The 71,554-nt window shown below is 50.1% G+C and overlaps 1 protein-coding gene across 4 annotated transcripts; it reads right to left on the reverse strand.

Annotated features, from left to right (window-relative positions):
• Positions 1-12,332: 12,332 nt before the first annotated feature.
• LOC103654363 (disease resistance protein RPM1) lies at positions 12,333-59,739 on the reverse strand. Of its 4 annotated transcripts, none has more exons than XM_008681208.3 (4): positions 59,544-59,739; positions 59,408-59,457; positions 59,257-59,316; positions 12,333-15,397 (listed from the first exon to the last, which is right to left on the reverse strand). In XM_008681208.3, exon 4 carries the CDS (start codon positions 15,298-15,300, stop codon positions 12,565-12,567), a length of 2,736 nt encoding a protein of 911 aa, XP_008679430.1. In that variant the 5' UTR covers positions 15,301-15,397; positions 59,257-59,316; positions 59,408-59,457; positions 59,544-59,739; the 3' UTR covers positions 12,333-12,564. The 4 variants fall into 4 exon arrangements, with proteins under 4 accessions (XP_008679430.1, XP_008679429.1, XP_008679428.1 ...); XM_008681207.3 differs by having other exon boundaries at positions 59,243-59,316; XM_008681206.3 differs by lacking the exon at positions 59,408-59,457.
• Positions 59,740-71,554: the final 11,815 nt, after the last annotated feature.

Raw genomic sequence — 71,554 nt, forward strand, 5'->3', positions numbered from 1 at the left:
CGTTGGAGAAGTTTTTCTTATTGCGTCAACCTTCCAAAAACAAGGTGTAGCATACCTGAGCTCACACACCACAGGTACTATACACCCCCTCAAACGTCAAACGACACTTGTATTGTCGGTTGAGCTTGTGATGCGAATTTCCTTCTCCCTTATAAGCAAACGCCAAAAAACTAGTACGGATAAAATTATATATAGGTACATGCATGATGGAGAGGGGAAGGTAGATCCATGGCTCGAGCACACGATGAGAGGGCAGCAGGTAGTACGGATAAAAAATCCTTATATATATAGAGAGAAGGGAAGGTATATTAGGCTCCGGATGGTAAAGGGAGTCCGGGTCGGGAAAGTGTACATGGCTCGAGCACACGATGAGAGGGCAGCAGGATTCGAGCGCTTGCGGGTTGGACGGACCGTGAGGGCTTGTTCGCTTTAGAGTGGATTGAGGGGGATTGGAGGGGATTAAATCCCCTCCTATACAAATTTGTATAGGAGGGGATTTAATCCCCTCCAATCCCCCTCAATCCACTCTAAAGCGAACAAGCCCTGAATGGGTACATGCATGATGGACGGCGCCACTTATTAAAGGTCTATGAATTTGATCTTCCACGAGTTATCAGGAAACATCGTGGAGATTTATATTGATGATATAGTAGTCAAATAAACTATGTTTGATTCTCATCTAGTCGATCTGCAAAAACCTTTAATAAGATGCGTCGATATGGTCTAAAAACGAACCCACTCAAATGCGCCTTCGGAGTGTCAGCTGATAAATTCTTAGGATTTATAGAAGTAGATCCTGACCGAATTAGAGCTATTTGGAATGTGGGAGCTCCTACTTGTAAGCTTGAAGTGCATAAGTTTCTGGGCAAGGTGAAATATTTACGAATGTTTATTTCTAATCTTGTCAAGAAGGTTGATGCTTTAACGCCTATTCTTCGGCTAAAGAATAAACTAATTTCACTTGGCGCCGAACAGCAGCATGTGTTTGATCTTATTAAAGATTACTTATCTTTGGTTCTGGTACTAAAAGCGCCGAAGAGTGGTTTTACTCTTAGGTTATATATTGTAGCTGAAGGTAAGGTCATTGGAGTTGTTCTGACCCAAGAGACCGAAGGAAAGGAGCATGCTATAACATATTTGAGTTGACGGTTGGTGGATGTTGAAACAAGATATACCTTTATTGAGAAATTATGTTTATTCTTGTTTTATACATGCACAAAACATAGATATTACCTGCTATCTAGATCTTGCATTGTATCGTGTCAAGCCGATGTGATCATGTACATGTTGTGAAACCCAATTATTTGTGGTTGGATTAGTAAATGGGCTTATGCACTTATAGAATATGACTTGTCCTATGAGTCTTTGAAATCTATGAAAGGCCAGGTTGTAGTTGATTTCATCGTAGAACATCAGATTGATGATTTCTCTGAGCTATATATATCATACATTACTATTACTCAGTAGACTCTATATTTTGTTGGATCGGTTTGCAATGAAGGACAAGGGATTATCATTGTGCTTGTTTCACAAATGAATGCCACTTTTGACTTCTCTAGACGATTGAAAGCTTATTGCACCAATATTCAAGCTGAGTGTTGGGGACTTGTTCTCAAATGCTATGAATCAAGAACAAGGCAACATAAAATGTTAAATATCAAAAGCCCTTCGTCCTTCAAATCATTATTTCCCTTCGGATATAACGAATTTAGGACGAAGATCATGAAGGACGTACCTTCATGATCATGATAAAAAATGGAGAACATTCAGACAAAATACAGAAAGTAATATAATTTCTGTAAACATTATTATTAATCTATTTCTATTTGTATTACTTATGTAAACAAAGATAAATTACAAATGTACCTTCGGCTTGAAGGAAAGAAAATACAGGTGTGGCGCAAAAGTGGATGCTAAGTCAGCGTGAACAGTACGAGAATACTGTTCACCTATTTATAGGCACGGGTCGCAGCCCATGCAAGATTACATTAATGCCCTTTACATTTATCAACAACTCTATAGTAATTCTTCGAGGTCTAATCTGGCTTTTCATCTTTAAGTCGGTTTCCCCTTCCGCCGTTATGTCGAAGCCCTTCTGCGCACAGCTTCGTGATCGTCTTATCCTTCGTCGTGATTGCCGGCTCAGTTAAGCTTCGTCTTAACCATGCTTTTGTATACTCGCAACTTGACTTCGAAGGTGCCTGTTCACATATTTCTTTTGGAGAACATAGTCAATTACGTTTTTGAGGACCTTCGGAAGCCGAAGGCCCCCAACAGTAGCCCCTCGCAATATTAATTTGCTGTAAAGATAAATTTATATTGCGAAATGGACGAAGGCTATGAGCCGAAGGTCCGAAAAAACATCTTCCTTTTGCTAGAATAGCAACAGTCATTGACAAGCGGGACCCTCCAATTTCCAACATAATGGGTGTATAAATAGGGGCTAGCCACAATTTATTTGGCACGCTCTCTTGCCATCTGTTTTGCATGCTCAAATAGCTTTCTGCCCACAAATATTTAGTTGCCTCCCTAATTTTAAGCTTCGGAAGCGAGAGGCAGGAATTCCGAAGGGATGTCTGAGGAGAAGAAGGTTGCTGCCGAGATGAAGCTGAGCCTTTCTGAGGAGAAAAATCTGGGCTTCATTGAATCAATAGCAAAAACAAATACAAAGAAAATTACTAGGGAGATTTTGGAAGGCTTATCTGAAGATACTGGTGAAAGTGATAGTTATGATGCAGACAGTGGAGGTGAGGATTCCGAAGATCGACCATGGCGACCAAGCCATTCAGTCTTCGGAAAATCAACTATTGGGCAAAGTCACCTTGAAAACATGAGGGGGAGATATTTTCGAGATATGTCCATTGTGAGGGCAGATGTCGGAGAGAGAACTGTGCCGACTCCCGAAGATAATGAAGTCGTTATCTCCCGAAGCTTTTTTAAAGCTGGGCTACGATTCCCTATAAGCAGGTTTGTGGTAGAAGTTCTGAAAATATATCAGGTTTACCTTCATCAACTTACCCCTGAAGCAATAATAAGAATGGGAATCTTCGTCTGGGCTGTGAAGAGTCAAGGCCTAGAGCCAAATGCGAAAAGCTTTTGCAATATACATGAATTATTATACGAAACAAAGCCCTGGGGAAAAGAGCAATATCATAACAACTTTGGTTGCTACAGCTTCGGTGCTCGCTCTGGATCAAGCTGTCCTGTGCCAACCTTTCGGAAGAGATGGCCCGGAGAATGGATGAAAGAATGGTTCTATGTAAAAAATGATTTAAAGGTTCGAGAAGATATTAAGGATGTCATCATGTGCCCCATCTGGCAGCGCTTCTGACTCCGGAAACCGAAGGTAGAAATGGATGAAGTAGCCGAAGAATGCCAACAAGCCTTCGGCATAGTCTGCTCTTTTATTGGGACAAGGGATTTAATACAAGAACACATTGCCTTCAGAGTGTGGCCTCTTGCAGATAATTGGGAAATGCCGAAAGAAACTGTTAAAGAAACTGACGAAGGTGGGCTAGTCAGGCTGAAATATACATTCAAGTACGGAGACAAGTTCGTTGAACCAGATGATGATTGGTTAAAGAGCATTGAAACTTTAAGTGATGAATTGCTTGGGGTATATTCGAAGGCCGAAGACACAGCATTGTCAGCGGCCTTCGGAGGCCGAAAAAAAGAAAAGACTCAGCCGAGTGTTTGATGCAATCGGGTTTGTCTACCCCGACTATCGCTATCCAGTGCGGGGGCAAAAAAGAAAAGGCACAACTTCTGCGAAAGAAACTGCTGCAGCTGCTCCTAGCGAGCCAGCGCCGAAGAGAAAAAGGGTAAAGGTTCTCACGCACCGGCCACGCTATATTGAACCAGCCACGGTGCCTGCGTTCACCGGTGAGACCTCTTCGGCCACCGAAGCTAAAGAGCCAACCCTGCTGCCAGAAGTCAAAGAAATGGTCGAAGTGCCAGCGACAGAAAAGATGGAAAAACCAAAGACGGAAGAAGCGAAAGCATCAGCTGAGGGAGTGAAAATATCAGAAATTTTAAGTCCTTCAGAAGAAATTGAAGCAGCAAAAATTAAAAAGGGGCCAACAGTGACCCCAAAAAGAAAAAGAATGGTTAATGTGTTAGATGTTTTGGAATCAATTAAACTTCCAAGCACAACCCCAAAGAAGACTGCTGAAACTTCTGAGGCGCTTGCTGAAGTATCCGTTGCTGAAGCTTCGAAGCAACAGACTGGAGTTGAAACCGGGCCTTCAGAACCAACCAAGGTAATACCTTTGGAAGCAGAAGAAACAAAAATTGCAAAGGCAACCGAAAAAATGAAAATGTTAGAGCCAACTTTGGTTGAAGAAATTGATACCGCTGCCCCCGAAGCATCTTCCAAAATACACGATTATATCGTGCGACATGCTTCGGGGAAAAAGTTATCAGAAGAAGAAGTTTTTGAAGCTAATCACTATGCCAAAGAATTGAAATATCCGAAGGGGGCACTAGTGTTCAATGGGACGAACGAAGAAGATTTCCTATACTGCCTCCCAGACAACAAAGAATTATCCGTCTATCGGGAGATGGCTAGAAGTATGGGGTTTCCGAAGCTTGAAGCTGGATTATGCGCTATGACGAAGGACGATCTTGCGGATAGTCTTGCGTACAATAGCCTGAAGGTACGAGAACTGCGCGTTTGGAAATTTTATGATTTGAAACCCATTCTTTTATTCTTATACCAACTCTTTTACATATAGGGTTTAATACTAAGCAATGCGTTGAGAGCGCAAAAGAATGCCGAAGACGAGAGCTATGAAATTGCTTTCAACAACCTACGGTCAGAGGTTATTAAACTGAGAAACGAAGCTCTGGAAAAGGATAAAATTCTGCTTACATTGGTAGACAAGGTAAAAGAGGACGAGGCTGCCTCAAAGGCCCAGGCCGAAGCTCAAAAACGCGAGATTAAAGATCTTCAGAAACAGCTAGCTAGAGCCAAAGAAGAACGTATACTTGAAGAGACAAAACGAGAGCTTAGTGATCAATGGGCCAATCATTTAGAGATTAGTGTTAAAGAGCTTCGTGCATCCGAGAGAAAATGCTATGTTAAATCCATAGAGTGCGTTAAAAAGATAAAATCCAGCTTCGCCAACGTTGGCGCATTCTCTAGCGAAGAGAATTTCTCAAGAGGCAATCCTGAAGGTCCAATGGAATGGATCAGTCACGAAGCAGAGGCCTTCGAGGAAATCCTGAATAGCCGCGGTGACATCTGCACTTTCTCGGGTGCTAGAGGGATTGCTACTGTTTTGGAGAGGAAAGGTTGCGAGCATGTAAAATACTTAGCGCAGTCCGAAGCTACCTTGTCCTCTGAAGACATTAAAGACCCCTCAGCCGAAGCAAGCATGGTCGGCAGAAAATTCTTCACCGATATCTGGGACAACGGCGGCCGAGAAATGGTGCGAGAAATTATTCAAAAGAGTGAAAAAGGCATCCACGATGCTAGAAAAGTAGCAGAAGCTGCCGAGAAAAGTACAGAGCCCGAAGGGCAAATAGGTATTAATTAGTGGTTTTTATTATGTTGTAATTTCTAATTCCAGACTTTGTTCACGGTTTGTAATAGTAATATAGCCGTATCTTCTCTTCCCTCAGAACCTGTTGAGGCATCTCCGGGCCCCCACCCGAAGGGGGACGATGAAATTAGAAAAATGGCCGAAGCCATTATGGACAAGGTTGTCGACCAGCTACTGAACGAAGCTGCGGAAATAGTTCTGAAGGAGGATTAAACGCTATTGTAGAAACATTTGGAACGTAACATGTGTAATACATTGTAACTTTGAATGTAATATATAATCTATTTATAGTTTAATTCTTTACGATGCATGAAATTTTGCATACATACCATTTTTTGAGCCTTCGGCGAAAAAACACCTTCCCTTCTTTTCATGCTTCGTGAAGAAAATCTTTTCTATATCACAAGAATTTGCTTACTTCTCTGATGAAGAATATCCAAGCTTCGTGAAATATTCTCCGAAGCTATAAAAAAAGTTTTGTGTTGCGTCTCGATTTATCTTGTGCCTTAGCATAATTTTCTCTTTTCCAAAATATTCTCCGAAGATCAACATTGTATCCCCTTCTTGTTGCACATGCAATATGTTGTATGATGCTTATGTTGTGCAAAAATGATGTGATGATGTTATGTCATGCAAAATGATATTTGCGCCACAGATATAAATCCCTGTAATAGAGCACACATACTTTTTATATCAGCGCTGACTTTTCGCTGTAAGCCTCCCTTAGGAGCTTCTTCGCCTTTTACTTTCAGCGGAATCAGCGTTTATTTTTCGCTGTAAGCCTCCCTTAGGAGCTTCTTCGCCTTTTACTTTCAGCGGAATCAGCGTTTATTTTTCGCTGTAAGCCTCCCTTAGGAGCTTCTTCGCCTTTTACTTTCAGCGGAATCAGCGTTTATTTTTCGCTGTAGATTCAGAAAACTTACACTGCGCTCCGTTAGGAACAACTTTTCAGTGTTTTGCAGAAATTGCACTGTGTCTGTTAGAACAAATTTTTGATAATACAAAGGTCCTTCATGCCACCATAAAGTCGTATGCTTCGGCAACTCAAGCCTATGGAAAGGACATATTTTTATTATGGTAAAAAGGAGAACGTGTTACAAGAAATTGAAAAACAATAAAAGACACGTAAACTTCTCATAATTGTTCCTTATTAACAAAAAGGTAGTACTGAATGTAAAAATGCGAAAAAATTGCTGTTGAGATAGGATATTTATCAATAAATGTGCTTTGACTCTGGCACAGTGCTATTGACTGTGCGAGCTTCGGACTCCTCTCTGAAGTCTCTCTGAAGGTGATTGTTCTGACTCCCTTCTGGCTGCTGTCCTCGCTGCGTCGGCGGTGGTGGTGGAGGATGCTGCCAAGATGCTTGGGGTTGGCTGCCGAAGCAACAGAAGCTGCAGGGTGGTTGCCTACATATTCTGGAATATAAGGCGAATGATACGAAGCAGTATGCATGACCTGCTTCGGCTGACTTTGTTGCGCAGCTGCTTCTGCTATCTCCTTCTGCTTCTGGATGGTAACATGACACATCCTGGTGGTATGGCCCTTGTCTTCACCACAGAATAAGCAATAAATTTTTCTTGGCTGATCTCCAAACCTTCCCCCGAAGCCCCTGGCGCCTCTGCCCCTTGGCGCTGGCGGCCGAAAAGAACTTTGCTGCTGGCCCGAAGCTTGTGAAGAGTATTGTGGCCTTTGCTGCTGACTCCCTCGATCATCGGTTTGAGCAGAGTTATGAATTGATCTAACGTGCCTTGGGTGAAATCTTCCTCCGAAGCCCCTGGTCATTTCAGAGAACCTGAATGCTTCCTCCCTTCTTTGGCGGAAGTCATTGTCAGCTCGAATGTATTCGTCCATCTTCTGGAGCAGCTTCTCCAACGTTTGTGGTGGCTTCCTGGCAAAGTACTGCGCTGAAGGTCCCGGCCGAAGCCCCTTAATCATGGCCTCAATGACAATTTCATTGGGCACTGTTGGCGCTTGTGCCCTCAGACGCAGAAACCTTCGGACGTACGCCTGGAGGTATTCTTCGTGGTCCTAGGTACACTGAAATAAAGCTTGAGCAATGACTGGCTTCGTCTGAAACCCTTGGAAGCTAGTTATCAGCATATCCTTCAACTTCTGCCAAGAAGTGATTGTCCCTGGCCGAAAAGAAGAGTACCAGGTCTGAGCAACGCTCTTGACGGCCATGACAAAAGATTTTGCCATGACTGCAGTATTGCCGCCATACAAAGATATGGTTGCTTCATAGCTCATCAAGAATTGCTTCGGGTCTGTATGACCGTCATACATGGGGAGCTAGGGTGGCTTGTAAGACTGGGGCCATGGTGTAGCCTGCAATTCTGTTGAGAGAGGAGAAGCATCATCGAAAGCAAAGTTTCCATGATGGAAATCTTCATACCAGTCATCCTCATTCTGGAAGTCTTCCTGATGGAGCTCTCTGCGTGGAGGCCTTCGGTTCTGATCATCTTGAACAAGATGACGAACCTCTTCAGAAGCTTCGTCTATCTGTCTCTGAAGGTCAGCTAGACGAGCCATCTTCTCCTTCTTGCGCTGCACCTGTTGCTGAAGGATCTCCAGGTTTTGGATCTCCTGATCCAAGTCATCCTCCGGAGGTGTTGGACTAACAGCCTTCCTCTTCTGGCTTCGGGCCTCTCTAAGAGAAAGGACGTCCTGATTGGGAATTAGCGGTTGTAAAGTACCAGCCCCTGTCGCTGAAGCTTTTTTCGGCGGCATGACGAAGGTGATGCTTGCCGAAAGTGTTCAAGACTCAAAAAATGGAAATGAGTTCACCGGAGGTGGGCGCCAATGTTGGGGACTTGTTCTCAAATGCTATGAATCAAGAACAAGGCAACATAAAATGTTAAATATCAAAAGCCCTTCGTCCTTCAAATCATTATTTCCCTTCGGATATAACGAATTTAGGACGAAGGTCATGAAGGACGTACCTTCATGATCATGATAAAAAATGGAGAACATTCAGACAAAATACAGAAAGGAATATAATTTCTGTAAATATTATTATTAATCTATTTCTATTTGTATTACTTATGTAAACAAAGATAAATTACAAATGTACCTTCGGCTTGAAGGAAAGAAAATACAGGTGTGGCGCAAAAGTGGATGCCAAGTCAGCGTGAACAGTACGGGAATACTGTTCACCTATTTATAGGCACGGGTCGCAGCCCATGCAAGATTACATTAATGCCCTTTACATTTATCAATAACTCTATAGTAATTCTTCGAGGTCTAATCTGGCTTTTCATCTTTAAGTCGGTTTCTCCTTCCGCCGTTATGCCGAAGCCCTTCTGCGCACAGCTTCGTGATCGTCTTATCCTTCGTCGTGATTGCCGGCTCAGTTAAGCTTCGTCTTAACCATGCTTTTGTATACTCGCAACTTGACTTCGAAGGTACATGTTCACATATTTCTTTTGGAGAACATAGTCAATTACGTTTTTGAGGACCTTCGGAAGACGAAGGCCCCCAACACTGAGTATGAAGCTTTCTTATTTGGCATAGAACTATTAGGATATATGGGAGTAAAGCATGTGAAAGTGTTTGGTGATTCTCAGCTGTTTCTCCAACAAATTTCAAGAGAATATCAATGTTTACATGGTCTTTTAACGAATTTTACATTCAACATATATCAAGAGCTGAGTATTCCAAAGCTAATGACTTGGCACATGAAGCTTCTGGCTATCGGATAACCCGAGGAAAATTCCATGTTTCTAAAAATCAGATAGTCAGCACCATGCTAGACTGCCAGGTTCTAGATCGTTTGGGTGGAGACACGAGACAGTTTGCGCGTGTGTCAGACCGTTCAAACGAGGTCACTGTACCGTCTAGCGCAAATAGAAGTATCGCCTTGGTTGATTCAGTTAATAATACAATCGATATGGTTGATTGGAGAACGCCTTTGGTCGCATGCCTTCATGATCTAAATATTAAGATAGATAGGAATATTCAGCAAATGGCTTTTAAATATGTTCTCATTGATGATGAACTTTATCGCTAAACACCTAATGGTATTTCGTTTAAATGCTTGGGCCCTGATGAAGTATGTGTAGACATTTGTGGTACTCATCAATCGACCCCAAAGATGAACGGGCTTTTGAGAAGATCTGGCTTACAATGGCCTGATATGATAACCAATTGTTTCGAGTACTACAAAGTTTGTTAAGCATGTCAACAGTTTGGTGATCTACAATTGGTATTTGCCGACAAACTACATCCTATTATCAAGCCTTGACCCTTTAAGGGATGGGGTTTGCACTTTGTAGCAAGAGATTCATCCTTCATCATCAAAGGGGCATCAGTTTGTGCTAGTTTCCACATACTATTTTACTAAGTGAACAAAAGCCATTGCTTTGAAAAACATGACACACATGGAGGTAATTGAGTTTGTGGTTGAGCATATTATTCAAAGATTCGGCACTCCCCAGATGGAACACCCAGATTTAAGGTCAAACCCAGGTGCATCTCAAATGTGTGCTAGGATCAAATCTCATATAGGAGTCTGTACAAAATAACTAAAATACACCATATGACGACAACGATCCTCTGCCATCATAGTTGACTCGGAGATGACGAACTAGACTTCTCTAAACTCATCGTAGCATCCTTCATGCTCCTCATCTTGTGGAACCTCTTCTTGACCTAGCATGATTATAGCTAGGGTGAACTCCCATACAGGCATCGCTCAACAAATATGGGAAAAGTGTAGTGTAAGGCTTACCAAGGAGAATGGTTAAGGCTGAGCATTGCTTTTAATAAATTGGTCAAAATTTTAGTAGCAATTACTAAGTATAGGTATATACCGACCCAATTAAATAATTGATCATAGTGATGAATAAATCCCACAAAGCAATGCAATGTATGACAGGTTAAATTTAATTTCATAAATTAATCATGTGAGGGTCTGAGCCGGTCTTGATTGTGGGCACAACTGATATACCAGTTTTACACTCTACGAAGGTTGCACATCTTTACCCACATGTCATGATACCCATCTGCCACGGGGTCATGAATCCTATACACCTCTACCAAGGAGGCGAGGTAGGGTAGCACTGCAAGGCCTTTTCAAAGTTCCATTAGTTTGAGAAAATCTGCTACGGTTTCAGGAAGAAGGAAATATAGGAATCCCTCGTCCGAACAGCTATCACAGACAATTTGACTCGCGAACCTCTTATACTCTGTAGCGACGCCACCCCGCTTACCCTTTTCGGGTAAGGTAATCTCTCCCTAGCTTTCCGAATTAATTGGCCAAGGGTGTCCCATTCCACTCTTGTGGTAGCACTATTTTCTTGGGTGGTCGCTCCATGTTCCAAATAAACAAAATTATCTTATCATGAACAATAATTAAGCCAACAATAATGATAAATCATGATCATAGTTCAGATATAATATTAATCCCAAAATAGGGTAAAGCAATAGCAAGACTACCTAATAATTCATTTGTTTGTAAGTCTAGGGTAAACAAACTAGGTAACCTATTAGGTCCCATCAGCTTAACCTAATTGTACCATGGTGATTAACAGAACATTATTGGGTTAAAGAGAGTTATCAAGGACACAATTTGCCTTATACTTGCGATAACCTTTTAGTCTAGATGCTGCCCCAAAAGAAGATATCTGATCCTAGACATTAGCACAAGGTTTTGTCTAAGGCTTTATGGGCTCATAGGATATCTAAGCACCGTGCAACTAAAGTCTCTCCTTTTGAGCTTGTGTATAGACAAGAAGTTGTTTTGCCTATAAAGATTAGCCTGAATGCTATCAGGTTTGCTAGGAAAAATGATCTAGCTAACGGTGACTACCATGCATAATGGTGGATACTATTGATGAGGTAACTGACAAGAGGGTGATGGCTCTAAGGGAGATTGAGAAACACAAGATCATAGTTATCAAAGCCCGCAACAAGGTCATGACTAAATCATTCAATGTTGGAGATCTAGCCTGGAGGACACTCTTGCCATTGAGGAGCAGGGCTTGGAAGTCTAGCAAGAGGTCACCAAGCTAAGAGACTTACAAAACTACACAAGTGATCTCTGGTAATACATATATGTTCCAAACATTGCAGGGTGATGAGTTTTCAAAGCATTGAATGGTCGTTTCCTGAAGCAATATTATCCTCGTGTATGTCAAAATACTTCGAAAACCGACAATCTCACATCGAGTTGTTTACGGCTTGTACCACGTCCTGTTGGTTCACTGAGGTTCCCGAATCGTAGGGGTATGTGTTGAGCACCATATTTGGTACCTAGACACGGTCGGATGGTCCGCGCTTCAGAGGTCCACGGGTTTAGCTCGTACGGTCCGTGATTAGATTAACTCGGATAAAAGTCATCTTCCCGCATGTACTTTATCCAACTAATTACGTAGTAATCTATTGGGAAGCGTCTAGTAATAGGTCCAGACCCCCTATAAATATAGGTCAAATTTAACAGAAATGAATCGGTGAGATAGTAAGACGTGATCAGTACATTAGGTGAGAGAGAGGAACGCGTGCAGGGTGCAATTATAACTGGACGGTAGATAGAGGCGGCCGTAATCTTACACAAACTCACAATTACAACCCATCCGGAACAAAGTCAATACCTTATTTTATTATATAATTTTGCTTAAACTCACGGTTACAACCACACCGAATACCTATTCAATGAAAGGGTTTGAGTGGCAACTCAGGATTATTACGAGCATTCCAACAGGACCAAATGTATATGGATTTATTCAAAAAAAAAAAGACATGATATGCAACATGGCGCACGCAAACTCAAAGTAACTGGTGACAAATGAGTAAATGGAACGGCAAACCAAACCGAAAATAATTTCCGATGGCATACAAGGAATTGACTCATATTTTTATCAGACAGCAACGATGCAAATCCCCCCTTCAAAGAAAGGGTTTGAGTGGTAACTCAGGATTACAAGAATGCCAACAAGACCAAATGTATATGGATTTACTCAGAAAAAAAAGATATGATAACAAATGAGTAAATGGCACACGGCAAACCAAATCGAAACAGCACCTATATGCGCAACTCCAGACCAAGAGGCATCTTCCGGCTCATTTCCTTCTTCTCCCAGTCAACTATGAAGTCGTTATGCAAATCGAGCAGAGATAGCTTCTTGAGAGTGGTAAGGGATTCCATGCCCTGAGGTACCTTATCTAGGTTGGGCAGCGCCGTGATGTGGATAGCTTGGACGCACTGAAGGGCGCCATCTCCAACCTTCATCTGGCTGACATCAGGCATGCGCTCCAAGACGAGATTCTTGAGCTCCCGAAAGCATCTCTCCGGAAGAACCAAGGAGTTTGCGCTCTGCACCCTATGGAGGCACAGGTACTGAAGATGTGGACAGTGTGACCCAAGGAACTGGAGTGGATCTCCCAAAACGAGACACCAGCTAAGCGACAGATACGCGAGATTCCGCCCATGCTCCTTAAAAACCGGGTAATCCAGTGTCTTCCCCAACCAGCTTCCTCTCACAGTCAGCCTGCTTAGGTAGCTTGACTTCGGCACGAGGTTCTGGAAACTGAGCGGCTCGTGCTCATCTGTTGCAGAGAGAAGCAGGCTGGTAAGGAACTGCAGCTCTGAGACGGAAGCAAACAGCTCCCCGCAAAGGGCAGAGCTTATGTTGTCGATCGATACGCTTCTCAGCTGCATCATCTTCGCCAGCTTCATCGCCATGTCCTTGTTAGCCTGCACAGTCTCGAGGGTTTGCAGCTCTCCAAAACTCGTCAGCGCTTTTGGGGGCTCCAACGCAGTGAAGCTTCGAAATTCTGACTGCTGGCTGCCATCGGGACAACAAGCGTCTGCCAAGATGTGGCGTAGCTTCCTGGCCTTGCCGACACCCTGTGGCAGCCTCTGTACTCTGGTTTGCCTGACGTCCAGCGTGTCAAGGTACGCGAGCCTTTGGACGGATTCCGGGAGGGATTTGACCTGGGTGTACCGTAAGCTGATGTAGCGCAGGTTGAACAAGCTCCCGATAGACGCGGGCACTTCGGAGATGCCGGAGTCTTGCAGCACCAGAACAGTGAGGAAGCTCGATCCAGAGAAAATCGCGGGTAGCAGTTTCGTCAGGCATGAGTTCGCTCCGAGTGCCACTAGACGTCGAAGACGAGGGAACTTGACTGGTGGTGTGTTCGTGTCCTTCCACCCATGCAATGCCAGGTGACGAACGTCCTTACCGGTGTGCGACACTGTGCTGTAATCGGTGGCAGAAGCGAACCTCTCCTCTTTGGCAACCACGAGGACCATCTTGCGCACGATGTCGTGCATCTTGCAGGTACTCACCCTGCCAACCACGTCGTTGTCCACTACCTGCAGCATGTTGCGGCGGACCAGCTCCATGAAGTATGCCTCCGCGGTGGTCTCCGGCGTCGGGCTGTTGGCTGCCAGCACGGAGCCTTCCGCGATCCACAGCCGCACGAGGCTCTCCCGTGACATGTGGTAGTCTTCGGGGAACATGCTGCAGTACAGCAAGCAGTTCCTGAGGTGTCCCGGCATGTCATGGTAGCTCAGGTTCAGGACGGCCTGCACGTGATCCGCGTTCCTCTCCAGCTCTTTCTGGAGACGAACGCATGCCTGGTTCCATATCTGCTCCACTGGTGGCTTCAACGACATCATGCCTCCCATAGCTACGATCGCTAGGGGCAGGCCCTTGCACATATTCACTAAAGAAGTAGCGAAAACCTCGACATTCGGGGGGCACTTGCTGTCGTTCGTCTTGAAAAAGGCCTTCCTGCAGAACAGACGTAGCGCGTCGATGTGGTCCAACGGCTGGAGTTGCAGGAAACGTGACGACGAGGGATCACGAGCGGCTGCGACCTGTGTCTTCCTCGTCGTCAAGATGATGCGAACTCCTGGCAGATTGCTCATCACATCACGCATCTCAAAGTAAATTCTCGGGTCCCGGACGTTGTCCAAGACAATCAAGCACCTTCCGTCTCTGAGCTTGCTGATCCTTCTCCTCGCTTCTTCCTTCAGTTGGTTGGCGGGGATACTGTCGACGCTTTCCGAGGGCGGCTGCTTCATGCTGCTCCCAATCTCCAACAGTATCTTCCTCATCAAGGCATCCATGGTGCAGTCCCTCTCCACAGCTATGAAACTGTGGACACGGAACCTGTCCTTCTCGCGCTTGTACACGTCCATGGCTAGGGTGGTGTTTCCCAGACCTCCCGCGCCCAGCAATGTCATGAACGTGCTTTCTGAATCGCTAGCAGAGCGCAGCCATTCAGTCACCAGTGTTGTGTTGCCGTCCATCCCGACAAAATCTTGGTCCCAGCTGGGCTCGGCAGGGATGTAGTCCTGGGAAAGCTCAGCTTCCATTATCTGTTGGCCATGGTGGCCGTAGTTTTCCAGCCATGCTTGTTTCAGCTCTGTGGCATGCTTGAGATTCTCCTCTATCTTGGTGATCTCTGCAGAGATGCTTCTGAAAGGCCCGAGGTATTCTTGGGTCAGCTTCCACATGAACCCTCTGTTCTCCAGCTGATGAGCATGGTGTGAGTATGTATCCATGATATCCTCAACCTGGTAGGCCAAGGTCCTGATGTAGGCGATCCATTTCATGTAGGCGTGGTCGCTGAGGTAGGCTGAATCTTGCTGCTGGAGGGCGCCGTTTATTATTGACAGTTGTGCTTCTATTCGCCGCACCTTCCCTGGAAGTTCCTTGATTATAGAAGCATGTTCCCTCAGACCGGAAATGGCAGACCCTGCCAAGGATACGCTTATCTTTGCAAGAGCAAACACCACAGCTTCTGCCATCTTTGTATGCCCCTTCGAAATTTAGTGCGCTCGATCGCAGCGATCCTCCTCGCGTGCCCTATCCACTCTCTTTTTTCTTCATTATTTTACATTAATTCTGCACAAAGAACTCCACGTTAAATTTACAACCCGTGTAGATACTAAATAGTTCGCAAAAAATACCCGTGTACTACTTAGAGTGTGTTTGAATGCAATAGAGTTAATAGTCATCATTCTATGTTCTCTCATTCCCAATTCTTTGCATTCCCATTCTCATTCCCCCTCCCCGCAAAGCCCATTCATATTCTCATTCCCCCGTACCATCCACGTCTAGCTAAAATTTAAAAAAACACACATGTCCTCAAGGGGATTTGAACCCGTGACCTCTCAAGCAAAGATCAAGAGTAGCTACCGCTACACCACATGTGTTGTCGGCGTTTTGGACCCGCGAGGACCCTCAACCGACTAGTGAATTTGACGCTGCGTGTCCCGGCTCAGATGAGTTGATGCAAGATGGAACACAAGGGGGAGGATGGGGCTTATATTATCTTGCACCGGGGTGCTCGTAGTAGGGGATACAAGCGTTGCGAGAGAGAGAGGGTGCGCCCTTGAGGTGAGCCGTCTGAGTTAGCCTCCTCTGCGTTTTTTCTCCTCCTCTGCCTCCCTTCGCCTCCTTTAGGAAGGCCCTGGACATCCCTTTTATAGATACAAGGAGATGGTCCAGCTGTACATGGTGGTGTAGCTATGTGCTAACGTGTCCGGCGGAGAAGTACTTGAGGCCTGTAGAAGCGCAGCTGGCGGTGCGGCCTAGGTCCTGCTGACGTTTCTTTGCCTTCGTAGGGAGCTTGAGAACAATCGACGTCATGAACGCATGCAGGGATCCATCAACCTGTTGCCGGAGTAATCTAGATGGGACACCGGTCTTGTTCCTTCGTAGCCTGAGGCAGCTAGCTAGGGGTAGGGTAATGATGTATCCCCTGTGGCGTAGTCGGTCCGAGGCCGAGGTCGGGCGAGGCGGTGACTTCTCCTGAGGCCGAGGCTGAGGTCGGGCGAGGATGTGACTCCTCCCAAGGCTGAGGTCGGGCGAGACGGGGACCTTCTCCCGAGGCCGAGATTGAGGCCGAGGCCTGGAGTCAGGCGAGGCGGAGACCTTCTCCCGAGGCCAGGGCTGAGGCCGAGGCCCGGGGTCGGGCGAGGCGGAGTTCCCTGTTGCGCCCGAGGCTGAACTCGGGAGAGGCAATGACTTACTGTTGTTAGTCTTACCCTGGTGGTTGGCACAGTAATCGGAACGGGGTGAATAGTGTTGTTTTCCTGTCAGAACGATCAGTAAAGGGGCGAAGTGACTGCGGTCATTTCGATCTTGCCGACTGAGGCGCGCGTGTTAGGATAAGGTGTCAGGCGATCCCTGCATTAAATGCGCATGCGATATGGTCGGTTGGTAAGGCGATTTGGCCGAGGTTGCTGTACGATAAAGTTTGCTCGAGCTTGGCCTCAGGCGAGCCGGGGGTGCACCCATTGCCTGAGGGGACCCTCGGGCGAGGCGTGAATCTATTCGGGACTACTATTTGTCAGCGTTTCGAGACAGGGGGGTCCCAAAGCCGACGAGTGAGTGTGCTGCGTGCCCCAGCCCAGATGGGTCGAGCGCGTGGGCGAGCGCGAAGGGGGGAGAGGCGAGGTGGCCGGAGTCGAGCGTGAGAGAGGTGGAAGTCCTGCGGCCTTCGTGTTCGTCCTGCGCCCAGGTCAGGTGCGCTTGCAGTAGGGGGGTTACAAGCGTCCACGCGGGTGAGGGAAGCGAGCGGCCCCAAGAGAGCGCCTGTCCCGTCCTCGGTCCCGCGCGGCCAACCTTCTTTAAGAAGGCCCTGGTCCTCCCTTTTATAGTCGTAAGGAGAGGATCCAGGTGTACAATGGGGGGTGTAGCAGAGTGCTACGTGTCTAGCGGAGAGAGAGCTAGCGCCCTAGGTACATGCCAATGTGGCAGCCAGAGAGGTCTTGGCACCTTGCTGGCTTGATGTCGTGGCTGTCGGAGGTGCGACGGTGCCTGGCGGAGGGACAGCTGTTGGAGCGGTCGAGTCCTTGCTGACGTCGCCCTGCTTCCGTAAGAGAGCTGGGGGCCGCCGTCGTCACAGAGCTTGTGGAGCGCCATCATTGCCCATCCGGCGGAGCTGGCCGGATGGGACGCCGGTCTTGTTCTCCGTGACCCGAGTCGATTCGGGGCAGGACGATGATGACGCTTCCTGTTGACGTGGCGGGTCTGTGCCCTAGGCGGGGTGACGTGGGGGCTCCTCCGAAGCCGAGGTTGAGTCTGTCTTCTGTTGCTGAGGCCGAGTCCGAGCCATGGGGTCGGGCGAGGCGGAGGCCGTTTGGCCGAGGCCAGGGCGGAGTCCGAGCCCTGGGGTCGAGCGAGGCGGAGTTTCGTCGTCTTCCGGGTCTTAGCCCGAGTCCGAGCCCTGGGGTCGGGCGGAGCGGAGTTCGCCGTCTTCCGGGTCTTAGCCCGAGTCCGAGCCCTGGGGTCGGGCGGAGCGGAGTTCGCCGTCTTCCGGGCTTAGCCCGAGTCCGAGCCCTGGGGTCGGGCGGAGCGGAGTTCGCCGTCTTCAGGGTCTTAGCCCGAGTCCGAGCCCTGGGGTCGGGCGGAGCGGAGTTCGCCGTCTTCCGGGCTTAGCCCGAGTCCGAGCCCTGGGGTCGGGCGGAGCGGAGTTCGCCGTCTTCCGGGTCTTAGCCCGAGTCCGAGCCCTGGGGTCGGGCGGAGCGGAGTTCGCCGTGGCGCCTTTGGCAAGGCCTGATTGTCTGTCTGACTCACTCTTTGCGTTAAATGCTCCTGCAACTCGGTCAGTCGGTGTGGCGATTTAGTCAGGGTCGCTTCTGAGCGAAGCCAAGGCCTCGGGCGAGCCGGTGATGTGTCCGCCGTAAAAAGGGGGGCCTCGGGCGAGACGGAAGTCTCTCGAGGTCGGCTGCCCTTGGCCGAGGCTAGGCTCGGGTGAAGCGCGATCGAGTCACTCGTGTGGACTGATCCCTAACTTAATCGTACCCATCAGGCCTTTGCAGCTTTATGCTGATGGGGGTTACCAGCTGAGAATTAGGCGTCTTGAGGGTACCCCTAATTATGGTCCCCGACAGTAGCCCCCGAGCCTCGAAGGGAGTGTTACACTCGCTTGGAGGCTTTCGTCGCACTTTTTTGCAAGGGGACCAGCCTTTCTCGGTTGCATTTTTGTTCCGGTGGGTGCGCGCGAGCGCACCCGCCGGGTGTAGCCCCCGAGGCCTCGGAGGAGTGGTTACACTCCTTCGAGGTCTTAATACCTTGCGTAACGTTTCGGCTGGTCTGGTCGTTCCCTCATGCGAACTGGCCGTAGCCCGGGTGCACGGTCGGGGCCCAAGCTCTCGGGCTGGTATGTTGACGCTGTCAACGGTTTGGCCGGAGCCGGTTTTTGCGAGAGCAGCCCCCGAGCCTCTGCACAGGGCGAGAGGACGATCAGGGATAGACTCGACTTTTTACATACGCCCCTACGTCTCCTTTCCACAAGGAGGAGGGGGGGAGTGCGCCATGTTACCCTCGATGGGCACCGAACATGGTGTCTCCGGTGAGCTGCAAGCGGATAATCCGAGTGGACGTTCGTGCCCCGTTCGTTGGGGTCGGCTAGGGGCCCAGAGGCACGCCCAAAAGTACCTGCGGGTGATTTGCCGGACCCGGTCCCCTGGCGACGGGGTCCGAGGGCTCGATGCCTCCCTCCGATGGGATTCCGTTACAAGATCGTTCCCGCTGGTCTCGGAAATGTCCTAGGGTACCTCGGGAGCGCAGCCCGAGCCTCGGTTATGTATCGAACGTACCCCTGGTCATCCCTCGCTCGGTGTTTGAGGCGACTGTGAACCCTTCGGGGGCCAGCCTTCGAACCCCTGATCAGTAATGGGCGCGGAGCCCGAGTAGCCTGAGGCGGCCATGGAGCCCTTCGGGGGGCTGGCCTTCGAACCCCTGACCAGTAGTGGGTGTCGGGCCCACGCGATCTGAGGCGACTGTTGAACCCTTCGGGGGGCCAGTCTTCGAACCCCTGATCAGTAGGGGGGGGCTCGGAGCCCGGTTCCTTCGCGGAAAAGGATCCTTTTCGGGGTATCCCCCTTTCCCGGTCCCTATTGCAAGAGATAGAGAGAGAGGAAAAAGGAAAAGGATACGAAATCGAACGACGTGGCGTACCTTTTCTGACGCGGTCATTACGGCGAAGGTGAAGCGTCGCGCGCTTCTCCCGCCAGAGGCGCCGCGTGTCCCGCCGCGGAGTTAATGCGACGGGGCGAGTGGTTGGCGGGGTGGCTGTTACGCGTGCGCGAGCCGCTTGAGGAACGGGTCATGGGCGCACCGTCTTCACGCCGTGGGAGGAGGCCCTCTCGCTGCCCCAGGATGAGACGTGAGCCTGGCTGACGACGTGACTGCTGCGCCCGCCCGCCTGCCACCGCCATTACTGCTGGCCCACTTTCGGTCGCTTTGACCAACGCGCCAGGCTAGCGCTGCTGGGTCGCCTCGAGTCGCGGCATAGGCTCCGCAACCGAAGAGGCGTGACGGTGGCGCAAGTGGCGGTGCGGTTGCTTGCATGCAGCAACTGGCGCGCCGGTTGCTTGACGCGTGGGCCTGGGCTTCTAAGCTGGCGTGTCAGAAGTCGGACAGGCGCGTCCACCTGGCGCGGTTGCATGCCGTCTGCATGGCTGCCCGCCCCTTCCGCCCGTTGGTCTGGGCAAAAGTGGGGGGTCGCTTGTAACCGCTGGACAGTCGTGCGCACCACGCGCGGCGGTTTGGCTTCTTCTGCCCTGAGCTGGCTTGCATGACATGCGGGACCCAGCCCCCGAGTCGCAGGGGGGGCCTTGGAGCGTGTTGGAGAAGACTCAGCCCGCGGCGTCTGGGGGCGCACGTAGGGAGAGTTGCCTTTAAAAGGAGGGAGACTCCTTTCAGAAGGCAACCATGTCTTCTTCCTCCCTTATGCGTCGTGTCTTTCCATCTTCCAAGCCCCCAGATGGGGGGTATCCGCCGCCTTTCCACCTCCTCGTTGGAGGAACGCAACTCCATGGGAGTTGGTACCTCTCAGCCATCGTTCGGCTTCAAGGATTTTCATCACGCAGCCTGGTTGCTTTCTCCCGCCGGTGGTCACCCAAGACGGTGACCTCCAGCTCCTGGATGGGCAGAGGCAAACCAGGCTGTGATCCCGCCCTCAGCATCGGGTGTGTTCGTCATCCTCGCTGGGGCGGGGGTCGAGGCGAGCCGGGACTCTACCTCATGTGCGGGTCGGCGAACCACCTCCTCTTCCAGCTTCTGGTGGTGGCAATCGCCCTCCCGCGCTACGACGGAGTCGTCCTCCAGTCATGCCGGGGAAGGCGAACTGTTGCTGTCCAGCTAGGATGCAACATTCCGTCTTCCTCCTCGCATTCGCGGCGAGGACGGCAGCGAGGATCTACCGGAGCGCTTGGGAGCGGCCCGCTCTTTGGCTTTGATGGCTTGTTCGTGTCCCTTGAGCGGGACCACGAACAAGAGCCTTCCGGTGGCCACGTTCACCCGGGGCCATGGCTGCTGCTGCAGAGGTCACTGGCGAGCCTCTCGGCGTTCGCCACCCCGCAGGCCCGAGGTCGCTCGTACCCACGGGGACGGAACCGGAGTTCCGTTTGTGATGGCACTTTGAATGCCAGTGTGTTTGTTCATTGTGGCTGTCGGGGCCTGAACATGTATGTAATTTCGGCACGGAGCCGTGTTTTTTGCTCATTTTCGAGCGCTAAGTCTCGCCTGTTGATTATCTGAACCGCTTTACCAAGCATGAGTCGCCCCGTGTCAAGGTGACGAGTGAGGTATCCGTATCCCGGAGGCGTAGGAATCCCTCGGCCCGATCGGCCTCGTTGTCTGGGGCTCCTCTAGCTTAGTTAAAGAGACCTCTCGGCCGCCCTTCGATGAGCCGAGGCCAGGGGTAGCGATATCAGTATGAACAGAGGCGGAGTTGGCTCGAGAGTGGGAACCTGGTTGGCCGAAGCCTAGTCGTGTTGTCCGTCAGCGGAGTCGACGCCAAAGTCGATCCGCCGAGGCCTTGGGTCGGGCTGGCGCCCTTGGAAGTCGGTTGGCCGAGGCCCCAGGGGTAACCGGCCGAGCCGCCTGCTCGGCCCGGATTCCCGGAGGGGTCCCTGGACCGCGCCGCCGTCCGAGGCTGGGTCGGACGTAGCTGAAGACGCCGTCGATGCCGAGGGTGCTACGGCTCCCTTCAGCGTGAAGACCCGAGCCTGCAGGATCAGATCGTCTTGTGGCGTGTGCCTTCTGCGGCCACCGAGGCCAGAAAACACACCCTCGCCGTGCTTGCGAAGCTGCGTCTTTTTTCCTCTTGTTTCGAGCATCTGGACTCCGTCGGTAACAGGGATGTTTGTGTGAGCGAGAGTTACTTCTCGCGGAAGGGACAAGTGAGGTATCCGTATCCCAGAGGCGTGGGAATCCCTCGGCTCGGTCGGCCTTGCCGCTTACACGTACTTTCACCCGTCCATGAGGCCCTGTCCCCGACTCAGTCGAGAGAGCTTGAGGGACTGCTTCGGCAGGAGAGCTTCTGAGCGTGAAGACTTGTTCGGTCCACGGAGTCGCTTTATCCGAGCGTGAGTTACTTATCGCAGAAGGTGATGAGTGAGGTATCCGTATCCCAGAGGCGTAGGAGTCCCTCGGCTCGGTCAGCCTTGGCTGCTTACGTGTACTCCGTCGTTTCCAGGATCCGCTTTCCGAAGTAGTCAAGAAGCACGAGAGTAATCCTGCTAGAAAGAGATCCTTTTTCGAGGAAAAATTCGACGCAGAGGGGGTCTCCCCCCTTTTAGCCCCCGAGGGAGGGTCGGGCTTTGCCGAGGCTAGGCCGACCCTTCCTTGATGACTAAACTTTGCGCAGGTGCGAGGTATATGAACAACTCGGAAACATCTTAAGGGTAGAAGCGACGTAGCTGTTTGATGTTCCAAGCGTTGCCGTAGATCTCGCCTTGATTGTTGGCCAGCTTGTATGTTCCGGGCTTCAGAACTTTGGCGATGACGAATGGCCCTTCCCAGGGGGGCGTGAGCTTGTGCCTCCCTCGGGCGTCTTGCCGCAGCCGAAGCACCAGATCGCCCACCTGGAGGTCTCGGGACCGGACCCCTCGGGCGTGGTAGCGTCGCAGGGACTGCTGGTACCGCGCCGAGTGTAGTAAGGCCCTATCCCGAGCCTCCTCCAGCTGGTCCAGCGATTCTTCTCGGCTAGCTTGGTTGCTTTGATCGGTGTAGGCCCTCGTCCTCGGGGAGCCGTATTCCAGGTCAGTGGGCAAGATAGCTTCAGCCCCGTAGACCAGGAAAAACGGCGTGAAACCCGTGGCGCGACTCGGCGTCGTCCTTAGGCTCCAGACCACCGAGGGGAGTTCCTTCATCCACCGCTTGCCAAACTTGTTGAGGTCGTTGTAGATCCGAGGCTTGAGCCCTTGTAGAATCATGCCGTTGGCACGCTCTACTTGCCCATTCGACATGGGATGAGCCACGGCGGCCCAGTCCACCCGGATATGGTGATCCTCGCAAAAATCCAAGAATTTTTTGCCGGTGAACTGGGTGCCGTTGTCGGTGATGATGGAGTTCGGGACCCCAAAGCGATGGATGATGTTGGTGAAGAACGCCACCGCCTGCTCGGACCTGATGCTGTTCAGAGGTCGGACCTCGATCCACTTGGAGAATTTGTCGATGGCGACCAGCAGGTGCGTGTAGCCCCCGGGCGCCTTCTGCAAGGGACCGACGAGGTCCAGACCCCATACGGCGAAGGGCCAGGTGATGGGTATCGTCTGCAGAGCCTGAGCGGGCAGGTGGGTCTGCTTCGCATAGAATTGGCACCCTTCGCAGGTGCGGACGATTCTAGTGGCGTCAGCCACCGCCGTTGGCCAGTAGAAGCCTTGCCGGAAAGCATTCCCGACAAGGGCTCGGGGCGCCGCGTGGTGGCCACAAGCCCCCGAGTGTATTTCTTGCAGCAGTTCCCGACCTTCGGCGATGGAGATGCATCGCTGGAGGATGCCCGAGGGGCTGCGATGGTAGAGCTCCTCTTCATTGCCCAGCAAGACGAAAGACTTGGCGCGTTGCGCTACCCGCCGAGCCTCGACTTGGTCGGGGGGTAGCTCTCCTCGACGGAGATATTGCAGGTACGGGGCCTGCCAATCTCGATCAGGCGTGGCCCCGCTCTGTTCTTCCTCGACGTCCAGTGCCTCGCCCTCGGGGGCCGAGGGTACCTCGGGCTGAGCCGAGGGTGCCTCGGTTTGAGCCGAGGGTGCCTCGGGCTCGGGCACGTCGTCGATCTTGACAGAGGGTCGATGCAGATCCCGGGAGAAGACGTCCGGGGGGACCGTCGTTCGCCCCGAGGCTATTTTAGCCAGCTCGTCTGCGGTTTCGTTGTAGCGCCGAGCGATGTGGTTGAGCTCGAGCCCGAAGAACTTGTCTTCCAGGCGCCGAACCTCGTCGCAGTAGGCCTCCATCTTCGGGTCGCGGCAGTGGGAGTTCTTCATGACTTGGTCGATGACGAGCTGCGAATCACCACGGGCGTCGAGGCGTCTGACCCCTAGCTCGATGGCGATCCGCAACCCGTTGACCAGAGCTTCGTACTCGGCCACATTGTTGGACGCCGGGAAATGGAGGCGCAGCACGTAGCGCAGGTGCTTTCCAAGGGGCGAGATGAAGAACAGGCCCGCGCCGGCTCCTGTCTTCATCAGTGACCCGTCGAAAAACATGGTCCAGAGCTCCGGTTGGATCGGGGCCGTTGGCAACTGGGTGTCAACCCATTCGGCCACGAAGTCCGCCAACACCTGGGACTTGATGGCCTTCCGAGGGGCGAACGAGATCGTTTCGCCCATGATTTCCACCGCCCACTTTGCGATCCTGCCCGAGGCCTCTCGGCACTGGATGATCTCCCCCAGGGGGAAGGATGACACCACAGTTACCGGATGAGACTTGAAGTAGTGTCGCAGCTTCCGCCTTGTCAGGATCACAGCATATAGCAGCTTTTGAACTTGTGGGTAGCGGATCTTGGTCTCGGACAGCACTTCGCTGACGAAGTAGACCGGCCTCTGAACGGGCAATGCATGCCCTTCCTCTTGCCTCTCGACCACAATCGCGACGCTAACCACCTGAGTGGTCGCGGCGACGTAGACCAAGAGGGCTTCTCCATCCGCCGGGGGCACCAAGACAGGCGCCTTCGTAAGGAGCGCCTTCAGGTTGCCGAGGGCTTCCTCGGCCTCAGGGGTCCAAGCGAAACACTCGGCCTTCCTTAAGAGGCGGTACAGAGGCAGACCTCTTTCGCCGAGGCGTGAGATGAAGCGGCTCAGGGCCGCGAGGCACCCCATGACCCTCTATACGCCTTTTAAGTCCTTGATGGGCCCCATGCTGGTGATGGCCGCGATCTTCTCCGGGTTGGCTTCAATGCCTCGCTCGGAGACGATGAACCCTAGGAGCATGCCTCGGGGCACCCCGAAGACACACTTCTCAGGGTTGAGCTTGACTCCTTTCGCCTTGAGACATCGGAATGTCACTTCAAGGTCGGAGAGGAGGTCGGAAGCCTTCCTTGTCTTGACTACGATGTCATCGACGTAGGCCTCGACTGTGCGACCGATGTGTTCGCCGAACACATGGTTCATGCACCGCTGGTACGTCGCGCCCGCATTCCTCAAACCGAACGGCATGGTGACATAGTAGTACATGCCGAACGGCGTGATGAAAGAAGTCGCGAGCTGGTCGGACTCTTTCATCCGGATCTGGTGATACCCTGAGTAGGCATCGAGGAAGGACAGGGTTTCGCACCCAGCGGTGGAATCCACGATTTGATCGATGCGGGGCAGAGGGTAGGGAACCTTCGGACATGCTTTGTTGAGACCAGTGTAGTCTACACACATCCGCCACTTCCCCCCTTTCTTCCTCACAAGCACAGGGTTGGCGAGCCATTCGGGATGGAATACCTCTTTGATGAACCCTGCTGCCATTAGCTTGTGGATCTCTTCGCCAATCACTCTGCGCTTCTCCTCGTCGAATCGGCGCAGAGACTGCCTGACGGGTCGGGCTCCGGCCCGAATATCCAGCGAGTGCTCGGCGACATCCCTCGGTATGCCGGGCATGTCCGAGGGACTCCACGCGAAGACGTCGGCGTTTGCGCGGAGAAAGTCGACGAGCACTGCTTCCTATTTGGGGTCGAGCCCGGAACCGATCCGGACCTGCTTGGTGGTGTCGCCACTGGGGTCAAGAGGGACGGCCTTAACCGTCTCTGCTGGCTCAAAGTTGCTGGCGTGGCGCTTCACGTCTGGCACCTCCTTGGAGAGGTTCTCCAGGTCGGCGATGAGGGCCTCGGACTCGGCGAGGGCCTCGGCGTACTCCACGCACTCCACGTCGCATTCGAACGCGTGTTTGTACGTGGGGCCGACGGTGATGACCCCGTTGGGGCCCGGCATCTTGAGCTTCAGGTAGGTGTAGTTGGGGACGGCCATGAACTTCGCGTAACATGGCGTGGTAGGTTCCTCGGAACCCGACCACCTCGAACGTCAGGGTCTCCCTTCGGAAGTTGGAGGGCGACCCGAAGCAGACGGGGAGGTCGAGTCGCCCGAGGGGCTGGACGCGCTTCCCAGGGATGATCCCGTGGAAGGGCGCAGCGCCTGCTCGGACGGAGGACAGATCGATGCGCAGGAGCTTGAGGGTCTCGGCGTAGATGATGTTGAGGCAGCTGCCCCCATCCATCAGGACCTTGGTGAGCCTGACATCGCCGACAACGGGGTCGACGACGAGCGGGTATTTCCCCGTGCTCGGCACATGGTCGGGGTGGTCAGCCTGGTCGAAGGTGATGGGCTTGTCGGACCAGTCTAGGTAGACTGGCGCCGCCACCTTCACCGAGCAGACCTCCCGGCGCTCTTGCTTGCGATGCCGAGCCGAGGCATTCGCCGCATACCCTCCATAGATCATGAAGCAGTCGCGGACCTCGGGGAACTCTCCTGCTTGGTGATCTTCGTTCTTGTCGTCGTCGCGGGCCCTGCCACCCTCGGCGGGTGGCCCGGCCCTGTGGAAGTGACGCCGAAGCATAATGCACTCCTCGAGGGTGTGCTTGACGGGCCCCTGATGGTAGGGGCACGGCTCCTTGAGCATCTGGTCGAAGAGGTTCGCACCTCCAGGGGGCTTCCGAGGGTTCTTGTGCTCGGCGGCGGCGACAAGGTCCGCGTCAGCAGCGTCGCGTTTTGATTGCGACTTCCTCTTGCCTTTCTTCTTGGCGCCGCGCGGAGCAGACGCCTCGGGAGCCTCTTCCGATGGGCGGCCCTGGGGCTGCTTGTCCTTTCGGAAGATAGCCTCGACCGCCTCCTGGCCAGAGGCGAACTTGGTGGCGATGTCCATCAGCTCGCTCGCCCTGGTGGGGGTCTTGCGACCCAGCTTGCTCACCAGGTCGCGGCAAGTGGTGCCGGCGAGGAACGCGCCGATGACATCCGAGTCGGTGATGTTGGGCAGCTCGGTGCGCTGCTTCGAGAATCGCCGGATGTAGTCCCGGAGCGACTCCCCCGGCTGTTGCCGGCAGCTTCGAAGGTCCCAGGAATTCCCGGGGCGCACGTACGTGCCCTGGAAATTCCCAGCGAAGGCTTGGACCAAGTCGTCCCAGTTGGAGATCTGCCCCGGAGGCAGGTGCTCCAACCAGGCGCGAGCAGTGTCGGAGAGGAACAGGGGGAGGTTACGGATGATGAGGTTGTCGTCGTCTGTTCCACCTAGTTGACAGGCAAGGCGGTAGTCCGCGAGCCACAGTTCCGGTCTCGTTTCCCCCGAGTACTTCGTGATAGTAGTCGGGGGTCGGAACCGGGTCGGGAATGGCGCCCGTCGGATGGCCCGACTGAAGGCCTGCGGACCGGGTGGTTCGGGCGAGGGACTCGGATCCTCCCCGCTGTCGTAGCGCCCCCCACGCCTGGGGTGGTAGCCTCGGCGCACCCTTTCGTCGAGGTGGGCCCGACGGTCGCGTCGATGGTGCTCGTTGCCGAGGTGGCCCGGGGCCGCAGGCGCGGTGTTGCGCGTGCGCCCGGTGTAGACCGAGGCTTCCCGCATGAATCGGGAAGCCGCGGCATGAGGTTCCGAGGGATATCCTTGCCTTCGGGAGGCAGTGCTCTCGGCCCGTCGGGCCGCAGCGCCTTCCAGGAGATCCTTGAGCTCTCCCTGGATTCGCCGACCCTCGGTGGTTGATGGCTCCGGCATCGCGCGGAGGAGCATCGCTGCGGCTGCCAAGTTCTGACCAACCCCACTGGATGCGGGCGGCGGCCTGACCCTGACATCGTTGGCGACGCGGTGCTGGAGACCTTGGGGCAGGTGACGTATTTCTCCGACCAGGGGTTGGTCCGCCCATACCTGCCCGACGTCCCGACGGATCGGCTCAAGCGCTCCTGTTCCCTCGTCGAGCCTGGCCTGCGTCTCACGGACTTGCTCGAGTTGTGGGTCGTAACCCCCCGCCGGAGCGGGGACCACAGCTAGCTCCCGTGGGATGTCGGCGCGAGGCACCGGCCTAGGAAGATCACCGTCCTCCGGCATGCCGAGACGGTTGCCCTCGGAGGGATCCCCTAGCTCGATGTGGAAACATTCGCGGCTTGGGCCGCAGCTCCCGTCGCCAAGGTTGCGGCTTCCGTCGGAACCGTCGGATAGGCAGTAGTCACATGCGGTCATGAAGTCCCGCATGGCACTGGGGTTGCCAAGTCCGGAGAAATCCCAACAGACGCTGGGGTCGTCATCTTCCTCGGACCCAGAGGGCCCGTAGGTTGAGACGTCCGTCAGCCGGTCCCAAGGCGACCGTATATGAAACCCCAGTGGGGTTGCATTCGCCTCAATGAGAGCGCCCGCCAAAACGAGGTCGTTTGGCGGGTTGAGGCCGAGTCGAAATGACACAAGATGGGAGTTAGCCGGTACCTTTTGGTCGACGAGGAGCGACGTGGTCACGTCGGGGACTGGTTGCACCGTCATCTCAGGTACGAGGGCGACGTCCTGCAGGCTTTCCGCGAGCGCGCCGGCGTCATCTTCTTGCTCGGGGTCAGCGTGTCGCGGGGGGACGGCGCTTGCCTTCGTCTTGAACGCGAGGTCGACGTCCGGCGTGCCTTCCGTCGGGGCGTCGGGAGCGTCGATTCGCTCGACGGCCAACGAAGCGTGTCCTCCCGCTTGGCCTTGATGGCCCCGCCTCCTCCTCCGTTGGCGGGGGAGAGAACGGGGCGAGCTCGAATGTTGCTCTTCCACCACGCGGGGAAGATGTCGTCGATTCCGCCGCCGGCGAGCGGGTTGTCGGCCGCCATTGTCGTTGTTGCGCGGCGGTGGAAGAAGTATCATGTCATAGCTGCCGTCGAAGGACATGAACTCAAGAGTCCCGAAACGAAGCACCGTCCCGGGCCGGAGAGGTTGCTGGAGACTGCCCATCTGGAGCTTGACGGGGAGCTGTTCGTCAGCACGCAGCAGGCCCCTACCTGGCGCGCCAACTGTCGGCATTTCGAGACAGGGGGGTCCCAAAGCCGACGAGTGAGTGTGCTGCGTGCCCCAGCCCAGATGGGTCGAGCGCGTGGGCGAGCGCGAAGGGGGGAGAGGCGAGGTGGCCGGAGTCGAGCGTGAGAGAGGTGGAAGTCCCGCGGCCTTCGTGTTCGTCCCGCGCCCAGGTCAGGTGCGCTTGCAGTAGGGGGGTTACAAGCGTCCACGCGGGTGAGGGAAGCGAGCGGCCCCAAGAGAGCGCCTGTCCCGTCCTCGGTCCCGCGCGGCCAACCTTCTTTAAGAAGGCCCTGGTCCTCCCTTTTATAGTCGTAAGGAGAGGATCCAGGTGTACAATGGGGGGTGTAGCAGAGTGCTACGTGTCTAGCGGAGAGAGAGCTAGCGCCCTAGGTACATGCCAATGTGGCAGCCGGAGAGGTCTTGGCACCTTGCTGGCGTGATGTCGTGGCTGTCGGAGGTGCGACGGTGCCTGGCGGAGGGACAGCTGTTGGAGCGGTCGAGTCCTTGCTGACGTCGCCCTGCTTCCGTAAGAGAGCTGGGGGCCGCCGTCGTCACAGAGCTTGTGGAGCGCCATCATTGCCCATCCGGCGGAGCTGGCCAGATGGGACGCCGGTCTTGTTCTCCGTGACCCGAGTCGATTCGGGGCAGGACGATGATGACGCTTCCTGTTGACGTGGCGGGTCTGTGCCCTAGGCGGGGTGACGTGGGGGCTCCTCCGAAGCCGAGGTTGAGTCTGTCTTCTGTTGCTGAGGCCGAGTCCGAGCCATGGGGTCGGGCGAGGCGGAGGCCGTTTGGCCGAGGCCAGGGCGGAGTCCGAGCCCTGGGGTCGGGCGAGGCGGAGTTTCGTCGTCTTCCGGGTCTTAGCCCGAGTCCGAGCCCTGGGGTTGGGCGGAGCGGAGTTCGCCGTCTTCCGGGTCTTAGCCCGAGTCCGAGCCCTGGGGTCGGGCGAAGCGGAGTTCGCCGTCTTCCGGGCTTAGCCCGAGTCCGAGCCCTGGGGTCGGGCGGAGCGGAGTTCGCCGTCTTCTGGGTCTTAGCCCGAGTCCGAGCCCTGGGGTCGGGCGGAGCGGAGTTCGCCGTCTTCCGGGCTTAGCCCGAGTCCGAGCCCTGGGGTCGGGCGGAGCGGAGTTCGCCGTCTTCCGGGTCTTAGCCCGAGTCCGAGCCCTGGGGTCGGGCGGAGCGGAGTTCGCCGTGGCGCCTTTGGCAAGGCCTGACTGTCTGTCTGACTCACTCTTTGCGTTAAATGCTCCTGCAACTCGGTCAGTCGGTGTGGCGATTTAGTCAGGGTCGCTTCTGAGCGAAGCCAAGGCCTCGGGCGAGCCGGTGATGTGTCCGCCGTAAAAAGGGGGGCCTCGGGCGAGACGGAAGTCTCTCGAGGTCGGCTGCCCTTGGCCGAGGCTAGGCTCGGGTGAAGCGCGATCGAGTCACTCGTGTGGACTGATCCCTGACTTAATCGTACCCATCAGGCCTTTGCAGCTTTATGCTGATGGGGGTTACCAGCTGAGAATTAGGCGTCTTGAGGGTACCCCTAATTATGGTCCCCGACACTATTCTTGCCCGAGGCTGGGCTTGGGCGAGGCGAGATCGCGTCCCTTGGTAGACGAAGCTTTAACCTTGAGCCGTCCTTGCCAGCCTTTTCAGTTTGCTTTTAAAGATGTTTTTCGGCCATGCTTAGGAGTATTGGGGGTACCCCTAATTATGGTACCCGACAGTAGCTCCCAAGCCTCAAAGGGAGTGTAGGCACTCGCTTGGAGGTTCCGCCGGATTTTTTTTGCAAGGGGACTGGCCTTTCTCGGTTGTATTTTGCTCCGACGGGTGTAGCCCCCGAGGCCTCGGAGGAGTGGTTTGACTCCTCTGAGGTCTTAATTCTTCTTGTGATTCCTCAGTCGGCCTTGTTGTTCCCTCATGCGGCCTGGCCGCAGCCCGGGTGCATGGTCAGGCTCCGAGTTTTTAAGTTGGTTTGTCGACGTGGTCAACAATTTGGTCGTAGCCTGGTGCGAGAGCAGCCTCCGAGCCTCTGCACGGAGCGAGAGGTCGATCGAGGACCGTCTCGGCTTTTTATTGTATGCCCCTTCGTCGCCTTTCCGCAAAGAGGAGGGGGGAACGCGCCATGTTACCCTCGGTGGGTGCTGAACATGGTGTTTCCAGTGAGTTGCTATTTGGTGATCCGAGCGGACACCTGAGCCCCATTCGATAAGGGTCAGCTAGTGGCCCAGAGGAGCGCTCTAAAAGTACCTGCAGGTGATTTGCTGGACCCGGACCCATTTGATAGGGTCCGAGGGCTCGGTGCCTCCCTCCGGTGGGATTCCATTACAAATCGTTCCCGCTGGTCTCGAAAATGTCCTAGGGTACCTCGGGAGCGTAGCCCGAGCCTTGGTCATGTAACAGACGTACCTAGAGTCATCCCTTACTCTGCGTGCTCTAGGGCGGCTGTTGAACCCTTCTGAAGGGCTAGCCTTCAAACCCCTGATCAGTAAAGGGCTCGGAGCCCGAGTGCTCTGGGGCGGTTGCCGAACCCCACAGGGCGCAACCTTCGAACCTCTGATCAGTAGGAGGGCTCAGAGCCCGTTTCCTTCGCTGAGAAGGATCCTTTCAAAATTTCCCCTTTCCCGATCCCTGTAGCAAGAGAGAGAGGGAAAAGGAAAAAAGGATATAAATTTAAACAGTGTGGCACACCTTTTTTGACGCGGTCATCATGACAGAGGCGAAACGGTGCCCGCTTTGCCTGCCAGAGGTGTCGCGTGCCCTGCCAGGGAGTTAATGCGACGGGACGGGCGATTTGCGGGGTGTCTGTTGCGCATGCGCGAGCCGTTCGAGGAACGGAGCACGGGTGCGTCGTCTTTATGCTGTGGGAGAGGGCTCTCCTGCCGCTTCAGGGGAGGATGCGAGCCTGGAGGTGCGACCAGAGACTAGTCGGTGGTTGGATCGCTGCTTTCGCACGTCTGTTGCTGCAATTACTGCCGGCCCGCCTTTGGTCATATCAACTGTCGTGCCTACTCCCGCGGCTGACTGACCCGTGACCGTCGTACTTAATTGGCACTGTTGGGTCATGCGCGGGGCTGCCTCAAGTCGTTGCACAGGTTCTGTAGTCCCGAGAAGACGCAGCATTGGCGCAAGTGGCGGTGCGGTTTCTTTGAACGTAGTAACCGGTGCGCCGGTTACATGACATGTGGGCGGTTGCGTGCTTCTTGCGTGGCGGTCCGCCTTTTCGACCGCTGGTTTCGGCGAGGATGAGAGAGCGCTTATCCGCGGGGTAGTTGCATGCTTCGTGTGCGACGGTTCGCCCTCCTCGCGTTTCGAGTCAGTTTGTATGACATGTGGGCCTAGCCCCCGTGTCGTAGAGTGGGAACCCTGGAGCACGTCGGGGGAGACTTGCCCGTGATGCTTTGGGGCGCGAGTGGGGAGATCTGCCTTTAAAAAGGGATCGATCTCCCTGGCAGTAGTCATGCCTTCGCACTCCTCGCATTCATCGCGTCTTTCCCCCTTCTGAGCCCCCAGATGGGGTGCACCTGTGTTGCCTTCTTCTTGCTGCTGTTGGAGGAGCGCGACCTCGTGGGGGTTGGCGCTCTTCAGTCATCGCTCGGCTTCAAGGATTTTCATCATGCAGCCCGACTGCAGCTCCCCGCCAGCGGTCACCCAGAACGATGACCGCCAGCCTTGTGGTGGGGAAGAGCAAGCCGGGTCATGGCCTCTCCCTTGCCCTCAGCTTCAAGGATGTTCATCATCCGTGCTGGGGGGGAGGGCAGGCCGAGTTGCGGTCGGGTCCTCCGCATGGGCTGGCGACCCACTTCTTCCTCCAGCATTAGGGGGAGAAGGGCGTTCACCAGCTTTGCGGAGGAGGCAAACTTCCACCTGCTGCCTGGTCGGGGGGTGGCTGTCCGTCCACCGCACAGGCGACTGTCGCGCCGTGCGCAGGTCGGCCACGTCCATGGCCCTTCCTGCGCCGCCGGCCGCACCGTGGGGGCGCACAACACGTCGTACGCCGCAGGGCGGTGTCCGCGTCCCCGGATGGTCTTGTCCTCACTCCCGTAGCGAGGACGGGAGTGAGGACCTCTTTGTGCGCGCTGGGGCGGCCTCCATTCGCCGGTGCGGCGTCGGCGCGCAGGTGGCCGCTGTCGTCGGTGCTGAGGTGGTGGTCGCCATAGGTGAGGCTTCCCACTGCAGAAGTGGTTGCCTCCGCCGACGAGACCGTCAGCGCCACCTGTGGCTGGACCTCCGACTCTTTGGCTTTAATGGCTTGTCCTCGCCCCCCATGTGGGGGACGGTGGCGAGGGCCTTTTCATAGTAGCGTTTGCCCTGAGGCAATCGCTGCTGCTGTCTAGCCGCCCGAGGCGGAGGTCGTTGTCGCCGCTGGTGCAGTGGTCGCCGACGAGCCGCTTGGAGTTTGTTATCTCGCAGCCCCTCTGGTGTGGAGGTAGTTCATTCCTGCGGGAATGGAGCTGGAGTCCCATTTGTAATGGTATTTGCCTGAGAGCAAAATGTAACTGCTTCAAGTACTAAGACATCTGCCGTAGGTCGGGAAAACCGCCGAGTGCGCTGCCGATGTCTAAGTCTAGATACCATAGTTACCCTAAGTATGTGTGTTTGTTCTTTGTGGCTGTTGAGGCCTGAACATTTGGGTATTTGAGTATAAAGTCGTGCTTCTTTCCTCTTATTTCGAGCATTTGGACTTGTTCGTCTGTAGCAGAATCACTTATCCGAGCGTGAGCTACCTTTCGCGGAAGGTGATGAGTGAGGTATCCGTATCCCGGAGGCGTAGGAGTCCCTCGGCTCGGTCGGCCTTGCCGTTCAAGGTCTCTCTCGCCCGTCTTTAGGATTCCGTTATCAACACAGTCGAAAGGCACGCCCAAGCTATGGCCTTACAGCAACGTGCCCGGGCCGAAGGTATGTTTTGTCTGCTTTGTGATTTTGTTTTTTCTTCATTCTTCTCCTCGTGTCTGAAGAATATTGTCCAACTGTCTTCATGGTTTGAGACGGCTCTTAATGAGTCTGTCAAGAACTGCAAGGCGCTTGCCCAGGCGGCTAAGCAGAAGGAGGCCGACCGCATGGCCATGTCCGAGGCTATCTCGGTCTTCTACCGGACCTTTGGTCTCGACGACGTCCCCTCGGGTAGCTCCCCCCAGAGTCACCTGCGGGCCTTGGGCGGCCACGTGTGCAGCAGACTCTGTGGGGCGCTACACCACGGCGTTAGGCGGGCCTTCGCCGTCCTCGCTTCCCACTACGACGTGGATCTAGAGCGGGTCAGCGAGGGGTACTGCTTACCCGATGAAGAGGAGGTCGCCTTAGCCGAGGTCCAAAGGCTTGACGCGGCTGTCGAGGGCCCAAGCGCGGCGCTGGCTTCCTCCTTTGAGGTGGAGATCCTTCCGCCAGTGTCGCCGTCCGAGGCCGGGCCAGATTCTGCCGAGGGTGGAAACGACGCCGAGGGCGCTGCTCCTTCCCCTGCCGACACCTGAGCCTGTGGGGAACAGTTTATTTTAAGCATGTGTATGTTTCTTGCGGCCGCTGAGGCCTAAACATTTTTAGCGTCGTAGTATAAAGCTGTGTTTTCTTTCCTCTTGTTTCGTGCGTTAGGACTTGTTCGTCGGTAGCAGAATCACTTATCCGAGCGTGAGTTACTTTTCGCGGAAGGTGATGAGTGAGGTATCCGTATCCCGGAGGCGTAGGAGTCCCTCGGCTCGGTCGGCCTTGCCATTCAAAAGTCTCTCTTACTCGTTTGTAGGATTCCGTTACCGATATAGTCGAAAGGCACGAAAGTCGTTTTGGCAGAAAACTTTTCCGAGGAAAATTTTGACGTAGAGGGGGTTGAGTATAAAGCTGCGTTTTCTTTCCTCTTGTTTCGTGCGTTAGGACTTGTTCGTCGGTAGCATAATCACTTATCTGAGCGTGAGTTACTTTTCATGGAAGGTGATGAGTGAGGTATCCGTATCCCGGAGGCGTAGGAGTCCCTCGGCTCGGTCGGCCTTGCCGTTCAAAAAGTCTCTCTTACTCGTTTGTAGGATTCTGTTATCGATATAGTTGAAAGGCACGAAAGTCGTTTTGGCAGAAAACTTTTCCGAGGAAAATTTTGACGCAGAGGGGGTTCCCCCCTTCTAGCCCCCAAGGGAGGGTCTGGCTTTGCCGAGGCAAGGTTGATCCTACCTTGATGGTTAGACTTTATTTATACATGTAAGGAAAGCGAGATACATGAACGACTTGAAACATTTTAAGGATAGAAGCGACGTAGTTGTTCGATGTTCCAAGCGTTGTTGTAGACCTCGCCTTGATCGTTGGCCAGCTTGTATGTTCCGGGCTTCAGAATTTTGGCGATGATGAACGACCCTTGCCTGGGAGGAGTAAGCTTGTGGCGCCCTCGGGCGTCTTGTCGTAGCCGAAGCACCAAATCTCCCACTTGGAAGCCTCGGGGCCGAATCCTTCGGGAGTGGTAGCGTCACAGAGGTTGCTGGTACTGCGCTGAGTGTAGTAAGGCTATGTCCCGAGCCTCTTCCAGCTGGTCCAATGAATCCTCTCGGCTGGTCTGGTTGTTTTGGTCGTCGTATGCCTTTGTCCTCGGGGAACCGTATTCCAAGTCCGTGGGTAAGATGGCCTCGGCCCCATAGACTAGGAAAAATGGCGAGAAGCCCATTGCTCGGCTCGGCGTCGTCCTCAGACTCCAGACCACCGAGGGTAGCTCTTTCATCCACCGCTTGCCAAACTTGTTGAGGTCGTTGTAGATCCTCGGTTTTAGTCCCTACAAAATCATGCCATTGGCGCGCTCCACCTGTCCATTTGTCCTTGGGTGAGCTACGGCGGCCCAGTCCACACGGATGTGGTGGCCTTCGCAAAAGTAGAAGAACTTTTTCCCAGTGAACTGCGTGCATTTGTCGGTGATGATGGAGTTTGGGACCCCAAAGTGGTGGATGATATTTGTAAAGAACGCCACCGCCTGCTCGGACCCGATGCTGGTTAAGGGTCGGACTTCGATCCACTTGGAGAATTTGTTGATGGCGACCAGCAGGTGCGTGAAGCCCCCGGGTGTCTTCTGCAAGGGACCGACGAGGTCCAGACCCCACACGGCAAACGACCAAGTGATATGTATTGTCTGTAGGGCCTGAGCGGGCAGGTGCGTCTGTCTCGCGTAGAATTGACACCCTCGGTAGGAGCGTACAATCCTAGTGGCGTCGGCCATCGTGGTCAGCCAGTAGAAATCTTGTCGGAAAGCGTTTCCCACGAGGGCTCGAGGTGCTGCATGGTGACCACAAGCCCCCGAGTGTATTTCTTGTAATAGCTCTTGTCCTTGGGCGACGGATATGCATCGTTGGAGGATGCCTGAGGGGCTGCGGTGGTACAACTCTTTTTCATCACCCAGTAAAACGAACGACTTGGCGCGCCGAGACAGTCGTCGAGCTTCGGCCTTGTCGAGGGGCAGCTCTCCTCGGAGGAGATATTCCAGGTACGGGTCTGCCAGTTTACGTTTGGCGTAACCCCATTCTGGTCTCCCTCGACGCGCAGGGCCTCACCCTCGGCGGCCGAGGGTACCTCGGGCTGGGCCGAGGTCACCTCGGGTTTGGGCGCGTCATCGAGTTTGACGGATGGTTGATATATGTCCCTGGAGAAGACGTTTGGGGGAACCGTCGTCCGTCCTGAGGCTATTTTAGCTAGCTCATCCGCAGTCTCGTTGTACCGTCGAGCAACATGGTTGAGTTCCAGACCGTAGAACTTATCTTCCAAGCGCTGAACTTCATCGCAGTAGGCCTCCATCTTCCGATCGCGGCAGTGAGAGTTCTTCATGACTTGGTCAATAACGAGCTGCGAGTCGCCACGAGCGTCGAGGCGCCGAACCTCTAGCTCGACGGCGATGCACAACCCATTAACCACGCCTCGTAATCAGCCACGTTGTTTGATGCCGGAAAATGGAGGCGTATCACGTAGCGCACATGTTTCCCGAGGGGTGAGATGAAGAGCAAGCCAGCTCCTGCTCCGAATTTCATAAGCGACCCATCGAAGTACATGGTCCAAAGTTCGGCCTGGATTGGAGTTGTCGGCAATTGGGTGTCGACCCATTCAGCCAGGAAGTCTGCCAAGACTTGGGATTTTATGGCCTTCCGAGGAGCGAATGAAAGTGTTTCCCCCATGAGTTCCACCGCCCATTTTGCTATCCTACCTGAGGCCTCTCGGCACTGGATGATCTCTCCCAGGGGGAAGGATGACACCACAGTCACCGGATGAGACTCGAAGTAGTGTCGCAGCTTTTGCCGTGTTAGAATCAATGCGTACAGTAGCTTCTGGATTTGCGGGTAGCGGATTTTGGTCTCGGATAGCACCTCGCTGATGAAGTAGACTGGCCTCTGGATGAGCAGTGCATGCCCCTCTTCTCGTCTCTCGACTACGACCGTGGCGCTGACCACCTGAGTGGTTGCGGCTACGTAAATCAAGAGGGCTTCTCCCACAGCGAGGGGCACCAAGATGGGCGCATTAGTGTAAGGGAATTAGGCTTACACCTACTTCCTAATTGATTTTGGTGGTTGAATTGCCCAACACAAATAATTGAACTAACTAGTTTTCTCTAGATTATATGTTCTACAGGTGTCAAAGGTTCATCTACAACTATACTAAATCGACTGTCCGGAATACCGTAGATTATTCCGGACAGGAGAAGCTTTTTGGAAAAACGGGCCAAGCGCGGACCGTCCGGGCCCTTGCGGCGGACCGTCCGCGACACAAGGATAACCCTCGGACAGAACCAATGCAAAAATCCGAGTCTGCACTATGGACCGTCCGGAGGATAAGCGCGGACCATCTGAGACCTCGCTCGGACCGTCCGGCCTCAGGCGCGGACCGTCCGGTAGGCAAGGATCCGAAAAACCCGAAGGTGACGGGTTCGGAAGAATGAATTATAGCGGCCTCGCGGACCGTCCAGGGTGCACGACCGGACCGTCCGCGACTGGGTCTGTCTGACATCTGACGACGCATTAAATGCAATATAGCCGTTGATATAGCCGTTACTGCTGACCGTTGCATTTTCAGCCGTTGATCTACAGGGGCGGACCGTCCGGACCTGGCGGGCGGACCGTCCGCGCTCAGCAGAATGGAGTAACGGCTAGGAAGTGGTTGGTGGCTATAAATACAACCCCAACCACCTCCATTCAAAACATCCAAGCATTCCAACCTTCAACATTCAATACAAGAGCTAGCAATCCATTCCAAGACACATTCAAAGCCTCCATCTCTCCAAGTTTCACAATTGAGAAAAGAGATCTTTAGTGATTAGTGACTTGAGAGAGAAAGTGATTCGTGTGTTATTTGTCGCTCTTGTCGCTTGGCTTTTGCAATCGTGCTTTCTTTCAATCTTTCTTGCGATCAAAACTCACTTGTAATTGAGGCAAGAGACACCAATCTTGTGGTGGTCCTTGTAGGAACTTTGTGTTCCAAGTGATTGAGAAAAGAAAGCTCACTCGGTCCGAGGGACCGTTTGAGAGAGGGTAAGGGTTGAAAGAGACCCGGCCTTTGTGGCCTCCTCAACGGGGAGTAGGTTTGAGAGAACTGAACCTCGGTAAAACAAATCCACGTGTCTCACATGATTATTCGCTTGCGATTTGTTTTGCACCCTCTCTCGTGGAGTCTATTATATTTCTAACGCTAACCCGGCTTGTAGTTGTGATCATTTTTGAGAATTTCAGTTTCGCCCTATTCACCCCCCCTTTAGGCGACTTTCAATTGGTATCAGAGCCCGGTGCTTCATTAGAGCCTAACCGCTCGAAGTGATGTCGGGAGATCACGCCAAGAAGGAGATGGAGACCGGCGAAAAGCCCACTACAAGCCACGAGAGCACTTCATCGGAAGAGTCCCGCACCAAGAGGAAGGAGAAGAAGAAGAGCTCCTCCAACAAAGGGAAGGAGAAGAAATCTTCTTCTCACCACAAAGAGAAGAAGGAGAGATCTTCCTCTCACAAGCCACATCGGAGTGGGGACAAGCACAAGAGGATGAGGAAAGTGGTCTACTACGAGACCGACACTTCATCAACATCGACCTCCGGCTCCGATGCGCCCTCCGTAACTTCTAAACGCCAAGAGCGTAAGAAGTTTAGTAAGATCCCCTTACACTATCCTCGTACATATAGACATACTCCATTACTTTCCGTTCCATTAGGCAATCCGCCAACCTTTGACGGTGAAGATTATGCTAGGTGGAGTGATTTAATGAAATTTCATCTAACCTCACTCCACAAAAGTATATGGAATGTTGTTGAGTTTGGAGCACAGGTACCATCCGTAGGGGATGAGGATTATGATGAGGACGAGGTGGCCCAAATCGAGCACTTCAACTCCCAAGCCACAACCATACTCTTGGCCTCTCTAAATAGAGAGGAATACAACAAGGTGCAAGGGTTGAAGAATGCAAAGGAAATTTGGGACCTCCTCAAGACCGCACACGAGGGTGATGAACTAACCAAGATCACCAAGCGGGAAACGATCGAGGGGGAGCTTGGTCGCTTTCGACTTCGCCAAGGGGAAGAGCCACAAGACATGTACAACCGGCTCAAGACTTTGGTGAACCAAGTGCGCAACCTCGGGAGCAAGAAGTGGGATGACCACGAGATGGTTAAGGTTATTCTTAGATCACTCATTTTCCTTAACCCCACTCAAGTTCAATTAATTCGTGGTAATCCTAGATATACTCAAATGACCCCCGAGGAAGTTATCGGGAATTTTGTGAGCTTTGAATGTATGATCAAGGGCTCCAAGAAGATCAACGAGCTTGATGAACCCTCCACATCCGAAGCACAACCGGTGGCATTTAAGGCGACGGAGGAGAAGAAGGAGGAGTCTACACCGAGTAGACAACCAATTGATGCCTCCAAGCTCGACAATGAGGAAATGGCTTTAATCATCAAAAGCTTTCGCCAAATCCTCAAGCAACGGAAGGAGAAGGATTACAAATCCCGTTCCAAGAAGGTTTGCTACAAGTGTGGTAAGCCCGGTCACTTTATCGCTAAATGTCCATTATCAAGTGAAAGTGACAGGGATAACGACAAGAAGGGAAAGAGGAAAGAAAAGAAGAGGTACCACAAGAAGAGGGGCGGCGATGCCCACGTGTGCTGCGAGTGGGACTCCGACGAGAGCTCCACCGACTCCTCCTCCGACGAGGACGCCGCCAACATCGCCGTCACCAAGGGACTCCTCTTCCCAAACGTCGGCCACAAGTGCCTCATGGCAAAGGACGGCAAAAGGAAGAAGGTAAAATCAAGATCCTCCACTAAATATGAAACCTCTAGTGATGAGGATGATGCTAGCAATGAGGAGGATAACTTGCGCGTTCTTATTGCCAACCTTAACATGGAACAAAAGGAAAAACTAAATGAGCTAATTAGTGCCATCCATGAAAAGGATGACCTCTTGGACTCCCAAGAGGACTTCCTAATCAAGGAAAATAAGAAGCATGTTAAGGTTAAAAATGCTTATGCTCTAGAGGTAGAAAAATGTGAGAAATTATCTAGTGAGCTAAGTACTTGCCATGATACTATTACCAACCTTAGAAATGAAAATGCTAGTTTAAATGCTAAGGTTGACTCACATGTTTGTAATGTTTCAATTCTCAATCTTAGAAATGATAATGATGATTTGCTTGCTAAGATTGAAGAATTAAACATTTCTCTTGCTAGCCTTAGAGTAGAAAATGAAAATTTAATTGCTAAGGCTAAAGAACTAGATGTTTGCAATGTTACAATTTCCGATCTTAGAGATAATAATGATATCTTGCGTGCTAAGATCGTTGAACTTAATTCATGCAAACCCTCTACATCTAGTATTGAGCATGTTTCCATTTGTACTAGATGTAGAGATGTTGATATTAATGCTATTCATGATCACATGACTTTGATTAAACAACAAAATGATCATATAGCAATATTAGATGCAAAAATTGCCGAGCATAACTTAGAAAATGAAAAGTTTAAATTTGCTAGAAGTATGCTCTATAATGGGAGACACCCTGGCATTAAGGATGGCATTGGCTACCAAAGGGGAGACAATGTCAAACTTAGTGCCCCTCCTAAAAGATTGTCAAATTTTGTTAAGGGCAAGGCTCCCATGCCTCAGGATAACGAGGGTTACATTTTATACCCTGGCGGTTATCCTGAGAGCAAAATTAGGAAAATTCACTCTAGGAAGTCTCACTCTGGCCCTAACCATGCTTTTATGTATAAGGGTGAGACATCTAGCTCTAGGCAACCAACCCGTGCTAAGTTGCCTAAGAAGAAAACTCCTAGTGCATCAAATGAGCATGACATTTCTTTTAAAACTTTTGATGCATCATATGTTTTAACTAACAAATCCGGCAAGGTAGTTGCCAAGTTTGTTGGGGGCAAACACAAGGGCTCCAAGACTTGTGTTTGGGTACCCAAAGTTCTTGTTTCTAATGCCAAAGGACCCAAAACCGTTTGGGTACCTAAAGTCAAGAACTAAAATTGTTTTGTAGGTTTATGCATCCGGGGGATCAAGTTGGATACTCGACAGCGGATGCACAAACCACATGACAGGGGAGAAGAAGATGTTCTCCTCATATGAGAAAAACCAAGATCCCCAACGAGCTATCACATTCGGGGATGGAAATCAAGGTTTGGTCAAAGGATTGGGTAAAATTGCTATATCACCTGACCATACTATTTCCAATGTTTTTCTTGTAGATTCTTTAGATTACAATTTGCTTTCTGTATCTCAATTATGTCAAATGGGCTACAACTGTCTCTTTACTGATGTAGGTGTCACTGTCTTTAGAAGAAGTGATGATTCAATAGCATTTAAGGGTGTGTTAGAGGGTCAGCTATACTTGGTAGATTTTGATAGAGCTGAACTCAACACATGCTTAATTGCTAAGACTAACATGGGTTGGCTCTGGCATCGCCGACTAGCCCACGTTGGGATGAAGAATCTTCATAAGCTTCTAAAGGGAGAGCACATTTTAGGACTAACAACTGTTCATTTTGAGAAAGACAGGATTTGTAGCGCATGCCAAGCCGGGAAGCAAGTTGGCACTCATCATCCACACAAGAACATCATGACTAGTGACAGGCCACTGGAGCTCCTACACATGGACCTATTCGGCCCGATCGCTTACATAAGCATTGGCGGGAGTAAGTACTGTCTAGTTATTGTGGATGATTATTCTCGCTTCACTTGGGTGTACTTTTTGCAGGAAAAATCCCATACCCAAGAGACCTTAAAAGGATTCTTGAGACGGGCTCAAAATGAGTTCGGCTTAAGGATCAAGAAAATTAGAAGCGACAACGGGACGGAGTTCAAGAACTCTCAAATTGAAGGCTTCCTTGAGGAGGAGGGCATCAAGCATGAGTTATCTTCTCCCTACACCCCACAACAAAATGGTGTAGTGGAGAGGAAGAATCGAACTCTATTGGACATGGCAAGAACCATGCTTGATGAGTACAAGACACCGGATCGGTTTTGGGCCGAGGCGGTCAACACCGCTTGCTACGCCATCAACCGGTTATATCTACACCGAATCCTCAAGAAGACATCATACGAACTCCTCACCGGTAAAAAGCCCAATATTTCATATTTTAGAGTTTTTGGTAGCAAATGCTTTATTCTTGTTAAAAGAGGTAGACAATCTAAATTTGCTCCTAAAACTGTAGAAGGCTTTTTATTAGGATATGACTCAAACACAAGGGCATATAGAGTCTTTAACAAGTCCTCAGGACTTGTTGAAGTTTCTTGTGACGTTGTGTTTGATGAGACTAACGGTTCTCAAGTAGAGCAAGTTGATCTTGATGAGATAGGTGAAGAACAGGCTCCGTGCATCGCTCTAAGGAACATGTCCATTAGGGATGTGTGTCCTAAGGAATCCGAAGAGCCTCCACATACACAAGATCAACCATCCTCCTCCACGCAAGCATCTCCACCAACTCAAATTGAGGACGAGGCTCAAGTTGATGAAGGAGAAGATCAAAGACATGAGCCACCTCAAGATGACGACAATGATCAAGGGGGAGATGCGAATGATCAAGACAAGGAGGATGAACAACCAGGGCCGCCACACCCAAGAGTCCACCAAGCAATCCAACGAGATCACCCTGTCGACACCATCCTCGGCGACATTCATAAGGGGGTAACCACTCGATCTCGGGTTGCACATTTTTGTGAGCATTATTCTTTTGTTTCCTCTATTGAGCCACACAGGGTAGAAGAAGCACTTCAAGATTCGGATTGGGTGATGGCGATGCAAGAGGAGCTAAACAACTTCACGAGGAACGAGGTATGGCATTTAGTTCCACGTCCTAATCAAAATGTTGTAGGAACCAAGTGGGTCTTCCGCAACAAGCAAGACGAGCATGGTGTGGTGACAAGGAACAAAGCTCGACTCGTGGCCAAGGGGTATTCACAAGTCGAAGGTTTGGATTTTGGTGAAACCTATGCACCCGTAGCTAGGCTTGAGTCAATTCATATATTATTGGCCTATGCTACTTACCATGGCTTCAAGCTCTACCAAATGGACGTGAAGAGTGCCTTCCTCAACGGACCGATCAAGGAGGAGGTCTATGTTGAGCAACCTCCCGGCTTTGAAGATAGTGAGTATCCTAACCATGTTTATAAGCTCTCTAAGGCGCTTTATGGGCTCAAGCAAGCCCCAAGAGCATGGTATGAATGCCTTAGAGATTTCCTTATTGCTAATGGCTTCAAAGTCGGCAAGGCCGATCCTACTTTATTCACTAAAACTCTTGACAATGATTTGTTTGTATGCCAAATTTATGTTGATGATATCATATTTGGGTCTACTAACGAATCTACATGTGAAGAATTTAGTAGGATCATGACAAAGAAATTCGAGATGTCGATGATGGGGGAGTTGAAGTATTTTCTAGGATTCCAAGTCAAGCAACTCCAAGAGGGCACCTTCATTAGACAAACAAAGTATACTCAAGATATTCTAAGCAAGTTTGGAATGAAGGATGCCAAGCCCATCAAGACACCCATGGGAACAAATGGGCATCTCGACCTCGACACGGGAGGTAAGTCCGTGGATCAAAAGGTATACCGGTCGATGATTGGTTCATTGCTTTATTTATGTGCATCTCGACCGGATATTATGCTTTCCGTATGCATGTGTGCAAGATTCCAAGCCGACCCTAAGGAATCTCACCTTATGGCTGTAAAACGAATCTTGAGATATTTGGCTTATACTCCCACGTTTGGGCTTTGGTACCCTCGGGGATCCACATTTGATTTGATTGGTTATTCGGATGCCGATTGGGCGGGGTGTAAGATTGATAGAAAGAGCACATCGGGGACTTGCCAGTTCTTGGGAAGATCCTTGGTGTCTTGGGCTTCAAAGAAGCAAAATTCGGTCGCTCTTTCTACCGCCGAAGCCGAGTATATTGCCGCAGGCCATTGTTGCGCGCAATTGCTTTGGATGAGGCAAACCCTGCGGGACTACGGTTACAAACTAACCAAAGTTCCTCTTCTATGTGATAATGAGAGTGCAATCCGCATGGCGGATAATCCCGTTGAGCATAGCCGCACTAAACACATAGCCATTCGGTATCATTTTCTTAGGGATCACCAACAAAAGGGGGATATCGAGATTTCATACATTAACACTAAAGATCAATTAGTCGATATCTTTACCAAGCCACTTGATGAACAAACTTTTACCAAACTTAGGCATGAGCTCAATATTCTTGATTCTAGGGATTTCTTTTGCTAATTTGCACACATAGCTTATAAATATACCTTTGATCATGTCTCTTTTATATGCTATGACTAATGTGTTTTCAAGTATATTTCAAACCAAGTCATAAGTATATTGAAAGGGAATTGGAGTCTTCGGCGAAGACAAAGGCTTCCACTCCACTCTACTACTCATCCTTCGTCGTCGCTCCGCATCACTCTCCATCTTTGGTATAATCCTCACTTATATGTTTTCCTTGCCAAAGGGGAGAAAGTAGCTAGAACGGGCCTATACTTCATTCCAAGTATCCGTTTTTGGCGATTCATGCCAAAGGGGGAGAAAGTATTGGCCCAAAGCAAAAGGACCACACCACCACCCTAATTTTTAAAAAAATTAATGATTTTCAATTGGTAAATTTCAAATTGGTATCTCTTTGTGTTCTAAAGGGGGAGCAAGTAGTATTTTCAAAACTTGATATCTCAAAACCCTTTTGAACACTAAGAGGAGGATTTCATTTAGGGGGAGTTTTGTTTAGTCAAGGGAAAAGCATTTGAAACAGGGGGAGAATTTCAAATCCTGAAAATGCTTCTCGAAATCTTATTCATCTATCTTTGACTAATTGCAAAAAGACTTTGAAAAGGATTTACAAAAGAATTTGCAAAAACAAAACGTGTGGTGCAAGCGTGGTCCAAAATGTTAAAAATAAAGAAACAATCTATGCAAGAATTCTTATTGGCGCAATTCTAAGTAACCTTTGCACCTACAATTATGCAAACTAGTTCAATTATACACTTTTATATTTGCTTTGGTTTGTGTTGGCATCAATCACCAAAAAGGGGGAGATTGTAAGGGAATTAGGCTTACACCTACTTCCTAATTGATTTTGGTGGTTGAATTGCCCAACACAAATAATTGAACTAACTAGTTTTCTCTAGATTATATGTTCTACAGGTGTCAAAGGTTCATCTACAACTATACTAAATCGACTGTCCGGAATACCGTAGATTATTCCGGACAGGAGAAGCTTTTTGGAAAAACAGGCCAAGCGCGGACCGTCCGGGCCCTTGCGGCGGACCGTCCGCGACACAAGGATAACCCTCGGACAGAACCAATGCAAAAATCCGAGTCTGCACTATGGACCGTCCGGAGGATAAGCGCGGACCATCTGAGACCTCGCTCGGACCGTCCGGCCTCAGGCGCGGACCGTCCGGTAGGCAAGGATCCGAAAACCCCGATGGTGACGGGTTCGGAAGAATGAATTATAGCGGCCTCACGAACCGTCCGGGGTGCACGACCGGACCGTCCGCGACTGGGTCTGTCTGACATCTGACGACGCATTAAATGCAATATAGCCGTTGATATAGCCGTTACTGCTGACCGTTGCATTTTCAGCCGTTGATCTACAGGGGCGGACCGTCCGGACCTGGCGGGCGGACCGTCCGCGCTCAGCAGAATGGAGTAACGGCTAGGAAGTGGTTGGTGGCTATAAATACAACCCCAACCACCTCCATTCAAAACATCCAAGCATTCCAACCTTCAACATTCAATACAAGAGCTAGCAATCCATTCCAAGACACATTCAAAGCCTCCATCTCTCCAAGTTTCACAATTGAGAAAAGAGATCTTTAGTGATTAGTGACTTGAGAGAGAAAGTGATTCGTGTGTTATTTGTCGCTCTTGTCGCTTGGCTTTTGCAATCGTGCTTTCTTTCAATCTTTCTTGCGATCAAAACTCACTTGTAATTGAGGCAAGAGACACCAATCTTGTGGTGGTCCTTGTAGGAACTTTGTGTTCCAAGTGATTGAGAAAAGAAAGCTCACTCGGTCCGAGGGACCGTTTGAGAGAGGGTAAGGGTTGAAAGAGACCCGGCCTTTGTGGCCTCCTCAACGGGGAGTAGGTTTGAGAGAACCGAACCTCGGTAAAACAAATCCGCGTGCCTCACTTGATTATTCGCTTGCGATTTGTTTTGCACCCTCTCTCGTGGAGTCTATTATATTTCTAACGCTAACCCGGCTTGTAGTTGTGATCATTTTTGAGAATTTCAGTTTCGCCCTATTATATTTCTTACTTTCAATTAGTAAGGAGTGGATTTAAGTTTCTGAGGGCTTCTTCGACCTTGAGAGTCCAAGTGAAGCACTCGGCCTTCCTTAAGAGGCGGTACAAGGGCAATCCTTTCTCGCCATGGCGCGAGATGAAGCGGCTTAGAGCCGCAAGGCATCCCATGACCCTTTGTACCCCTTTTAAATCTTTGATGGGTCCCATGTTGGTGATGGCCGCGATTTTCTCTGGTTTGGCCTCGATGCCTCATTCGGAGATGATGAACCCTACGAGCATGCCTCAGGGGACCCCGAAGACACACTTCTCGGGATTGAGTTTTACACCCTTCGCTCTTAGACACCTGAATGTTATCTCAAGGTCAGAGAGGAGGTCGGAGGCTTTCCTTGTTTTAACAATGATGTCATCGACGTAAGCCTCGACCGTTCTGCCGATGTAATTCTCCGAACACATGGTTCATGCACCTTTGGTATGTTGCACGTGCATTCCTCAAGCCAAATGGCATAGTAGTATAACAATACATGCCAAAAGGTGTGATAAAAGAAGTCGCGAGCTGGTTGGATTCGTTCATCTTGATTTGGTGATAGCCTGAATAGGCATCGAGGAAAGACAGGGTTTCGCACCCAGCAGTGGAGTCGACAATTTGATCGATGCGAGGCAGAGGGTAGGGAACCTTTGGACATGCTTTATTTAACCCAGTGTAGTCTACGCACATCCTCCATTTCCCACCTTTTTTCTTTACAAGCACAGGGTTAGCTAACCATTCTGGATGGAATACCTCTTTGATGAACCCTGCAGCCATTAGCTTGTGGACCTCCTTGCCTATGGCCCTGCGCTTTTCTTCATCAAAACGGCGCAGGTGCTGTTTCACGGGTCGGGCACCGGCTCAGATGTCCAGTGAGTGCTCGGCGACATCCCTCGGTATGCCGGGCATGTCCGAGGGACTCCATGCAAAGATTTCGGCGTTTGCGCGGAGAAAGTCGATGAGCACTGCTTCCTATTTAGGGTCGAGCTTGGAGCCGATCCTGACTTTCTTGCCGGCGTCGTTGCTGGGGTCGAGAGAGACGGACTTAACCGCCTCAGCTGGTTCGAAGCTGCCGGCGTGCTGCTTCGCATCGGGCGCCTCTTTGGAGAGGCAATCCAGGTCGGCGATGAGGGCTTCGGACTCGGCGATGGCCTCGGCGTACTCCACACATTCCACGTCGCACTCGTAAGCGTGGCGGTATGTGGTTCCGACGGTGATGGTTCCCTTGGGGCCTGGCATCTTGAGCTTGAGGTACGTGTAGTTGGGGACGACCATGAACTTGGCGTAGCACGGTCTTCCCAGCACCGCGTGATAGGTCCCTCGGAACCCAACCACCTCGAAAGTGTGGGTTTCCTTTCGGAAGTTGGAGGGAGTTCTGAAGCAGACAGGCAAATCAAGTTGCCCAAGGGGCAGGACACGCTTGCCGAGGACAATCCTGTGAAAAGGTGCTGCGTCGGCCCGGATCATGGACAGATCGACCCCTAAGAGCCCTAGGGTCTCGGCGTAGATGATGTTGAGGCTGCTGCCTCCGTCCATGAGGACCTTGGAGAGCCTAGCGTTGCCGATGATGGGGTCGACGACAAGCGGGTACCTCCCTGGGCTCGGTACGCAGTCGGGGTGGTCGCCTTGGTCGAAGGTAATGGGTTTGTCGGACCAGTCTAAGTAGACTGGCGTTGCTACCTTCACCGAGCAGACCTCCCGGCGCTCTTGCTTGCGGTGTCGAGCCGAAGCATTCGCCACTTGTCCGCGGTAGATCATGAAGTAGTTGTGGACCTCTGGGAACTCCTCTTCCTTGTCGCCCCCCTTCTTGTTGTTGTCTTGGTCCTTGCCACCTTCTGCCGAGGGTCCTGCCTTATTGAAGTAACGCCGGAGCATGTCGCACTCTTCAAGGGTGTGCTTGACGGGACCCCTGTGATAGGGGCACGACTCCTTGAGCATCTTGTCGAACATGTTGGCCCCTCCGAGAGGCTTCCGAGGATTCCTGTGCTCGGCAGCAACAACGAGATCCGCGTCAATGGCGTCGCGTTTTGCTTGCGCCTTCTTCCTGGTCTTCTTCTTCGTGCCACACGGGACAGACGCCTTGGGGGCGTCTTCCTTCTGTCTTCCCTAAGGTTGCTTGTCCTTCCGGAAGATGGCTTCGACCGCCTCCTGACCAGAGGCAAATTTGGTGGCTATGTCCATCAATTCGCTCGCCTTGGTGGGACTCTTGAGTCCCAGTTTGCTCACCAGGTCCCGACAAGTGGTGCCGGCGAGGAATGCCCCAATGACGTCCGAGTCGGTGATGTTGGGAAACTCGGTGCACTACTTTGAAAACCGTCGGATGTACTCTCGCAGGGATTCCCCTGGCTGCTGGCGGCAGCTCCAGAGATCCCACGAGTTCCCAGGGCGTACGTACGTACCTTGGAAATTTCCAGCAAAGGCCTTGACTAGGTCGTCCCAGCCGAAGATCTGCGCAGGAGGCAGATGCTCCAGCTAGGCCCTGGCAGCGTCGGAGAGGAAAAGGGGGAGGTTGCGGATGATGAGGTTGTCGTCGTCCGTCCCTCCCAACTGGCATGCCAGCCGGTAATCCGCAAGCCACAACTCCGGTCTCGTCTCCCCTGAGTACATGGTAATGGTGGTCGAGGCTCGGAACCGGGCCGGGAACGGCGCCCATCGTATGGCCCGGCTGAAGACTCGCGGACCTGGTGGTTCGGGTGAGGGGCTCCGATCCTCTTCACTATCGTATCGTCCTCCGCACCTGGGGTGGTAGCCTCGGCGCACCCTTTCCACGAGGCGGGCTCGACGGTCGCGGCAGTGTTGCTCGCTGCCGAGGTGGTCCGGTGCTGCAGGCGTCTCGTCCCCTGTGCGCTCGGTGTAGACCGAGGCCTCCCGCATGCGTCGGGAGTGTAGGATTACGAGGAGGCTACACTAGCGCAAAACAAAATTTTCAACCCCATAATACCAAGAACTACTGCGGTTATAGGTCATGGAATTACCACTAGACGCGCAGAGCAGCGGAAGACGTCTCGATGTAGACGAACGCGTCGAGCAGTGTCGTGCAGTCACCGGCGTCCTTCACGTCATCGCACGGTCCGTCCAAGTGCTCCAGATGCAGCACCTCCGAGGTATCCACACGTACAGGGAGGAAGCGCCGTGTACCGAACTGCTAGGTTCGCGACGGCGGCTTGGCGAGGGCGAGAGGTGGGCGGTGGCTGTTAGTTCGCTGGTGGCGAATTAGGTTATCTCTTAACCGCGCCCCCGCCCCTCATTATATAGGCGTTATGGTGGGCTTCTGACGCCGAGGCCCATCATTAACCCTAAAGCCCAGTCTAATTTCGGATCTAATCCGAATTAGGCTTCCTTCTCCTTAAGTGTGTGACCCTATAGGTTCACGTACAAATAGACATAGCCCGAGTACTCTTACTTGGCCCAATAATTGACAGCGGCCTCTAGCAAGACATGTCAACTCCTATGTGTACGTAAAGATCATATCAGACGAACCATTGCGACATTAAGTACATGTTGTTCCCTTTGTCTCACGATATTTGGTCTGGCTCTAAGCTGACCTCTCTTTCTCGATACTGTGAATTGGAATCCTTTCAATGGTTAACTCTTAACCCTAGCACGGCCATGCATTTCTTGATCCAATCACTCGAGGGGCCCACAGATATCTCTCTCACAAAGAGAGGGACAAATTCCATCTTGACTGACCATGCCTCATAGCATGCTTCCTGACAAACCCAAAACTACCTTTATAACTACCCAGTTACGGGATAGCGTTTGATAGTCCCTAAGTAAGTCAATTCACATCTTGAGAACATGCGACAATCTCAGGTCTAAGGATACAGTATTCATGTTGCAAGAAGAGAACTATATTACAATATCTCACGTTGGGTCGGTCCAGCCTCATGTCATACATGCGCCCACATTATTAATTTAACATCTCCATGTTCATGACTTGTGAAATGTAGTCATCAACTAATACATGTGCTAGTCATCGACTCTGACTAGGGACATCATTTAGAATAACCATATAAGTAAAGAATCTCACAAACAATTCACATAATTGCTAATCAATACAAGGTGCCTTCCATGGATATTCAATTAAGCAATATATATATCATGGATACAAAGAAATATGCTCATCTCTATGATTATCTCTAGGGTATATTTCTAACAGTCTCCCACTTGCACTAGAGTTAATCTAGAAGATTGTGCGATGCTCCGAGGGGCACCCTCGCCCTCGGGAGGCAGAGCTCTCGGCTCGTCGGACAGCGGCGTTTTCTAGGAGGTCCTTGAGTTCGCTCTGGATATGTCGCCCCTCGGTGGTGGATGGCTCCAGCATTGTTTGAAGTAGCATCGCTGCTGCAGCTAGGTTCTGGCCGGCCCCGCTGAAGGCCGGGGGCAGCCCTGCCCTGGCATCTTCAATGATACGGCGCTGGACGTCCCGGGCCCGATGACGTGCTCCTCTAGCGAGTGCTTGGCCTGCCCACTCCTACTCGATGTTTTGTTGGTGCTGCACAAGTTGCCCCGTTTCTTCGTCGAGCTTGGCCTGCATCTCGCGGAGTTGCTCGAGTTGTGTGCCCTGACCCCCCGCAGGGACTTGGACCACAGCTAGCTCCCGCGGGATCTCAACGCGAGACGCAGGCGCAGGGGCGTCGTCATTTCCTAGCATGCCGAGGTGGTTGTCTTCGTCGTGATCCCCCTGATCGATATGGAAGCACTCGCGAGTTGGGTCGTGACCCTCGTCGCCAAGGCTGTGGTCATCGTCAGAGTAGCCGGAGAGGCAGTGGTCACATGCGGACATGAAGTCTCGCATGGCACTGGGATCACGGAGTCCGGAGAAATCCCAGTCGAAGTCGGGGTCGTCCTCTTCCTCGGAACCCACGAGTCCAGAGGTTGAGACGGCCGTCAGTCGGTCCCAAGTTGAACACATATGGTACCCCGGAAGGTCAGGATATGCCCTCGCGAAAGCGCTCACCGAAGCGGGGTCGCTTGGTGGATCGAAGCTGAATCTAAAGGGAACAGGGTGGAAAACTGATGGTACCTCCTGGTTGATGGGCGGTGATGAAGTCGCATCGGGGATGGAATGTGTCGTTATCTTAGGTGCGAGACTAATGCCCGACAAGTCCCTCGCAAGGGTGCCGGCATCATCAGTCCGCCTGGGGTTGGCATGTTGCTGAGAAGCGACACCCATCGTTGTCTCAGGTGCGAGGACAACACCCGAGACTGAGGTTGGGCGAGACGGGGACCTTCTCCCGAGGCCGAGACTGAGGTTGGGCGAGACGGGGACCTTCTCCCGAGGCCGAGACTGAGGCCGAGGCTCGGGGTCGGGCGAGGCGGAGTTCCCTGTTGCGCCTGAGGCTGAACTCGGGAGAGGCCGTGACTTACTGTTGTTAGTCTTACCCTGATGGTTGGCACAGTAGTCGAAACGGGGTGAATAGTGCTGTTTTCCTGTCAAAAAGATCAGTAAAGGGGCGAAGTGACTACGGTCATTTCGACCTTTCCAACTGAGGCACGCATGTCAGGATAAGGTGTCAGGCGATCCCTGCATTAAATGTGCATGCGATACGGTCGGTTGGTAAGGCGATTTGGCCGAGGTTGCTGTACGACAAAGTTTGCTCGAGCTTGGCCTCGGGCGAGCCGGGGGTGCGCCCATTGCGTGAGGGGACCCTCGGGCGAGGCACGAATCTATTCAGGACTACTATTCTTGCCCGAGGCTGGGCTCGGGCGAGGCGAGATCGCGTCCCTTTGTAGACGAAGCTTTAACCTTGAGCCGTCCTTGCCAGCCTTTTCAGTTTGCTTTTAAAGATGTTTTCCGGCCATGCTTAGGAGTATTGGGGGTACCCCTAATTATGGTACCCGACATGTGTGTTTATATCTACATCTATGACAGGAAACACATCTACTACATCTCTCACCAAGCTCACTTGCTACCCTTGCACAATGCGTAGTAGTAGATAAGTATCACCGAGATTCTTAAATTATATTTTTGAATGGAGGTAATATTATTTAAAGAAGAGCTTTGCATGCAATTTCTTTTGTTTGAATAATGTTTTATACTTAAATTCCCTTTTTTTGCATGTGTGACATTTTTTCTTCATAATATTTTTTCCATGGATTAGACTTGTGAGTCATTTTCATAAACCAACGCCAAGCATGAATCCATGTTTCTTACTTGAAACCCCGAACAAACACCATGAGCAGGAGGCACTCGCGTTGGCGTCGTTCATCGATGACGAGAAGAAGCTTGGCGACTGTCAGTTCGACCTCTAGAAGCAGTCCTACGTGGTCGCATGCGCCGCTGTGTACGACAAGCTCCCGCGAAGCCACCGCTTGGACGTGGTCCAGAGCAGCTGCACCGCGCTGTCCATCGTTAAGCAGGGGGCTCATGGTTGTCGCCAACGTCAACGACTCTCGGGTTGTTCTAGACACCGCATCCGACGACGACGCCATCACGCTGTCCAGCTCATCGTCCACCTGAAGCCCAACCTGCCACGTAAGTCGCTACTGACCGGACATGAATTCTTGTGCGCTGGGACGATGGACGTTGCTGACGTTGTGTGAGTGTCCTCGAACATAATGTATGTAGTGGAGTAGCGCATTCGGTGGTGCAACGGCCAGGGATACTACCTCGTTGATGAGCCCGGGGTGTACTTCGTTTGGCAGCCCAACCAAGAGTCATCGGTACTCGTCATGTCGCGCGCGTTCGACGACTACTATATCGAGGATTGTGGCATCATCTTGGCACCGGAGGTGACGCAGAGGAGGATCGACAACAGTGACCAGTTCATCATCCTCGCCACCGTTAGGGTAGCTTTTGTGCCAGCCTGCCTTTAATTCTCTTCGCAAACACAGGCACTTACCTTTTTGTTTAAGCAAGAGCGTATGATGGTGCGTGTCTGATGACTAACGATGTACGAGGGAATTTCTTCCGGCATGTGTGGAACGTGCTCTCCAATGATGAGACCATACAAATCGTGGCATATATCGAAGTCTAAATGATACTGATGGTTGCAATGTAGTGGTGAAACAACTAGATTAAAATAACAAAATTTATGTATGGCTAGGATCACAAATTAATTATGAAACATTTTCTCATAACAGTATAACACATATTTTGTATATAAGTTATCGTAGTATACTGGTATTATATATTCCCGTTGCAACGCACGGGCACTCAGCTAGTATTGTATTAAGACTTCAATAAATTATTAATAAAGTCAAACAGTTATTATGTAATGGATATTTTGGACATTTTAATAATTAATTTTGTTGTAATGAATAATTTTAGACATTTTAATTTATTAATTAGTAATGTTGTATAATGAACAATTGGATATAATCATATTTTTAAAATGTTGACATGTTCAAGTTTTAATACACTCATGTTGTAGCTTAGATATACAAGGGATATAACGACCAGAAACGATCGAAACGATATTTCTATAAAAAACGGTTATTGGTCTGTCAGAAATTTATTTGGTTTCATAATCAATCTACTTATGGGTGATTACAATACGGTGTTGATGGATATTTTAAATTTATGTTTTAAAAATTGTAATTTTCGAAAATGATATTGTCTTTACAAAAACAATACAATTACGAGACCTCATATTTGCGGAAATGGTTTTCATCCCTATGTACAATGTTGATCAACACTCCCAAGAGCTCATTGACAGCATACGTTGGTTGAGTACCATGACTTAATCTAGAGATGATGTTGTAGCTTAGAAGCCACTCTAAACTAGGCTATGTATCAATCTCTGCTATATTTAAACGTTTGTTTCTTCATGCGTTGACTCCTCCAAAGAACACATCGAGCGAATAAATTTTTTCATCGTGCCCACGCAGAATATGCAAAAAATAGGGTGTAGATGATTCAAACACTACTCACTTGATATAAAGCGCTTGGATTCTACCACTATAACTCATGTCTATTTGTGTTATATAAAAGAGAGATATTGTAAATATATATAAATATACTAATAGTTTGAAAATAAAAAATATAATCATGTTTGAATAAATATATCATTTAAGCAAAAAGGTTTAACTATATGATATATAGAAATCGTAGCAATGTACTATGTATAGTTTTTAGGAATGTGTGCTCGTGACTAGGGAACAAATCGATTTTTTCTCGACCATTGCTAATGGTCGTTAGTAGATCTTGTGCTCATGCATGTAAGGTTGTTCACAGCAGATCATGTAAAATGAGGATTTACATTGTAGATTATACTTATTTGCAGAGTGAGGATTGAAATGAGGGATGAGACAGATGATGAGTTAGGATAGCTGCTCGAGACAGTCTAAATATGGGAGAGTGCATTAGCTAGTAAATATGTTAGTTTGGACTAATAATATTCTACCATACAAAATCAAATGACCTTAGAGTACATCATACAACATAGTAAATATTGGTGATTTACTTATGTTCGTATAAACTATGGTGTGTACTTGAACAATTGGTCTATAATGATGTAATCTAAATTAGTATGGTTTGTTCTAAAATGGTTTAAATTATTATCAATGATATTCGCTAGTGGATAATTTTAATGAATGAAAATGATGATATTGTACTACTCCTATAAAGCTTGAGTTTCATGTGTCATCGTGCGTTACGTGTGAAACGCGTATGGTTATCATCCTCCCCTCGATATGGCTTCTCACCAGAGACAAAACTAGTCCCACAATAAATTGCTCGTGTTCCTAACGTTCCTATCTCCTCGCGTATGGTTATTCTCCTCCATCTGGATAAAGCTTATCTCACTCCTCAAGTAGGTCACGCGAGATCACGATCCACGCGTGCCCATGCATTAGCGTAAGGGCTAGTTTGTTGATCATTGATTTGAATCCCCTACAAATCCCTTATCACCAAATTAGACCTAAGGGAGCTTCGTCGAATTGACTTGGATGCGGATGGACGGTACCGAGACGAGTGGTCAGAGGTGGGCATGACAGTCCTATCAGACGGGAGGAGGAGACGGTGGGGTTGTCAGCGGACGGTCACGGCGCCTGTGGGGGATAGATATCCCCTGGGTCCACTCTGGGGCGAAAACTCTGCTCGAGGCCACATGACAGTCGCCCCGCAGGGACACCACGTCATGGGCCGGGCAAAGAGAACGGTGGAAATGGGCCGACTCAGGAATGTGATAGGCCCATGCCCGAATTATTCGTGGCTTAGGCGTGATCTCGTTGAAGATGTTCACTTTTCCCGCGCCCGACATCCTCAAACGCCGGAGATAGCTCAGAGCGGAGGCGCAGGGTTTTCCTCGGGATAGCGAAGTTTGCTCGCTATTAGCTAGGAGATAAGCTGGAAGAGTGTGATCAGCATGTACGTGGTAAGCACCCTACAGTCGTGTATATAAGGCCAAGGGGATCCCCATCACTTTCATCGCATTAGCACCTCACTACTTGGTAGACACCACTTATAAACACCTCTCACATACAAAGTCATCCCAGGAAGTAGGGTATTACGCTCCTCAAGCGGCCCGAACCTGCTGAAACTCGCTCGACTCTCTCTTTCTCGTGCCCCCGGCACGAACCATCGAGTTACAATCCACGACACCGTCCTACCTAAAAGCACCACGAGGGTACCCCGGGTGTGCGGTCAGACACTAAGCACCTACAACTGGCGTGCCAGGTAGGGGGTGTGTTGTTGATCAACGCTAACTCCATGGCCGTCATCTTCAAGAGCAAGATCACCTTCAGCCTGGGAGCTATTTTCTGCTTCGGGACCATCTTGTACGTAGCGAACGTAGAGGAAACTCTGCACCGCACAATGGCTCTACCCAAGAAGAAACCCTCCTCAGGAATTCCACAGGAAGCTAGAGTGAAACCGCGAGCCATGCCCCCGCTCACAGCTCAGCAAGGCATGGCCCCGCGCAAGTCTGAGCTCAAAAGTCCCCGGAGGATGGAAGGCCAGTCAACCAGGGACTCCCCAACCTGGAGAACTCCGTTGTCCACCTCTCCCACTAAGGTGTGGACACGGATAACTCAGAGGAGGGAAGTGAATGCTCCATACTGGGGAAGGAAAACACGGCAAGCAATCCTCCCCACACCTCTGCCCTCAAAGAAGGATGAGAAGAAGCGCACCGCCGTACCTGCTCCTCTCTACCCCGACGTACTCTTCATCCAGGGGAGATTGGAGTCATCGCCCATCTTTGACGATGAACCCACCATGCAGGGAGAGGAACCTCCCCAGCGCGACGCTCGGCGACGAAGAAACAGGCGCCGGAACGTGCGGCGACATCACAAAGCCGAAGAATGGGACCCAGCGCAACCCGTCTCTCGGGATGAAGCCTCGGAAATGGGAGAAACTCCCAATGAAAGGGCACATCGAGAAAGGCACAACTCCCGTCGCTGCGATTGCCGTCAAGCTCAAGAACGAGAGCGGGGACTAGCTGAACAAGATGCTAGACTTCGATGGGAGAATCCGCTTCTTGCCCGAAACTTGTACCCCAACTTCGCTCGAGCATTGAACACGTCGAGTGAAGTTGGAGGAGTATTGGCACAGATAGCCGACGGCCTCCCGCGGACCCCAGACGCGGAGGGTTATCGGTGGCTGCTAACTCAGGCGACCAATCATCTCCTAACTCTCACTGAACCGACTTGTAACGGGTCCAGACCTCCCCCTTTATATAGATGAAGGGCTACGATCGATTGAACTCCCCACAATAGATCCAATCAATCTACTTATCCTTTTACCTTATGCATTAGGAGTAGCTCTAATTTAGCCCTAGTTTAGCCTCCCCTATCACGAATCTTCACCTCTCTTCGGCTCTACGTCGACTAGAGACGTGTTGGGTGGCATGCCGACACTAAGACACACCCTAAGATCTCTCCTCCCCGACGATGTCCCTCCCGGAAGGCGAGATCTAGGTCTGCTGTGAAGAAGACGATCCTCTGCGCTATCACGGACCGTCTGAGCCCCAGTCACTATAGGTGTATATTTGGGCCAGGCCGGATGGGCCGGCCCGAAGCACGGGAAAAAAATCATGGCCCGGGCACGGTACGACCCGAAATATTTTAGTGTCGGGTTTGGGCCGAGGTCGCAGCCCATGGGCGAGCACGAGCACGACCCGTTTAAGGCAGGCACGAAATAGCCCATATAGAGGCACGAAAAGGCCCATATCTATACTATACTTAAAGCACCAGTTTCAACGGTCATCACGCGTCATCTTTTTACAAATAACCCCTCACAGCTATTTCAAATTAATCCGATGCACACCTAACAACCAAACGGCGGTCCGGCACGGGCTAGACGCCCCGCGGGCCATAACTCTGGCCCAGGCACGTCATGTGGCCTGCTGACTGTGTCGGGCCAGCCCGTCGGCCCATTTGATTAAATCAGCGTAAAATGTTAAAAAATGATGTAGGAGATGGGGTTCGAACCCATATCCTGATAGAAGAAGGACGATGTTCTTGGCTCTTGCAAGCATTATGTCGTTTCTGAGACCACATTGGCGCAATGGACTTCATGGTGTTTGAGGTGGCTGAATTAGATGGAGCAACAATGATTTGTCACACTAACGGTAAAATGAAAGGTTATTTGTTGTTTTTAAACGTTAGTAATTGCTACAAAATAACATAATTTATATGGAGCGCATCCAGTTTTTATTGATGTCTGACTTTAGCAATCACTCTATATTTTGATCTATCATTTTATAAGTTTGAGTTCATGTGACTTATTTTAGAAACTTGAGCTCACAAACTTTCTCTTATTTGGTCTCTGTATGGTGGAATTATGTCATTTTATAATCTCTGTTCGTTCAGTCAGTCGTTGTGAACTCTCTTCTAATCGTTCACTTCATTGATCGTGGTGTACCAAGACATATTGGATGGAGTAAATAATAACATCAGTTAGCCAAATTAAAATATATTATACGGTGAGTGGAGACAATCAATAAAAAATCTTGAACTTTTTTGGTTGATAGTTTACATAGGTATTGTTGTAAGCCGTCGCAACGCACGGGCAACCGACTAGTATTTATTAAAACTACACTTCATTCCACACTTTCATGTACTTGATAGAGAACACAAAGCTAAAGATAATGGTAGTTAGATGTTTTTTTGTAACTTTGAATTAGAGTATGTGATGTAATTTTATTTTTGTTATGAATATTAGATAATGAACTGAACTTACGAACTTTATATAGAGTTGATTATACTCTTTTTCCATCTAACAAAATGATTTGTAAACGAGGTAGTCATTGGATAGCTCTGGTAACTTAATACAAATATTAAGTTTGCTTTTGGTCAAATTTATTTGCCTTATATTTTATTTGTTTTATTAAATTTGTTTTGAATTTAGGGCTCTGATATGAATTTTGGGCCCTGATGTGAATTTCGGATCCTAATGTGAATTTTGGACTTTTATAATTTCGGACCGTCCGAAATGAGCCCCGCACGTTTAAGCAATTACGTGCCTGGTCGTGGGCCGAGGGCTAGGCTCGTGGGCCGGCTCGATAAGGCCCGAAATTCAAACGAGCCAGACCGGCCTAAAATTCAAACAATATAGATCTTTTTAGGCTTGGGTCAAGCCAGGCCTGGCGGCCCGAATGTATACCTATACCAGACATGAACCGTCCGGACGTACGCAGAGTATGAGCCGCTCCTACGTCCAGGTCACGGACCGTCTGTGCCTCCGCAGAGAGCAACGTCAGGTGGTTTGTTCTAGTGTTTGGCATCAAAATCAGCGACAACAACTCCCAAATAAGTGGGGTACAAACATGACCATAATCGATCGGTGACTTCAACCTTATTCTGAATGAAGTGGACAAGGGGCAAACCTTCTTCCACGTACCGATGGCTGAACTAGAGAGCTCCAAGTCCTAGATCTGCACCTCCACGGCCGCACCTACACCTGGAACATCACAGTGAGGATCTGGCAGAGGCGGCTTTCAGGGAATCAGAGGTAAAGGATCCGATCCACCGCGCATCTCAGAGCAACTTACAGTGAAACTTAGGATCGACAACTATTTTGCTTGGGAAAAAAGGCCAAAATCTGGAACAGCACGTAGGAGCCAACTAAACAGCTGCAGCTTGAAAGAAGAACACTGCTACGAGCAGAAGCATATCAGCACTACTTACTTGTGGCAACGGAGAGCTTGAGCCCGCTGGATAGGAGAATGGTTGGGGACTCCGGAGACTTTGACCGGAGAGGAGGGGATTTTAGTTAGATCCTAGTCCAACGCCCACCAGCTATGCTGATGGCTCCTTCCTGCTATCCGCCTTCAGTATTTTTATCGTTGCTTCGTTGGGTACACGTGAGTATTTTATGATACGATACCCATTTCGAGGGCTTGGCAACGAGGCGGTAGTGGAAACAGGTCAAGGTTTAGAGCGCCAGGCTAGCCATCAGCTTAGCTGGCCACGTTCTCTACGCGCCCTTTCCTACGCTTATCGCGAATTCAAAATTAGAGCCGGTTTGTTTGGGCAACAACTAATATAAAAGTAGATACTAGGCGCAAGCGTGTAATCACACTATTTTATCTGTTAGATCTAAATCCAATGATAGATATAATTGTGGTTTGTTAATTGTTTTTTTTATAAAGTTGCACCAGATGGTGGTAAAAGAGTTTAAGTGCTAAATATGACATATCGTTGTATCTAGATTTAACAGAGTAAAATGTCTGTTGCACAGTTCTATTTATATATTAGTCGTCGTCGGTCGTCGTTTGTCTGAACTATAGTTGTTTTTTGGGGCAATTGCAAAACTGCCATCATTTTGACCCTCAATTATGAAACGGGCCTGGTTTTCAAACTTTGCAACATCGGACCTCCTTTTTGAATCCGAAGATGTCATTTGCCCCTATAACGTTAACATGCACCAACAGCGTTAAATCATCAACCCAAAAGACATTAATGCCCTTTGCAAAGCTACAATGTTTTTTCAGACTTCACAAAATGCCATCGAAATGCTGACACTTTTTTTCAAAATTTCACTCCATAATTGTATCCACATTTGAATTGAAATAATTCATTTTACGTGTATGCACAAATCTATTTTTAAAAGAAATTGAATAAATCTGTCGCTTCTAAAAATGGGGTTAATGCTGTAATAAAAATAGGGACAATTTTGCAAAGAGCATTGAGGTCTTTTGGATTGATGATGTAACAGCGTTGGTAACTGGTAACCGCGAGTAGGGGCAAACATAAGCTTCAGATTCAAAAAGGAAGTCCGATTTTGCAAAGTTTGAAAAATCGATCCTTTTTCAGAATTGAGGGCTGAAACGAGGGCAGTTTTGCAAAGTCTGAAAAATCGACCCTTGTTTTTTTTAAGTTTTTCTAAAAGCTGTCGTTGACCTTTTGATACTGATTAGCCGATTAGGCAACAATAACTTTTCAATAATATTATTAGCTTCCTAGATTCAAGAAGATAAAAAACCTATAATTCCATGCTTTTCATGTTCTCAATAAACTCAACTTTTCTGAGTTTCTGGTATTTCCGAAGCTAAACCAAAAGGCTAATTGTTTGTTTCATTTTCTAGCTTTTCACGTTAACAAACAGAACTAGCTAGGAACATCATGTTAGCTCCAACCCTTATAGTCTATATTGACTCTCGTATCACGCTACATCAAATACGGATCCAACTATCAGCTTTGTTATATCTGTACTACCTATTAAGATAACAATGTAGATCACGTGTGGAATCATGCCCTCGCCCCGACGCATATAGGAAAATCGTCCAAAAATTATTGTGCTGGGAGGGGGATCGAACACGTGCGCCATGGTAGATGCAGCGTGCGCCATGGTAGATGCAGTGGACGACACTGCCTGTGCTCTGCTAGCCACTTGAGCCCAAGCAAATTTGTATCTAATAGTGAATATATGTTATAAATATGTGTAGACTTGGTTTTCAAAATAATAAAAAAATAATCATGTCAGACTAGGCCGACACTACGGGCCGAGACTGCGGCCCAAGCATGGCACGCTTCTCGGGCCAGGCCGGCTCGACCCCATTTTAATAGTGTCGATCGGGCCACAACACTATTAAATGGACCATGCCTCGAGTCGACCCGCTAGACACGACCCATTTGGCCATCTATACCAACGCCCCCCTCCGCGCCATCGACGACTGCAAGCCTCACACCTCCCGCGCTCCTCGCCTCCTCCGCGCCCACGCCATATGCACACCATCCTCGCCTCCCTCCACTCTGGCCCCGCTTGCCCCTACCTCCCCATCCCCTGCCCCACCACGACAGACCCCGTCTCCTCCCTCACCTTCGCCTCCTCCTCGACGCCCGTGCCTTCGACAAGCATTTCGAGGGGCTCATGGCCGGAGTCGAGGCACTCAAGACTCCGTCTAGGGCCACGACAGGTTGTCTTATCCGTACGCTCAGTACTTCCACGAGGTGGACGAGTGTAACGCCCTGAATCTGGGGTATAAATTTTCGTCTCCGATATTCACTTTCAGGCGTTACTCTCTTTTCTCTTCCAGTTTCGCTCCTTCCTCCCTTTTTCAAAGCAATATAGAGACGGGTGTCCGTATCGCATGTAAACAAAAAACTAAGTTGATATTGTTGTTACATCATGCCGAAGCATATTAATTTTGCCTGATGGTGTGCCTAATCGCGCGTTCGTCTAGTTTTGGTTTTCGACTCGCGGATTAATCACGATTAGAAGAAGGTGAGGGCGAGTAGTGGGTAGTCGGCCCGGCCCGTGGCCCAGCCCGACCCGTGGCGTGACCACCCTGGCCCAGGCGCGCGCCCTCCCCTAGGTGTGCCCCCACCCCCTCCCTCTCATTCTTTCGTTCCCGTGCAGCAACTCCCCTCTTTCTCCCTTCCACCTCTCCTTGCCCTAGGTTGGATCTCGGTGAGCGGTTGTCGTTTTTTGGATTAAATGGGATAATAAATAAATATAATGCATTTATGTTGGATTTTGATTTGTGCATTTAACTTGTGCTTGATTTCAAAACGGATTTAAATTTAAAAATTTGAAACTTGAAATAAAAAGACATAATGAAACAGAAAATATATAAAAACTGTAAAATGGCCGCTCTGGGCTGAAACCACCCCTCAGCCCACTCTCCTTTCACCTTCCCCGGCCCAATCCCTTGCCAGCTCGCGGTCCATGGGGATATCCCTGCCAGGTGGGTCCCGCTAGCAGTGCTTTCTACACACAGCTTTGAAGTACTGCCATGTGGGCCCCGGCTATCAGCATCTCCTCCTCCGCTGAAGCCTATCGTCGAAGAGTCGAAGACCCGCGCGCTACTCAACCTCATCGGCAACCGCGCAACCGCCTAACGGCCGTAGGATTCCTTGGAGCATGTGCCCTACCTCGAAGCATAAAAACCCATACCGCCTCTACCCCTGCCACCATGAGATCGAGCTATGACCTGGTGCTTGGCACCATCAACGATGGGGAAGAACACCGCCGACGCGGGCGAGACCTAAGTGCGTCGTCGTTCGGGGTTCGGGTTCGTGCCTAGGTTCTTCACGAGGTCGTAAGGAAGATGAGGCAGAAACTTAGGGCATAAGGGCAAGCAGAACGTCGAGGATTTCTCGCCGAAATCATTCATGTGTCGCGATGCCGTTGTTCATCGTGGGCCGCATCATTGCCGTCCCAATACAAGGTAAGGATGCTGAAAGTCGCCTAGAGGGGGATGAATAGGCAAATCTGAAATTTATAAAGTTTAAGCACAACTACAAGCCGAGGTTAGCGTTAGAAATGTAAACAAGTCCGAAAGAGAGGGAAAACAAATCAACAAAGAAATAAAGCGGATGAACACGGTGATTTGTTTTACCGAGGTTCGGTTCTTGCAAACCTACTCCCCGTTGAGGTGGTCACAAAGACCGGGTCTCTTTCAACCCTTTCCCTCTCTCAAACGGTCACTTAGACTGAGTGAGCTTCTCTTCTCTATCAATCGGGACACTTAGTCCCCGCAAGGACCACCACACAATTGGTGTCTCTTGCTTTGATTACAAAGAACTTGGAAGCAAGAATAGAGGAATAAGAAAAGCGATCCAAGCGCAAGAGCACAAAAGAACACAAAAGTCTCAGTCACTAATTTGTTTGGAGTGATTCCGGACTTAGAAGAGGATTTGATCTCTTTGTTTGTGTCTTGGAATGAAGTCTAGAGCTCTTGTATGAGGTTTGATGGCTGAAAACTTGGATGCATTGAAGTGTGGTGGTTGGGGGTATTTATAGCCCCAACCACCAATATGGCCGTTGGGGAAGGCTGCTGTCGTATGGCGCACTCGGACAGTCCGGTGCGCCACCGGACACTGTCCGTTGCGACAGCCACGTCACCCAACCGTTAGGGTTCGACCGTTGGAGCTTCTGACATGTGGGTCACCGGACAGTCCGGTGGTGCACCGGACATGTCCTGTTCACTGTCCGGTGCGCCATCTGACGCCTGCACTGACTTTGCGCGCGCAGTCGGCACTGTTCACTGTTCACTGTAGCCGTTGCAGACGACCGTAGGCGCGGGTAGCCGTTGCTCTGCATGGCACACCGGACAGTCCGGTGCTACACCAGACAGTCCAGTGAATTATAGCAGAGTGGCTCCCAGAATTCCCGAAGCTGAGCAGTTTAGAGTGATTCTCCCTGGTGCACCGGACACTGTCCGGTGGCACACCGGACAATCCAGTGCGCCAGACCAGGGCAGCCTTCGGTTGCTTTACTCCTCTCTTTTTGAACCCTTTCTTTGAACTTTGTATTGGTTTATTGTGAACCTTTGGCACCTGTAGAACTTATAATCTAGAGCAAACTAGTTAGTCCAATTATTTATGTTGGGCAATTCAACCACCAAAATCATTAAGGAAAAGGTGTAAGCCTATTTCCCTTTCAATCTCCCCCTTTTTGGTGATTGATGCCAACACAAACTAGAGCAAATATATAAGTGCATAATTGAACTAGTTTGCATAATGTAAGTGCAAAGGTTACTTAGAATTAAACCAATATACATTTCATAAGATATGCATGGATGCTTTCTTCATTTTTAACATTTTGGACCACGCTTGCACCACTTGTTTTGTTTTTGCAAACTCTTTTGGAAATTCTTTTTAAAGTCTTTTTGCAAATAGTCAAAGGTAAATGATTAAGATTTTGAGAAGCATTTTCAAGATTTGAAATTTTCTCCCCCTGTTTCAAATGCTTTTCCTTTGACTAAACAAAACTCCCCCTCAATGAAATTCTCCTCTTAGTGTTCAAGAGGGTTTTAGATATAAATTTTGAAAGGGGTTATACCAATTTGAAAGTTCTATCAAAAATAAGATACCAATTAAAAAACCTTCTTTTAATACAAATTTGAAAGACTACATGTTTGAAATTGGTGGTGGTGCGGTCCTTTTGCTTTGGGCTAATACTTTCTCCCCCTTTGGCATGAATCGCCAAAAACGGATACTTGTGAGTGAAATATAAGCCCTTTTACTTTCTCTCCCTTTGGTAAAAATAAGAGTGAAGATTATACCAAATTTTGGAGAGCGGTGCGGAGTGTCGGCGAAGGAGAAATAATACGATGGAGTGGAGTGGAAGCCTTGTCTTCGCCGAAGACTCCATTTTCCTTTCAATCTTATGACTTAGCATGAAATACACTTGAAAACCACATTAGTCATAGCATATGAAAGAGAGATGATCAAAGGTATAGAAATGAGCTATGTGAGCAAAATATCAATCAAAATTCCTAGAATCAAGAATATTTAGCTCATGCCTAAGTTTGGTAAAAGTTTTCTCATCTAGTGGCTTGGTAAAGATATCGGCTAATTGCTCTTTGGTGTTAATATAAGCAATCTCGATATCTCCCCGTTGTTAGTGATCACTTAAAAAGTGATACCGAATGGCTATGTGCTTAGTGCGGCTGTGCTCAACGGGATTATCCGCCATGCGGATTGCACTCTCATTATCACATAGAAGAGGAACTTTGGTTAATTTGTAACCACCCTAAGGGTTTGCCTCATCCAAAGCAATTGCGCACAACAATGACCTGCGGCAATATACTCGGCTTCGGCGGTAGAAAGAGCCACAGAATTTTGCTTCTTTGAAGCCCAAGACACCAGAGATCTTCCCAAGAACTAGCAAGTCCCTGATGCGCTCTTTCTATCAATTTTACACGCTGCCCAATCAGCATCTGAATATCCAATTAAATCAAAAGTGGATCCCCTGGGGTACCAAAGCCCAAACTTAGGAGTATAAACTAAATATCTTAAGATTCGTTTTACGGCCCTAAGGTGAACTTCCTTAGGACCGGCTTGGAATCTTGCACACATGCATACAGAAAGCATTATATCCGGTCGAGATGCACATAAATAGAGTAGAGATCCTATCATCGACCAGTATACCTTTTGATCTACGGATTTACCTCCCGTGTCGAGGTCGAGATGCCCATTAGTTCCCATGGGTGTCTTGATGGGCTTGGCATCCTTCATTCCAAACTTGGTGAGTATGTCTTGAATGTACTTTGTTTGGCTGATGAAGGTGCCCTCTTGGAGTTGCTTCACTTGAAATCCTAAGAAATACTTCAACTCCCCCATCATAGACATCTCGAATTTTTGTACCATGATCCTACTAAACTCTTCACATGTAGATTTGTTAGTAGACCCAAATATAATATCATCAACATAAATTTGGCATACAAACAAATCATTGGCAATTGTTTTAGTAAAGAGAGTAGGATCGGCTTTGCCGACTTTAAAGCCATTAGCAATAAGAAAATCTCTTAGACATTCATACCATGCTCTTGGGGCTTGCTTGAGCCCATAAAGCGCCTTAGAGAGTTTATAAACATGGTTAGGGTACTCACTATCTTCAAAGCCGGGAGGTTGCTCAACATAGACCTCTTCCTTGATTGGTCCATTGAGGAAGGCACTTTTCACGTCCATTTGGTAAAGCTTAAAGCCATGGTAAGTAGCATAGGCAAGTAATATGCGAATTGACTCAAGCCTAGCTACGGGTGCATAGGTTTCACCGAAATCCAAACCTTCGACTTGTGAATATCCCTTGGCCACAAGTCGGGCTTTGTTCCTTGTCACCACACCATGCTCATCTTGCTTGTTGCGGAAAACCCACTTGGTTCCTACAACATTTTGGTTAGGACGTGGAACAAGATGCCATACCTCATTCCTCGTGAAGTTGTTGAGTTACTCTTGCATCGCCAACACCCAATCTGAATCCCTTAATGCGTCTTCCACCCTGTATGGCTCAATAGAAGACACAAAGGAGTAATGTTCACAAAAATGAGCAACACGAGATCGAGTGGTTACCCCCTTATGAATATCGCCGAGGATGGAGTTCATGGGGTGATCTCGTTGTATTGCTTGGTGGACTCTTGGGTGTGGCGGTCTTGGACCGTCATCATCTTCCTTGTCTTGATCATTAGCATCTCCCCCTTGATCATTGTCCTCCTCTTGAGGTGGCTCGTCTTGATCTTCATTTTCATCATCTTGAGCTTGATCCTCATATTGAGTTGGTGGAGATGCTTGCATGGAGGAAGATGGTTGATCTTGTGCTTGTGGAGGCTCTTCGGATTCCTTAGGACACACATCCCCAATGGACATGTTCCTTAGCGCGACACATGGAGCCTCTTCATCATCTAGCTCATCAAGATCAACTTGCTCTACTTGAGAGCCGTTAGTCTCATCAAACACAATGTCACAAGAAACTTCAACTAGTCCAGTGGACTTGTTAAAGACTCTATATGCCCTTGTGTTTGAATCATATCCTAGTAAAAAGCCTTCTACAGCCTTAGGAGCAAATTTAGATTTTCTACCTCTTTTAACAAGAATAAATCATTTGCTACCAAAGACTCTAAAATATGGAACATTTGGTTTTTTACCGGTTAGGAGTTCATATGATGTCTTCTTGAGGATTCGGTGAAGGTAGAGACGGTTGATGGCGTAGGAAGCGGTGTTGATTGCTTTCGCCCAAAACCGGTCCGAAGTCTTGTATTCATTCAGCATGGTCCTCGCCATGTCAAGTAGAGTTCTATTCTTCCTCACCACTACACCATTTTGTTGTGGCGTGCAGGGAGAAGAGAACTCATGTTTGATGCCCTCGTCCTCAAGGAAGCCTTCTATTTGTGAGTTCTTGAACTCTGTTCCGTTGTCGCTTCTAATCTTTTTGATCCTTAAGCCGAACTCATTTTGAGCCCGTCTTAAGAATCCCTTTAAGGTCCCTTGGGTTTGAGATTTATCCTGCAAAAAGAACACCCAAGTGAAGCGAGAATAACCATCCACAATAACTAGACAATACTTACTCCCGCCGATGCTTATGTAAGCTACCGTGCCGAATAGGTCCATGTGGAGTAGCTCAAGCGGCCTGTCAGTCGTCATGATGTTCTTGTGTGGATGATGAACACCAACTTGCTTCCCTGCTTGACATGCGCTACAAACCCTGTCTTTCTCAAAATGAACATTTGTTAGTCCCAAAATGTGTTCTCCCTTTAGAAGCATGTGAAGATTCTTCATCCCAACGTGGGCTAGTCGGCGATGCCAGAGCCAACCCATGTTAGTCTTAGCAATTAAGCAAGTGTCGAGTTCAGCTCTATTAAAATCAACTAAGTATAGCTGACCCTCTAACACTCCCTTAAATGCTATTGAATCATCACTTCTTCTAAAGACAGTAACACCTATATCTGTAAAAAGACAGTTGTAACCCATTTTGCATAATTGAGAAATAGAAAGCAAGTTGTAATCTAAAGAATCTACAAGAAAAACATTGGAAATAGAATGGTCAGGAGATATAGCAATTTTACCAAGTCCTTTGACCAAACCTTGATTTCCATCCCCGAATGTGATAGCTCGTTGGGGATCATGGTTTTTCTCATAGGAGGAGAACATCATCTTCTCCCCAGTCATGTGGTTTGTGCACCCGCTATCAATAATCCAACTTGAGCCCCCGAATGCATAAACCTACAAAACAATTTTAGGCCTTGTTCTTAGGTACCCAAACGATCTTGGGTCCTTTCACATTAGAAACAAGCACCTTGGGTAACCAAACAAAAGTCTTTGACCCTTTGTGTTTGCCCCCAACATATTTAGCAACTACTTTGCCTGATTTGTTAGTGAGCACACAAGAAGCATCAAAAGTCTTAAATGCTATATTAGGTTCATTTGATGCTATGGGAGATTTCTTCTTAGGAAATTTAGCATGAGTGGATTGCCTAGAACTAGATGCCTCACTCTTATACATGAAAGCATGATGAGAGCCAGAGTGAGACTTCCTAGAGTGAATTCTCCTAATTTTGTGCTCGGGATAACCGGCAGGGTATAAAATGTAACCCTCGTTATCCTGAGCCATGAGAGCCTTGCCCTTAACAAAGTTAGACAATTTCTTAGGGGCAATAAGCTTTACATTGTCTTCCTTTTGGAAGCCAATGCCATCCTTAATCCCAGGGCGTCTCCCACTATAGAGCATGCTTGTAGCAAATTTAAATTTTTCATTTTCTAAGTCATGCTCATTAATTTTGGCACTAAGTTGAGCTGTGTGATCATTTTGTTGTTTAATTAAAGCTAGGTGATCATGAATAGCATCAACATTAATGTCTCTACATCTAGTGCAAATAGTACCATGCTCAACGGTAGATGTAGAGGGTTTGCAAGTATTTAATTCAACAATCTTAGCATGTAAAATAGCATTCTCATCTCTAAGATTGAAAATAGAAGCATTGCAATCATTTAAATCTTTAGCCTTAGCAATTAATTTTTCATTCTCAATTTTAAGGCTAGAGAGGGATGCATTCAATTTGTCAATCTTAGCAATCAAATTAGCATTATCATTTCTAAGGTTGACAAGAGAATCATCACTAACATTTAATTTCTCAACCTTAGCAATCAATTTATCATTTTCAAATCTAAGGTTGGAAATAGTGTCATGGCAAGTGCTTAGCTCACTAGTTAATTTTTCACATTTTTCTATCTCCTGAGCATAAGCATTTTTAACTTTAACATGCTTCTTATTTTCTTTAATAAGGAAGTCCTCTTGGCTATCCAAGAGTTCATCCTTCTCATGAATAGCACTAATCAATTCATTCAAATTTTCCTTTTGTTGCATGTTTAAGTTGGCAAAAGGGTGAGCAAATCATCCTCATCATCACTAGAGCTAGCCTCATCACTAGATGTTGCATATTTAGTGGAAGCTCTAGATTTTACCTTCTTCTTTTTGTCGTCCTTTGCCATGAGGCACTTATGGCCGACGTTGGGAAAGAGAAGACCCTTGTTGACGGCGATGTTTGCGGCGTCCTCGTCGGAGGAGTCGGTGGAGCTCTCATCGGAGTCCCACTCCCGGCAAACATGGGCATCACCGCCTTTCTTCTTGTAATACTTCTTCTTCTCATTTCTTCTTCCCTTCTTGTCGTCGCCACTGTCACTATCACTTGATAATGGACATTTAGCAATGAAATGACCGGGCTTACCACACTTGTAGCAAACCTTCTTGGAGCGGGGTTTGTAATCTTTCCCCCTCCTTTGCTTGAGGATTTGGCGAAAGCTTTTGATGATTAAAGCCATCTCCTCATTGTCGAGCTTGGAGGCGTCGATGGGAGGCCTACTTGACGTAGACTCTTCCTTCTTTTCCTCCGTCGCTTTGAACGCGACGGGTTGCACCTCGGATGTAGAAGTGGCGCCTTGCTCGATGATTTTCTTGGAGCCTTTGATCATCAATTCAAAGCTCACAAATTTTCCTATCACTTCCTCGGGAGACATTAGTTTATATCTTGGATCACCACGAATTAATTGAACTTGAGTAGGGTTAAGAAAAACGAGTGATCTAAGAATAACCTTGACCATTTCATGGTCATCCCACTTTGTGCTCCCGAGGTTGCGCACTTGGTTCACCAAGGTTTTGAGCCGGTTGTACATCGCTTGTGGCACCTCCCCTTGATGAAGCATGAAGCGACCGAGCTCCCCCTCGATCGTTTCTCTCTTGGTGATCTTGGTCACCTCGTCTCCTTCGTGCGCGGTCTTGAGCATGTCCCAAATCTCTTTGGTGCTCTTCAACCCTTGCACCTTATTATACTCCTCTGGACTTAGAGAGGCGAGGAGTATAGTAGTGGCTTGGGAGTTGAAGTGCCGGATTTGGGCTACCTCGTCCGAGTCATAGCATTCATCCCCCACGGATGGTTCCTACGCGCTAAATTCAACAATGTCCCAAATACTAGCGTGGAGTGAGGTTTAGATGGTGCCTCATTTTATCACTCCACATACAATAATCTTCACCGTAAAAAACCGGTGGTTTGCCTAGTGGGACGGAAAGTAAAGGAGTGCGTTTGGAAATGTGAGGATAGCGTAAGGGGATCTTACTAAACTTCTTGCGCTCATGGCGCTTAGAAGTGACGAAAGGTGTGTCGGAGCCGGAGGTGGAGGGCGACGAAGAATCGGTCTCGTAGTAGACCACCTTCTTCATCTTCTTCTTCTTGTCGCCACTCCGGTGCGACTTGACGCGGGGAGGTGATTCCTCCCTCTTGTTGCCGGACTCTCCCGATGGAGCCTTCCCGTGGCTTGTGGCGGGCTTCTCGCCGGTCACCATCTCCTTCTTGGCGTGAGCTCCCGACATAACTTCGAGCGGTTAGGCTCTAATAAAGTACTGGGCTCTGATACCAATTGAAAGTCGCCTAGAGGGGGGATGAATAGGCAAATCTGAAATTTATAAAGTTTAAGCACAACTACAAGCCGGAGTTAGCGTTAGAAATGTAAACGAGTCCAAATGAGAGGGAAAACAAATCAACAAAGAAATAAAGCGGATGAACACGGTGATTTGTTTTACCGAGGTTCGGTTCTTGCAAACCTACTCCCCGTTGAGGTGGTCACAAAGACCGGGTCTCTTTCAACCCTTTCCCTCTCTCAAACGGTCACTTAGACCGAGTGAGTTTCTCTTCTCTATCAATCGGGACACTTAGTCCCCGCAAGGACCACCACACAATTGGTATCTCTTGCTTTGATTACAAAGAACTTGGAAGCAAGAATAGAGGAAGAAGAAAAGCGATCCAAGCGCAAGAGCACAAAAGAACACAAAAGTCTCTCTCTCTAGTCACTAATTTGTTTGGAGTGATTCCGGACTTAGGAGAGGATTTGATCTCTTTGTTTGTGTCTTGGAGTGAAGTCTAGAGCTCTTGTATGAGGTTTGATGGCTGAAAACTTGGATGCATTGAAGTGTGGTGGTTGGG

This window comes from Zea mays, chromosome 4 (assembly GCF_902167145.1).
Source record: "Zea mays cultivar B73 chromosome 4, Zm-B73-REFERENCE-NAM-5.0, whole genome shotgun sequence".
NCBI classification, from domain to species: domain Eukaryota; kingdom Viridiplantae; phylum Streptophyta; class Magnoliopsida; order Poales; family Poaceae; genus Zea; species Zea mays.

Bases quoted from the DNA above. Each gene is read 5' to 3' on its own strand.
- LOC103654363 (XM_008681206.3), bottom strand. From the start codon at position 15,300: ATGGCAGAAGCTGTGGTGTTTGCTCTTGCAAAGATAAGCGTATCCTTG.